General features: G+C 43.1%; 1 pseudogene; it reads right to left on the reverse strand.

Moving 5' to 3' along the window:
- Window positions 1-31404: 31404 nt before the first annotated feature.
- On the reverse strand, window positions 31405-31523 carry LOC143984952 (5S ribosomal RNA; annotated as a pseudogene).
- Between the last annotated feature and the right edge of the window lie 40566 nt (window positions 31524-72089).

Here is a 72089-nt window from a genome sequence, read left to right on the forward strand (position 1 = left end):
ACTTTCAGCAAACTCTGGACGCCCTTAGATGGTCCAATCCTGTGTATAATATATGCAATTGCTTCTATTAGTGGAATATTACCATACACGGATTGTAATTTGTAAACATTTGATTTTTTATTCTTTAAATAACAACCGTGTTATACTTACCTGCTCTGTGTAATGGTTTTGCACAGAGAAGCCTTGATCCTCCTCCTATGGGGTCCACCACTGACACTCCTGCCTCCCCCCTTCCTGTCAAGTGCCTACCATAGCAAGCTACTGCGTCTGCGTGTCCATTGACACACAGAGTGCTGCTAGACCCATCTCCACTATGTCCTCATTGGGTGTGATTGATGTCAGCGGGAGCCAATGGCTCTTGTTGCTATTTCTGAGCCAAAGAGGACTGAGAGAGCAAAAAGAGCCGCTGCTCTTATGCACAGTGCTGAATCAGGATCAGGTAAGTATAGGGGGGGGCTGGGGGGAAGCAGCACACACTTTTTACCTTAACGCAGAAACTGCATTAAGGTGTTACTAAACCCACAACAGTAAAATCATTCTGTATATGCAGTAAAGCATGCTTGTTATATTCAATATGGAACCTAAGGTGTTATTCATCTGCATTGTGTAAAAAAAGCTGTTTGAGACCATCTTCTCTGATCCCCCCCCCCCCCCCCTCCAACAGTCCCCTATCCATCTCCTGATAAGATAGAGTTTGGTGTGTGTTGCTAATGAGGTTTTTGTTTTTTTGTTCTTTTTTGGGAGAGTGCATGTGATCAGCACAGGGCCAATCAGCACTGTCCAGACAGAGGGTCAGGGGACCTGTAGCCTCATAGGACAATCAGAGTAGAATGAAAACTCTTTCTACAAGCTTTAACCAGATACTGATAGAAGTCTAAAGATTGCTATATATTGCTGATGAGAAAACGTATTTAGCAGTTTATATTTACTAAAATAATTGCATTTCCATGCTCTGTGTACTGTGGGAGATCAGATATAGTGAATGCAGTGTCCTGGGTTTAGTAACACTTTAAGTTAAAAAACTTTTTGCCTTTAGAAACACCTTGAGGACCCATTCAAACTTATGTGTGTGTTACAGGATGCAATAAGCTCTTTTAATTTCCTTTTAGGGTCCATACAGACCTAGGTGTGTATTATTGTAGACATGTTAGCACATGCATTTTTCGTGCATTGAAATGGGTAACATTAAAGATGTCCATTCATTTTGAAAAATCTATCAACATGCCCCAATGCGCAAAAAATGCACCTACACTATTTTTGATGATGTAGAACACCTCAACACACAGAGAATTCACATTTTGGGGTGTCATTAACTTAATATACACTTTGCATCACTTTGCATGTACGGGTTGCGATTTTGATGCAGTACGGATTTGCAGCGAATTCGCTGTGAATTGGCACCGCATCTAGTGTGAACCGAGCCCTATTGGCAAAGATTAATCGAATAAGCTGAAGTTAGAAGCTGTTACTATGCACAGCTGTACCAGATTCTGTGTGCACCAGTTTTAGTAAATCTCCCCCGTTTCAACAAGCTAAATGTCATTTAGTTAGGGAAAAGTCTACTTGAAGAATTAGCACTTATAAATAAATTTTTTTTTAATAAGTTTGTAATATACTTAGTATGTTGTTTCTGCAATTTACATATGGTACTAACCAATGTGGAAATTAAAACAGACATCCCTTGGAAGCATGTTGGCATTCAGCATGAGATTGAATGATATAAATAACTGGAAACGTATATGGCATCCTCAGTGACAGGCATGCTGCACACCAGTATTCTCTCAGTAAGAGGCCGCAGGGTGGAGAAAGGAAATGAAACCTTCAACAGAGCATAGCAACCTGTGAATATTCGAACATACCCAGCAAGATCTGTGACATGAGCATAGCACTGCTCTATTTTTAACATTAAACCATATTGAAAAGTCTTATTAGCAAGCATTATGTAGCCATAAATGAATTGCTAATGTAACAAATGACACTAGTCACATTGCATTTCCTGAAATATTATATTATTGTCATTACATATACGTACAAAATCAATCCACACAACAAAAAAATAGAAGAAAAAAAGCATATGCGATTATAGATATAAACTTTAATGGCACCCCAGTCTTTGTCCATAGGGTTCAATATTGAGTTGGCCCAACTCTTCTGGGAAGGCTGTCCAGAAGGTCCACATGCAGGCACCCAGGAGCTGTGCTGGATTACACATACTGGGGGTTATTTACTAAAGGCAAATCCACTTTGCACTACAAGTTCAACGTGCACTTGAAATTGCACTCAAAGTGCACTTGGAAGTAAAGTCGCTGTAGATCCGAGGGGGGCATGCAAAGAAAATAGAAAAAACTGTATTTTAGCTTGCAAATGATTGGATAATAAAATCAGCAGAGCTTCCCCTCATTTCAGATCTACCCCTGAGATTTACAGTGACTGCACTTACAAGTGCACTTCAGTGCAATTTCAATTGCACTTTGCACTTGTAGTTTGCACTTGTAGTGCAAAGTGGATTTGCCTTTCATAAATAACCCCCAATGTGTTGTATCTTCAATTTTTTTTTTTTTTTTTTGCTGCAATGATCTAACTTCCTGTTAGAGGCTGACTACATTCATTCTTCATGGTCCCACTGTATTTAGGAACATAGCCACCCTCTCTTGATTGCTCCCAAGATGGACTAGGGATTTTGGACTATTGACCCTGGGATCTGTAGTGTACATAGAGCATAGACTGCCACTAGGGATGAGCTTCGTGTTCGAGTCGAACGTACGTTCGACTCGAACATTGGCCGTTCGGCGAATTCCGAACGCTTTGCCCGTTCGCGTCAAAATTCGAGTGACGCGCGCGCGGACCACAATGCACTGCGTTGGCGCAGTGCATTGCTGCCCGATGATTGGCCAAGCATGCACTGTGACCCTGCATGCTTGGCCAATCGCAGCGCCGGCAGCGAGGAGAGCCATGATTGGCCACAGGCATCCTGCCTGTGGCCAATCATAGCTCAGGCTGTGTAGTGCACGCCCCACACTATATAAGGCCGCCTTTAAGGCGGCCTCCTGTAGTGTGTTACTTTGCATCTGAAGCAGTGGGTGTTCTGTGTACCTTCAACACAGTACACACCAATCATTTTTGGCTGATTTCCTATCTTGCTGCTGTGTAGTGGTTGTTGTCTGTGCCCTGACTGCAGTATACACCACTATATTCACCTCACCTATATAGCTAGTGATCTAGCTTTAACCACTTAACAACTGCCCATTGCCGATTAACGGCTTCAGGGCGGTTGTTTAACTCAGAGAGGCTGTTAATTAACGGCCTCCCAGAATTCTGCTCTCGCGTGCCCCGAGGTGTGCGCACTCGAGAGCATCCGTGACCGCCGGGTCCATAGGACCCGGCGCATCACGGTAAACGGCCGCTCATAGCGGCCGTTTACCACGTGATTGCTCCGTCAAATGACGGAGTGATCACTTGGAAACAAACCGGCGTCATGTTATGACGCCTGTTCCTACCTCCCCTTTCTGTACCGATCGGTACAGCGGAGGGGAAAGAGATCGGTGTCAGCAGCGATGTGGGCTGCATCTGCAGTGCCCACATCGCTGCTCACCGAATTTAACCCCTCAATTCCCTGCCAATACTCTGCAATACCAGTGCATACTCTGCAGTACCCTGCCATTACTCTGCAGTACCCCGCCATTACTCTGCAGTACCCCGCCATTACTCTGCAGTGCAGTACCCCGCCATTACTCTGCAGTGCAGTACCCTGCCATTACTCTGCAGTGCAGTACCCCGCCATTACTCTGCAGTGCAGTACCCTTCCATTACTCTGCAGTACCCCGCCATTACTCTGCAGTGCAGTACCCCGCCATTACTCTGCAGTGCAGTACCCTGCCATTACTCTGCAGTGCAGTACCCTGCCATTACTCTGTAGTACCCCGCCATTACTCTGCAGTGCAGTACCCCGCCATTACTCTGCAGTGCAGTACCCTGCCATTACTCTGCAGTGCAGTACCCCGCCATTACTCTGCAGTACCCCGCCATTACTCTGCAGTGCAGTACCCCGCCATTACTCTGCAGTGCAGTACCCTGCCATTACTCTGCAGTGCAGTACCCTGCTATTACTCTGTAGTACCCCGCCAATACCCCGCCAATACTCTGTAATACCCTGCCATAAATTGCCATACCCAGCCATACTCAGAGATACCCAGCCATACTCGGTGATACCCTGAAATACCCAGCCATAGACGCCCCCCACCCCTCACCGCCCTCCGGTGCTTCTACCAACTCGCCAGTACGATCAAAGCCAGAATCTTTTTTTTATTTTTTATTTCAGGCTTCCCAGCCTAGAGGTGAGATGTGGGGTCATGTTGACCCCCCAGATTTCACTGTAAAGAGGACCTGTCACCCCATATTCCTATTACAAGGGATGTTTACATTTCTTGTAATAGGAATAAAAGTGATCAAAAATATATTTTTGGGAAAAAAAATGTCAAACTAAAATAAATAAAGTAAAATGAACAATAAAAAAATAAAATAAAAATTAAAGCGCCCATGTCCCCATGTGCTCGCATGTGCCACACATGTGAGGTATCGCCGAGAATGTTAGAGCGAGAGCAATAATTCTAGTCCTAGACCTCCTCTGCAACTCAAAACATGTAACCAGTAAAAAAATATTTAAAGCGTCGCCTATGGGGATTTTTTAAGTAGCGACGTTTGGCGCCATTCCACGGGCATGTGCAATTTTGAAGAGTGACATGTTTGATATCTATTTACTCAGCATAACTTCATCTTTCACTTTATGCAAACATTGGGCTAACAAGTGGTTAATAATAGAGCTTGCAGTCAGTAGTGTTAGGAGTGTGTGCTGTCTGCGTGCTCTGTACCCAGTACATACCGCTATAATATAGGGCAGGCCCCTACTTTCAAACATCCAACTTACAAACATCTCCTACTTGCAAACGCAAGGAGACAGCAGCAAGTGAGATGAAAAAAGATGGACGACAAAACAAATTATACAGGGGTGATAACCCTTCCCTATGTTTTCCAAAAAGCTTAAAGATAGTTTTTTTGACTGGAGCTACACTTTAAAAATGTACCGGTTGAAAATGACAAACAGATTCAACTTAACACAACAAACCTACACAGTCCCTGTCTTGTTTGCACCGCCTGTATACTGCTGTTCTGAGTATATAGGGCCTGGGGGCCACACGCATTTCCTTTTTTTAATATGGGTACGGGGTTCCCCTTAATATGCGTACAAGACCCAAATAGGCTGGTAATGGGCAGGGAGGGCTACCCATGCCATGTTTCTCAATGATTTTCAACCATATTGCAGGAACCAGATATAACATTAAAACCGCAAGCAGTTTTAAATGGTGTTATTTCCGTTTAATGTCATTTTGTGCAGGGACTGTTCTAAACACGGGAAACACGTGGCACTTCACAGGCATACTACAGACACCCCCCAGGCACCATATTTAAAGGAATATTTCACTTTTTTTTTTTCACTTTAATCGTCATTAAAATCAGTGCTCCCGCCAAAACGGTAGTTTTTAAAACTTTTTTTTGCAGTGACCCATGTCCCCTGAGGCAGGAGGCAGGTCGCCAAACCCTTTTTAGGACACTATCTTGCATATTAGCCGTTAAAATGAGCACTTTCCAATTCGAACGTTCGAGTCCCATAGACTTCAATGGGGTTCTAACGTTCGTACCGAACGCGGGGGTCGTTCGCAAGTTCTGGTGCGAACCGAACCGGGGGGTGTTCGGCTCATCCCTAACTGCCACTAATGCACCTCACATATTCCAGACAAACAGTAGTGGGGGGAAAAGGAGATGTCCATGAGCTCATGGAGGACATTACAAAGAGACAAAAAGACATGGTAATAAATGCTTTCATGAAAAATAGATTACAGGGATAGTAGTCTAACTCCAGGTTTACTTTTACTGTAAATTGTTCACTTGGGGCAAGCTGGCCCAAACAAACTGTTTCCCTTGCTAATAAGAGTTCAAATTGTCATTGCTGTATAAACTGTATATAGCATCAACTACATACATACAGCATAGCTCCCAATTGTCCCTGATTTCGAGAGACTGTCCCTTATTTGCATACTTACCAACTGTCCTGAATTTCCCGGGACATTACCAGGATTTAAACCCTTTTCCCGGATTTTGCAATTCCCGGAAAATGTCCCGGGAAATTCTCATATTCCCGAATTTTCACCACCACCACCGCCACTATAGGTCCACGGCCGGCGGAGACAATGTCTCCACCGGCCACAGTTTTCCTCAAGACTAGAAGACTAGAACAAGAGGCCGGATGGCCGCCAATAGAAATTGAGCTGTGGCACCGCCCCGCTGCCAGTCTGTCTGTGACCTGATGTGGGAAGGGGCAGGGGCGGGCGGCACCGCAGCTCAATTTCTATTGGAAGCCACCCTGCTTATTTTGTTCCACTGACTGCCTGTGCGATCTGTTTTTCTGTAATGGCAGCGGAGAGAGTCTCCGCTGCTGGGGGACACCTAATGAGAGGGGGGCTCCACTGGGGGACACCAGATGTATGGAGGGACTCCGCTGGGAATGCCTGGTGTAAGGAGGGACTCTGCTGGGAAGACCTGGTGTAAGGAGGGACTGTGCTGGGATTGCCTGGTGTAAGGAGGGACTGCACTGGGATTGCCTGGTGTAAGGAAGGTCTCCCCTGGGAATGCCTGGTGTACAGAGAGACTCCGCTGGGAATGCCTGGTGTAAGGAGGGACTGCACTGGGATTGCCTGGTGTAAGGAGGGACTCCGCTGGGAATGCCTGGTGTAAGGATTTGGGCCTTTCTTTTGCTCTCTTTCTCCCTTTGTTTCTCCCCTCCATCCCTTGTTCATCTCAGACTCTAGCCACACCCCCTTTGAATCACGTCCCTTTAAGCCATGGTCAATATTTAGCGTAAACCACGCCCATTTTGTCATCTGTGACTTTCTTGTAACTCACAGACATCCCCCAAGATACCTTCTCTTCAAAAATTCTTCTCTTCAAAATTAGGATAAGGAGGGGGAGAGATTTACTAAAACCGGAGCGTGCAAGACCTGGTGCAGCTCTGCATAGAGACCAATCAGCTTCCAGGTTTAATTGTCAAAGCTTAACTGAACAAGCTGAAAATAGAAGCTGATTGGTTACTATGCACAGCTGCACCAAATTCAGTGTACACCAGTTTTAGTAAATATACCCCCTAGTGTAGAACATGAGAGGGGGGAATTATTAAAGACAGCAAGATTCTTTATAAAATTCAGAGAAAAGAAAGTAACTGGCCAGACAGATTTCTTGCTTCTTTTTTGCAAGTCAAGTGGCATTCGCACCTAAACATGTACATTTACAGGAGATTTTGGTACATTTTCATTTTGTGCTAAGTTAGAATAGAAAGTTAGTTTAGTAGGCAGAATGGATGGTTGTTTAGGTTGCCAAAACAGAAATATGCAGGTGTTTTCTGGTGTTATACAGGTGGGTCCTTTGAAGTCTACAGGACCAAAAACACCCTTTTCTGCTTTAAAAGTGGCCCATGTACCCTGTCATCTTTAGGTTTTGTGTTATAGGCACTTGAGCACTCATATGTAAACAGGCACAATTTAAAAGCATGGGATTTTGGTTTGGCCCCTTAGCTTAACCTTGTGGCTTCCTCTGAAACTGCCCTCTTCCTTCTAGTTCAGAAGCAGTAGCTATTTTGCACACTCTTAGGGTGTCCATTAAGGGGTCTTTTTTGTAATTAATATTTTAGTGTTACATCGACATTTAATTGCCCTAAAAAAACAAGTCATGTGTCTTGGATGACCTAAAGGGGAGGTCGGAGGCAGGTATTTTTTTCAGGTGTGTGTTGGACCGGCAACAAGGAGAGGGTGGAGGCCGTTTTTTTTTTTTCAGATGTGTGTTGGATCACCTAAAGGGGAGGTTGGAGGCTGGTCATTTTTTGGGCGTGTGTTAGACTGGCTATGCGAGACACTATGTAGATTTGGATTTGACGAAATATGTATTTTTAATGGGAGTTGTTCTAACATTTTTAATAAAATGCCCATTGCTGCACTTGATGGTGCTTCCCTTTCTATACTGGGTTCACACACAGGAGTGGTAAGGGGAAATTGCATGTGATTCTGACAAGAACTGCACCGCATTCCTTTTCAAATCGCATGCAATTCTTTGCAGTGCGAATTGAACCCATTCTGTATGGCCTCAAATAGCACCACAAAGGTATTGGTTTTGCTATTGGCGAGTACTTAAAGCAGAGTTCAACCTAAAAATTTTACTTATGCTTTTCTGGTCCCCCCCCCCCCCCCCTCCGTTGACACATTTAGCACCTTTCAGGGGGGATAGGGTACCATATACCTGTCTAATATAGGTATTTGCTCCCACTTCTGGCAATGTACGCCATGTCTAGCCCCACCTCTATCCCTCCCCCCTTGTCTCCTGGGACCTGTGTGTCTCCCAGACCAGTGAGATTGCGCATGTATAATAGGGAACCAGGCTGTGAAGCCGCAAAGCTTCAGGTGAGGATATTGCAAGCGTCCATATTTTACAAATCAGCAGCTGCAGTATTTGTAGCTGCTGACTTAAAAAAAACTGTCAGTTACTCTTGGCTGAGTGCCAGAGATTTGAAAAAACAAGCAAGCAGTGACCACTGTGATGTCATCACCTGCCCTCATATTAGGAAGCTCTCAGTAAGATCCTGTGAGTCCCAGAGTATTTACTGAACAAACAGTGCAGATCTGTTTTTTTTTTCTCTGGCAGTATTTTGCTTGCAATTTAATTGTAGTAATTTTGTTTGATTCAATTGTATTGAGTATTTTATTCAGATGTGTGCTGGATCACCTAAAAGGGGAGTTTGGAGGCTGGTCATTTTTTAGGTCTGTGTTGGACTGGCTATAAGGGGAGGTTGGAGGCTGGTAAATTTTTTATAGGAGTGTTTTAAACTACCTATATGAGGAGGTTGGAGGCTGGTACTTTTATTTAGGCGTGTGTTGGGCTGGATATAAGGGGAGGTTGGAGGCCAGTATTTTATTCAGATGTGTGTTGGATCACCTAAAGGGGAGGTTGGAGGCTGGTATTTTTTTCAGGTGTGTGTTGGACCGGCAACAAGGGGAGGGTGGAGGCTGGTATTTTTTTTTCAGATCTTGGTGTTGGATCACCTAAAGGGGAAGTTGGAGGCTGGTCATTTTTCAGGCGTGTGTTAGACTGGCTATAAGAGGAGGTCAGAGGCCAATATTTTATTCAGATGTGTGTTGGATCACCTAAAAGGTGAGGTTGGAGGCTCGACTCATATAAATGCTCAAGATACCTTTGTGGAGCGATTTGAGCCTATAAAAAATGAATGGTCTCCAATCGCACTCAAATGCAAAGAATCGCATGCTAGTCATCTGTCAAGATTATGTGATCACTAAAGTCTCCTGCTACAACTCCTCTAAACACGAACAGTCCCCTTCATTGGGATGAATGCACCTATGTGTTTTCTGTACACATTGCGATAAACTGTATCTTGGTGTAATTTTTAATTTTGGTGCGATTTTTGCATTTTTTTGTTTTTCGTGCGATTTTTTTGCATTTCTTATTTTTTTCATGTTTTCATTTTTTTCATTTTGGGTTTACATACACCTTAATTTATGAATGGGACACTATGGGGCTAATTTACTAAGATGAATGAGCTCCGCCAGCTCATACCTCAATTTGTGCGCCAGATAAATTATTAAGTGAGCATATGAACCGGCACACGCATAAGCGCAACACATAATATGCCGGCGCAATTGAATAATAGAGCATGCTGTATCATTAACAGTCCATTCACACAGAGGCAACACGACTTTGAGAGCAACTTTGGGAAGCAACTTGGACACAACTTGAGTGTGAATCACAGCGCAACTTGGGGCGACTTACAACGCAAATTTAAGTCGGCCCCAGGCCAGGCGACTTTAATTTAAAAAAAAAACGGCATGGGTTCCCCTCCAAGAGCATACCAGGCCCTTCAGGTCTGGATATTAAGGGGAACCCGGCACCAAAAAAAAATGTCGTGGGGTCCCCCTCAAAATCCATACCAGGCCCTTCAGGTCTAGGATTGATTTTAAGGGGAACCCCGCGACAAAAAAATGTTGTGGGGACCCCCTCAATCTCCATACCAGACCCTTTATCTGAGCACCCAACCTGGCAGGCCTCAGGAAGAGGGGGGATGAGAGAGCGCTCCCCCCTCCTGAACTGTACCAGGCCACATGCCCTCAACATTGGAAGGGTGCTTTGGAGGTAGCCCCCCAAAGCACCTTGTACCCATGTTGATGAGGACAAGGGCCTCATCCCCCCAACCCTGGCCGGTGGTTGTGGGGGTCTGCAGGCAGGGGGCTTATCGAAATCCAGAAGCCCCCTTTAACAAGGGGACTCCCAGATCCTGGCCTCCCCCGTGTGAAAAGGACAGTTTTTGACAAGTCCTTTATTAAAGTCTTCTTCTTTCATTTTCTTTCTTCAGGTCTTCTTCCTTTCTTCATCCTTCGGTTTCTTCCTCCATCTTCTTCTTCCTCCCTCTTCTTCTTCCTCCGATCCTCTTCTTCCTCCGATCCTCTGCCTCTTGCTCCGGTGTTCTCGTCCGTCATCTTCCTCCACAGCATTTCTTCTTCATTCTTGGGCCGCTCCGTGCAGTGGGAGGCTCCCGCTGTGTGACGCTTCTCTTCTTATGACAGGTCTTATATAATGGAGGGCGGGGCGACCCGGTGACCCTGCCCCCTCGGACGCAGGGTTCTGTTATATAAGAACTGTCAGAAGAAGAGAAGCGTCACACAGCGGGAGCCTCCCATTGTGCGGAGCAGCCCGAGAACGAAGAAGAGACGCCGTAGAGGAAGATGCCAGACGAGAACACACGGAGCAAGAAGAAGAAGATCAGAGGAAGAAGAAAATGGAGGAAGAAGAAGATGGAGGAAGAAACCGAAGGATGAAGAAAGGAAGAAGACCAGAAGAAAGAAGATGGAAAGATGAAGACTTTAATAAAGGAATTGTCCAAAACTGTCTCTTGTCATTTTTAACACTTTTGTCACTTTTTTGGTGAAATGGTTTTGTGCCCCCTTACCATTTCACACAGGGGGGAGGCCGGGAACTGGGGGTCCCCTTGTTAAAGAGGGCTTCCAGATTCTGATAAGCCCCCCACCCGCAGACCCCCACAACCACCAGCCAGGGTTGTGGGGATGAGGTCCTTGTCCTCATCAACATGGGGACAAGGTGCTTTGGGGGGCTACCCCCAAAGCACCCTCCCAATGTTGAGGGCATGTGGATTGGTACGGTTCAGGAGGGGGGGTGCTCTCTCGTCGCACCCTCTTTTCCTGTGGCCTGCCAGGTTGCGTGCTCGGATAATGGTCTGGTATGGATTTTGAGGGGACCTCTACACCGTTTCTTTTTTTGGCGCGGGGTTTCCCTTAAAATCCATGCCAGACCTGAAGGGTCTGGTATGGATTTTGAGGGGGACCCTCGCGCCATTTTTTTTTGGGCGCAGGGTTCCCCTTAAAATCCATGCTAGACCTGAAAGGCCTGGTATGGCTTTTGAGGGGGACCCCCACACCATTTTTTTGTGGCGCGGGGTTCCCCTTAATATCCATACCAGACCTGAAGGGAGTTATTTGGGACGTGCAAAAAAAACAAAATCAGGAACCACAAGAGGCTCAGATTGAGTAAAGAGTTATAGTTTACTCAATCTGAGCCTCTTGTGGTTCCTGATTTTGTTTTTTTTTTGCATGTCCTAAATAACTCCTTTTTTAGTTTTTTTGCACTATTGCACTTTCTGGACTTGAGGGTGCTTGTGTTTATTTTTATCTGATAACACGTTTTGGGTAGTAGTATATACCATATATACTTATGCAGCTTTATTTATTATTGTGTATACATACCAACTGATTTTTTCTTAGTTTGCTAATTTGCACATATATTTATATTTTCTTGCACTATTGTATTTTACACACTACTGCAACACTTGCACATTTTTTTATTATTAGTTATTATTTTTTATTATTAGCACACTTTTCATTGAGGTGGAATTTTTGCACTTTAGGCCCCTGCTTGTGGACCATTTTTTTACACATTTTTTGTACAAGGTGCCCGGGGACTTACCTGGAGTGAATTCCCTTTGGATTTGATTTAGTGCCTTATAATCTATATAGCTGGATATCGTTACCCCCAACCTGTTTTTACCTTTTGTTTTTTCTCTATTGTTTTTCTTGAGTCTGGTTTATATAGACCTTTGCTGTTTGCAAATGGTCTTATAATGTAATAATGCACTATGGTTGAGCCTTCTAATCTTATACAGTAAATCTATAAATAATTAGCTGGTCTATATACTAAGGAAGAGATTAGTAGATAACCCTTATAGGACCTGGGAGTAACATACAAACTAAACATAGGGACTTCTGTAGGAGCTTCCATAAGCTAGCTGTCCCCCTTTCCTCTTCTACTGTCTTTTCACTGTTTTATATTGTCATTTGTTTTGGCTCTTTGCCACTTATATGTGGTTTAGCTCTCTCTCCTACTTATGTAATATTAACACTAAAGTGGCAATATAGACTACCTTATGTAGTAAGGATATATTTGCTTACAGCTATACTTAGTATGGGCAGCGCCTGAGTCCCTCATTTTATTTCTCTTTACAGCCATAGCTCACAACCCCCTTCGGGAGGTGTGAAGTACTGGGACGGCAGCAACTGAGTATATCATAACCATTACCATAGCGTGGTTGTTTTGTCTCTTTTTTTGTGTCTTTTACACAAAGTTGTCCACACTTCCTCGTTCCTCAGGCTTTCCATTTCCCCTTTGTAGCCTTGTGGTGACTTGACGCTGTGGTAAGGTTTCCTGTTTTTTCTTGCTATACCACAGGCCAAAGTTTTCTTCGGGTATAGATGGGGAAAACGGGTCAAACTGGTATAGTAATTGTCCATGTAAATGTGATACCGCTTTTGGAGGAATGGGAATGCCAACTCCCAGACAATTTTCCCACTTATTCCCATGTACGTTGAACACTCAGGGGGCTGGAGCTGGGAGTCTTTGCCTTCATACACAATATCACATATCTAGAGGAGCTTTCACAGAGCTTGATGAGCTTCAATCCATACCTCGCCCTAATACTGGGAATATACTGCTTGATTCCCAGCAGGTCTGTGAAATGAACCAGAGATGTCCACAGAGATGTTCTGGTCAGGGATGTAAAGTTTGGCAAACCTCTTATATAATAAAAGAAGGTATTCCTGTGCCAACTCAAAGAATACTAGCTAGTGTACTCCTGCACGTACTGAGGGAAATATCTGAACCCACAAAAGAATGAAAGGATAAGGGGATAGTGGTGCGCTGTACAGAAAAAAACTCAAATAAGTTCACACTAGATAATATGTGGTAACCAGTGGCAGTGTCCTCACTGGTACCAAGCAGAACTATCAGGTAACATAATTAAGCAAGTATATATTAAAAAAATAAAGGAAATTCAGAGATGGCATGGCGTAACTGATGTGCAATAAAGTGCTTGTTTAGAGAGAAAATCTTAAAAATGCATAAACAAATAAATGCGTTTCCATAAACGTGGTGTGTACCAGAATAGAAACTCAAGTGTAGCAGTGTGTGTTAATAGTAATAAACCCATGTGCTAAAAAGAAATTAAATGCTGGTCTCACAACGCGAAATCACAGATAAACGAAACAGATAAAAACAAGCAATAAAACATCAAAAAGAAAAATATAGATTTAAGTATCCATAAGTATTTCCATTCATATAAGGCCTCTTTCACACAGGGCGGATCAGTAATGATCCGCCCCGTGATGATCCGCTTGCTCAGCGGGGATCGCTCCGTTGTCCCCGCTGAGCCGGCGGCGGACAGGGCGGTCTCCGCACACTGTGCAGGGACCGCCCTGTCAGCTCTCCACTCTCCTCTATGGGGATCGGACGAGCACGGACCGTCTGTCCGTGTTCATCCGATCCGCTCTGCAGACGGACAGAAAAATAGGATTTTCCTCCGTCTGCAGAATCGGACAGTTGCGGAGGCGGACAATAGCGGGTGTCTGCGGATGCTCATCCGCAGACACCCGCTATCCCATAGGGATGAATGTATGGCCCGTATTTCATCCGCAAACGGATGGATGAAATACGGACATACCATCCGCATGTGTGAAAGGGGCCTAAATCCTAAAGTGCCCAGTGTGATGATGCTCTAAATCCAAAAAATAAAGTGCTGGTGCTTGTAAACACAATTCAATATAAAGTGCTGCTGGTGGTGGATATCCTGTGCAATCCTTTGTGGTAATTGTATGGGTGTCCCCTTACCTTATGGCTGTATGGTAACAGCATAGACTTGTGTGTCTTTGTGGTCCTTGGAGACCGTCCCCTTTAAGTGTCCTAATGTGGCAGCCCAGGTCCTTGCTGGCATTCCTATCCTGCCTATTCCCAGCATTATGCGTCTCCTTTAAGGGCAGCCTTAGAGTGTCCAGGATGGAGGGTCTCACCAATGTGCCATATATAGGGATTTAAAGAAAGGAGGGACGCCCCATAGTGTAGTAATTTCACAGCATTTATTAAGTTCTCCTCTGCCCTCCAAGGCTGATTGGCTGCTTTCTTAGCTGGTACCAGGCAGGTAAATGCAGAACTGATACTGAAAGTGATGAAATCTTCATAACTTATGGCCTCAGTTGTCACAGAGGAGAGGGAGAAACTGATGTTCCTCTTTCTTTGTGCGCTGCCAATCTGACCAGATGGAATGGGAGAGCATAGAAGAACAGGGGAGGGCTGTGGCTGAATGCAGCAGGGATCATTTATGCTGCGCAACATGCTTCATGGCCACAGCATATAATATCCTCCCTTGGCTGATTTGCAAAATAAGGGGTATTGGATGGGGACAATAAAAAGACACGCAACGTTTTTTACCACTCCCCCAAACACAAGTGTGAGGGTACATTCACACAGGGCACAGGCATCCATGTCTCATGCAGAGACTTTTACCTGCAGGATGTTGTGTGCATCCTCATGCCGATGTTCCATTCCTATTAGGACATGCACCCTCAAGACATATCGGGACATAGTGTCTGTGTCCATGCAGCCATGTGTCCTAAAAGAAATAAATGGAACACAGGCACGAGGATGCACTCAACGCTGTGCTGGTAAAAGTTCCTGCATGGGAGATGGATGTCTGTGCCTTGTGTGAATGAGCCATAAATGATTCCCAAGGATGCATTTCACTGTCTCATCATGATAATCACACACAGTACAGGTGATGTGGTTTACCCACTTGCCAACCATGGCGCGGCTGGGCGAAACAAGGTTATGCAACATCTCTTGGCCCTGTGGCCACTAGGGGTGCACGTCCCCTGCTCGCCCATGGAGCTGATGCGAGTGCCCGGTGGTTGCGATCACCGCCGGGCTCCCGCGAACGCTTGGGGCACATGGAGAACCGGGATCTATGTGTGTAAACACTCAGTTTCTGGTTCTCTGAGGGGAGAAGAGACAGATTGTTTGTTCATACAGAGTATGAACAGCGATCTGCTATCTCCCCTACACAGTCCCCTCCCCCCTACAGTTAGAACACACACTAGGGAACACATTAACCCCTTGATCGACCCCTAGTGTTAACCCCTTCCCTGCCAGTGACATTTTTACAGTAATCAGTGCATTTTTATAGCACTGATCGCTTTATAAATGTGAATGGTCCCAAAAATGTGTCAAAAATGTCCGATGCGTCTGCCATAATGTCACGGCTCCGATAAAAATCACAGATCGCTGCCATTACTAGTAAATAAAAGAAACTTAATAAAAATGCCATAAAACTATCCCCTATGTTGTAGACGCTATAACTTTTGCGCAAACCAATCAATGTATGCTTATTGCGATTTTTTTACCAAGAATACTGTATGTAGAAGAATGCATATCGGCCTAAACCGAGGAAAAAAATATGTTTTTTATATATTTTGGGGGAATAATTATTATAGAAAAAAGTAAAAAATTTTGAATTTTTTCAAAATTGTCTCTCTTTTTTTGTTTATTGTGCAAAAAAATAAAAACTGCAGAGGTGATCAAATACCACCAAAAGAAAGCTCTATTTGTGTGGGGAAAAAGAACCTAAATTTTGTTTGGGTACAGCATTGCACGACCGCGCAATTGTCAGTTACGGCGACGCAGTGCCGTATTGCAAAAAGTGCTCTGGTCAGGAAGGGGGTAAAATCTTCAGGGGCTGAAGCGGTTGAAGCACCTGTACTGTGTGAATATCATGATAATAATAATTAAATTATATAGCAGCCAAATGTGATCAACATGATCAATGAAGATAATCACATTATCAATGGCATGGGTGAAGGGGGTTTGTGTGCACTGCATTGTGTGTGTGCGTGTGTTGACTGTTCCTTTTTGGAGAAAAATAATCCTCTGCAGTCTTGATGGTTCCCACTTCAGTTCCCTCACTCAGTAGAAACAATGTGCTGTTACTGTCTGTGTGTTCACACAGACACTATACACTGATCATGATGACAGCTACTACTGCTGATTTCCCCTCAGTCGGAGCCTGCCCTCTTCTCAAACTTATTTGCTGGAGGAGTCAGGCTGTAAAGTGGCTACTGTTATCGTACCGCCAGGCCAGAACTTTATTGCCATTATCTGCATATGAGTGGGTAGGAGTTGATCCTCGAGCAAACCGAATTAGAAAAAATAATTCCTTCATTATACAGCCTCCTGGGCAACGTTGTATCCTGGCCTAGGCCGATAAGGCCCAGGCCTAGGGCAGCACTTTGCAGGGGGGCAGCACGGAAAGAGCCCCCGCCGGCTTGCGCTACACTGTTAATGTAGTGCCAGTCTTATGGGGCGGACTGGGCTGAGAGGCAGATTAGTCTAGTGCCCCCATAAAGCGACTGCACTGCTTCCGGTATACGGGTGGCTGGCATTCCACAACTGTGGGGGGGTTCTGCTTCTAATTTTGACTGTCCTATAATCCTGGACCACAAACCTTCCTCACTGTGTTATATGTTTTTTACTGCACCATTGGCATGGTTATATCTTCTTAGTACCCTCCATAAATTTATCAGAAATTTGTTCTTAAAGTAGAACTATACAACACTTTTTTTTTCCATTTTGGATAGAGTAAGGGAGGGTTATAGCCCCTGTCAGTTTATTTTTTACCATACCTATCCCATTGCAGAGATTTCATTTCACTTCCTGCCCCATAGCCAAGCAGGAAGTGAGTGGAAATCTATGCAAATTAAGGGAATCCATTGCCCCCCAGAACTAGTGTCCTCACTCCAAAATTTCAGGGCAGGTCTTAAACAGCAAGAGGTGTGGCCTGGACAGTAAAATAGCGCCTGCAAAGCGCCCTGAAAAAGCTGCTCCTGTCTCTTCAGTGTGAAAGCCCCAAGGGCTTTCACACTGGAGCGGCGCTCTCGCAGGAAGGTAAAAAAAAGTCCAGCTAGCGGCATCTATGGAGTGGTATACTGCTCCCGCACATTGAGATCAATGGGGCAGCGTGGCTATACCGCTGCTGCTTCTGCAGCAGTGCTTTGCTAGTGGTTTTAACCCTTTTGCAGCCACTAGCGGGGGTTAAAAGCGCCTCGCTAGCGGCCGAATATCCCCGAAAATATGATGGTAAAGCCCACAGGGAGAGGGAAAAGCATGAAAAAAATTGCCTGCAGCTTCATCGAGAGGATCAGTGTCAGCATAAGCCAGTACAGCCTTCCCTGCTGCTGGGTAGGTGGTTGAGCCCTGCTTTTGCACTGATAGTGCCTGGGCCTGGTACAGGAGGGCTGGCTGTACTGCCTTATCAGCGGCCCTACCAGAGACATCTCCTGACTGGGTCCACAGTCCCAGCGGCATCCTTCACCTCAGTTGAGTCCATTGACTGCAGGGCGGAAGCTGGGAGGCAGCGTACTCAGAGAAAGTTACATCCTCCTCCTCTGCCGGGGGACGGGCCTAGCAACCAATCATTTTCAATTTACTTGGCGATGGACACAGGCCAGCGGCCAGGGGCAGGACTTGTTTTAAGCATAAAAACAATGGGGTCAATCCGGCCCGATGCCACCGCTATAGTCCCGGCTACAACATCCCTGAAAGCAGGTGGCGGAGTGATATTCAGCTGTCAGGGATGCTGTAGTCGGGACTTTAGAGGTAGCATCGGAAAATGCGGCCACCTGCCTGCTTACTCCGTGGCCAGTGACTGCACTCACAGGAGTTACATAGCCAAATAAGAAATAGTCCCACTCTCAGCGCTGCCATTGTCCATTAGAAAAGGTGCTGAAAAGGAGATTCTGCCTTATGCTCAGGAGCGGGGAGGGAAGAAGAGACCCTCAGACCCTGGTAAGTGCCTTGCCACTCACCACTACCCCCTTCATATGGCACTTGACATATGTGCCATACCTTGGATATGCCACTACACACCTCTATCCTTTCAGCCCCCCTCACATGTGTATATATGATATACACACACACACACACACAGGTATGTATACACTCACAGAGGCATGTACACCCTGTTCCACATTATTATGCAAATTCTATTTCAGTGTCACAAAGATTAAATATTTTGTTTTTCAATTTAACTCATGGGTGGCATTGTGTCTCGGGGCTCTTTTGATCACTGAAAACAATCTCGGACACCTGTGATTATTAGATTGCCAGGTGAGCCCAATTAAAGGAAAAACTACTAAAGGATGGTGTTCCACATTATTAAGCAGAGCACCATTTTCAAGCAATATGGGGAAGAAAGGGATCTTTCTGCTGCCAAAAAGAGTGAAATAGTTGGACGAGATATGAAAACATTAGATATTTCACGAAAACTTAAGCATGATCACCACTAACCAATGCTCACAAGCAGAAACGGCGGCATTGGGCAGAGAAATACACGAATACTAATTTTCAAACTGTCCTGTTTACTGATGAGTGCGGTGCAACCCTGGCTGGTCCAGATGGATGGAGTAGTGGATGGTTGGTGAATGGCCACCCTGTTCCAACAAGGCTGTGACATCAGCAAGGCGGTTGTGGAGTCATGTTTTGGGCCGGAATCATAGGTGTTCAGCCCCAAAGGTGTAAATATGACCTCTGCAAAGTATGTGGAGTTCCTGACTGACCACGTCCTTCCCTGGTACAGAAGGAAGAACTATGCTTTCCATAATAAAATCATCTTCATGCATCTCATGCTGCCACCATCCTCCCCTGACCTCAATCCTATTGAGAACCTTTGAAGCATCCTCAAGCAAAAGATCTTTGAGGGTGGGAGGCAGTTTACATCCAAACAGCAGCTCTGGGAGGCTATTCTGACATCTTGCAAACAAATTCAAGCAGAAACTGTCCAAAAACTCACAAGTTCAATGGATGCAAGACTTATGAAGCTGCTATGAAATAAGGGGTCCTATGTTAAAATGTAATGTGACCTGTTAAAATGTTTAAAAAGTTAAAATGTTGTTGAAAGTTTGATTAAAATAGCTTTAATTTCAGTAAATATGCTGCAAACACAACAAATGACAATTTTCAGTTCTTTACAAGCTATCAGGATCCAGTCAGACCACGCCACGGCTGTGGCTTATGTCAATCACCAAGGAGAAACAAGAAGCCCGGCCGCCGAATGGGAGGTCGCTCACATCTTTCAGTGGGCAGAGCGACTGGTACCGGCCCTATCGGCCATTTACATCCTGGGAGTGGAGAACTGGCAGGTGGACTACCTAAGTCGCCAGATGCTGGACCCAGGAGAATGGGCGTTGCATCCGGAGGTGTTCAGGCTACTGTGCCTGCGATGGGGCACACCAGACGTGGATCTTCTGGCCTCCCATCTCAATCAGAAGGTGCCGAGATTGGTGTCCAGGGCAAGAGATCCTTGGGCAGACGCGTCAGACGCGCTGGTGGCTCTGTGGGATCAGTACCAGCTGATCTATGCCTTTCCTCCACTGAAACTGTTACCACGTCTGCTCCGCAGAGTGGAGGCCGAGTGGATTCCAGTAATACTGATTGCCCCAGATTGGCCCCAGCGTCCCTGGTACACAGACCTAGTGCGCCTGGTGGCGGGCGCCCCATGATGACTGCCGTTATGAGAGGACCTGCTGTCTCAAGGTCCGATTCTCCATCCTGCTTTACCATCACTGGTTTTAACGACATGGCCATTGAGAGCCAGGTGTTGAGAAACTGGGATCTTTTGGACTCTGTGATTCCAACTATGTTGAGAGCACAGAAATCTTCTTCTCGGAAGATATATCATCGTACCTGGAAGGACTACATCTCCATGTGTGAGGAGAAAGGATGGCGTTCGCGCTCCTTTTCCATATCCAAGATCCTGCTGTTTCTATGGCAGGGAGTAGACCAGAAATCGGCTTTAAGTACCATTAAGGGACAAATATTAGCTTTGGCTGTCTTTTTTCAGCGACCCCTGGCGTCTCACTCTCTAGTGAGTACTTTTATTCAAGGGGTCCGACATGTAGTTCCTCCGGAGCGTCCACCGTTACCCCCGTGGGATCCGAACCTGGTGTTATCGGTGCTTCCGAAATCGTCATTTGAAAATATCAGAGAGATCCCTCTGTTGATTCTTTCTCAGAAAGTGGTCTTTCTAGTGGCCATTACTTCGGCCAGGAGGGTTTAGGAAGTGTTGGCCTTGTCTTGCAAGTTGCCCTACCTGTTTATCCACAAGGACAATGTGGCGCTGCATCCGCAACCTTCTTTTCTGCTGAAGGTGGTTTCGGCATTCCACATCAATGAAGACATTGTGTTACCATCTCTGTGTCCTAAACTGACACATCCTAAAGAGGTGGCCCTCCATTCCCTGGACATAGCCCGGGCTCTGAGAGTGTATTTGTCTGCTACGGCTCCCTTTCGGAAGTCAGACTCCTTGTTTGTTTCTGTGGCTGGTCCGAAAAAAGGCACGACGGTCTCTTCGGCCACCATTTCCAGGTGGATTAGAAAGATTGTAGTACAAGCCTATGCCTTGATGGGGCAGGTGCCCCCCTTTCTGGTCATGGCCCACTCCACCAGGGCAATTGGAACGTTTTGGGCCTTCCAACATCAAGCGTCTGTTGCTCAAGTGTGTAAAACGGCGACTTGGTCGTCTGTTCACACCTTTACAAAATTCTACAAGGTAGATGTCGGTGCATCGGCTGATGCCTGTTTTGGTCGCAAAGTATTGCAGGCAGCCGTGTAATTTGCAATTGCACCAAAAAAAATTCAGTTTTTTTGGTGAAAACACAGTACCTTTTAGTAAATGCACTGTTGCATTTGTTACCGCAAGTTTTGAGGCGGTTTGTGAGGTAGTGACTCCCAGATTAAGGAGCACTGTTATTCCCACACTCTGTTTTTTTGTGGGTGAAATTTTATACTGGTTTCCACATGCCATTGTGGGTGAAGTTATATGCTGTTTCCCACCCCTCGTTTTGGCACTGCTTGGGGATGTCCTGATGGTCTAAGGAGCTGTGTCAGTCGGTGAATGTAAGAGAAAATAGGATTTTTTGTACTGACCGTAAAATACTTTTCTCTGTAGTTCACCAACTGACACAGCACCCGCCCCTCCTATTTTTTACGTTATACTGCTTGTTGACATACTGAAGCTGCAGGATGCAGGCTGAGGGGTTGTTACCTAAGGGACTGCCCCTTGGGCAGAACTAGAAAGTTCTAGTTTTGTTATAAAATGTTAACATGTTCTGCCTAGTCCTCTCCTGAAGGTGGTGTAACAACCTGATGGTCTAAGAAAGGAGCTGTGTCAGTCGGTGAACTATAGAGAAAAGGTTTTTTTTGGTGAGTACAAAAAATGCTATATTTTTTAAAGCATCCCCATGTGCTTGCACAGCAAAGAAATCTCATATGTAAGTCACGCCCACAAATGTAAACGATGTTAAAATGACATATGTGAGGTATCCCTGCGATCATCAGAGTGAGAGCAATAATTATAGCACCAGACCTCCTCTGTAACTAACCTGGTAACCGTTATTTTTTTTTTAAAGTGTCGTCTATGGATATCTTTAGGTACATTCCACGAATGTGCGCATTTTCAAAGCATGACATGTTTTGTATCTATTTACTTGGCGATATATCATCTTTCACATTATACAAAAAAATTGGGCTAACTTTACTTTTTTATTTTTTATTTCACAAAAGTGTCTTTTCCCCCAAAAATGTGTTTGAAGGACCGCTGCGCAAATACCTTGTCACATAAAATATTGCAACGATCGCCACTCTGCTAAAAAAAAATATATATATATATATATATAATGTTTGGGGAATAATAATAATAAATAACACAATAACACAATAAAAGTGTTTTCTGTAATCCCTTTGGGACTCTACACACCACTGGGCATGGTGCGTTTTGAAAAGTTCTGCATGCTGCATCTTTGGTGCAGTTTTCAAAACTGCACCAAAAACGCAGCTCCCCATTGAATCGAATGGAGAATGCGGCAAAAATGCATCGCCTTTGCGAGTTACATGTCCATTTTTCATAGATGTAGGCAACCAGAAAATGCACTGGAAATGCAGAGCAGTGTAAACATAGGTTTGGATACACACAGTATAAAAAGAGTTTAGATTGATGTACTGAATCTGGAATATGCACAATCTAGAGCTGCCATAGAACAAAAACTGGATTTAATTGAAAAATTATATTTTTGAGAATTAATATACAGAATTTATGTAATACTTGGACGCATTCATTTTTTGATACAACTTAAGTAATATATTTGTTATAATGTATATAATTTGTAACAGAGCACAGATCTATAATGATGGTTTTCCTTGTATGATGTACTACATTACATCTTTTTCTCCCCTTTTTTGATACGTATGGACACAAAGGGTACATAAGGTCCAGGATTTAATCAATGTCCCGTTTCTTTTTGTTGCCCTTACTGATGGAATCCCTGGATTGTACCTGCAGGTGAAAGGCTGTTTAAATTTTCTTTTTTTGAATCTCTTAGTTAATGGGGTTTGGTGTAAAACTTAAACTAACCTCTTAACCGCCCGCCTCCACTAACACGTAGGGCAAAGAAACATTCAAGATGGCCACCTGTGTTTCGACACTGGTTGCGTCATCCAGGCTGGCCATCCTGCGCAGTGTAAGAACATGGCATCCTTTAGAAAATATGACTGCCGGAGGTTTGTTTGCGGCTGCGTCATCCCTCCGATTGTTTGCCGTATAAGACAGCTGCGCATGTGCGCTAGGGGCTCCTTCTAGAACGTCCACGGCGTGGCGATGACGTCAGATGCCACCACGCCAGATGAGACTATAAAGCGGAAGTATTCTCCGCCATAATCTGACCAGGAGTTGTAACAAAACAGAGGGTGGTTTTCTCTTCCCGGCTGAAATCTTTTGTCAAACAATTGTGGTAAGCATTGATTTTTTCACCAGTGACTGTTTTTTATAAACAAACAAAAAAGGAATAGATAGAAATAGACTGTGCATGTAATTATTATTTATTCTCTTTTTTTATTACCCCTTATTTATAGAAACTGCCTATTGATTCAGAAAAACTTGATTGCCTGTAGCTGTAATAGCTCTGTACCTCGAGTCTCCTGATCAGACACTGCTTGAGAGGCTGTCTCCTTCCGCATCCCATAGAGGAAGCGATATGATTTTTCATGATTGAATTGATTCAATTTCCACGACAAAATAAATGGTAATTCATTAACTCAACATCATGGTAGTAAGATACTGATAGAATTGACTAGTATTAATCATATGCATATTTTATCATTTTTTAGCCTTCCGGGCCTTAGAAGAGTATTAAATATAGCTCCCATCTACATATCTACTTAAAGGGGTTTTATATATCATCAGTCTTGGAATTTGTCTTCAATCTTTTAATCATATATATACATTTTTGTTCTGGTAAGGCTTTTTTTGTTTTGTTTTCATTTTATTTATTTTTTATTTTTGTGCATCTTCTAGGATTCATACCTATTTAAATATGATTAATGTTTTCAAAAAAATGTCCCCTTGTACAATATGTATATATCAATATTTTTCTTCTTTTTGGCTATATAATATATAAATAAATATATAAATATATATATGTAAAGAGTATTGAATTATGCATGAATAGTTACAATATCTCTTGTTGCTTATAGTTCTAATAGATACTACAGCTAATGTATGTGCCACCCTTAGTTGTCCTAAGCCATGGTCTTTGTAGCTTATGACCACATCTAGCCCCTGAACACGAATTTTTGGAACAAACATTATGTGTTAATCGTTTTTATAATGAAAATATATCAAATCATTAAGAAATAAAATCATTTGAATAATTATCCATAATATTCCTGTACTGTTTTAATTTCCTGTCTATTGGGGATTTAGAAAAAAAAATCTCATTATGAGGTTATACTGTACCTTGGTTATTCCACACATGCAGAGTTTATATTATTTGCATATATAACTGCTCTCCCTTTCATCATGGCGATATTAGTATATTTGTTAATGTTCCACTATAAACAAAGATCGCTGTTTAATTGCAGGTATCTTACTGCAAATTGCTTTTTTCATTATACGTATAAACATTTTATTATAAAACGCGTGCAATTCTTCTTTTTATTATTGCTTCACAAATATACAAAGTCGTCCTCAGCCGAAATAAAACCTTTAAACTTTACGAAATGGATTTGTATTGTGAATGGATGACTCCAATGAAGTCACTTTAAAAAGCTAAATATATTTTCTGCAATAAACTTTTAAGTCAAGCCATAAAGTTGATATTTGTTCCTTCTAAGGTATAGTGAAGAAGAGCCAATTTTATTTTAGGACAATATTGCAAGGGCTTAGTGAAAAATCCATGTATATATTGGGGTGGTATTAAGCCAAATTGCTTTCCTAAAATCGCAACTGCTTCTCCTGTATTTTGTGTCCTATAGGTTGCAGGGAAGTAAAACCACACTGACCTTGTTTCCTTTATTTATGCTTATTTCATTGTCCTTCACATCCCCTCAAGCAATAAATGGATCATAGAATACAAAACTAAACTTTTAGTATGTATCGTTATGAAGTGATATCCCTTTCTACAGGTTAAAGGCTAAATTTGGCTTATTTTATGAGTAGAGAGTACATTCATTTAGATGGAGGTGGAGGTCTCACTCCACCTGCTTTATAGAAGTAAGGTTTTGTCCTGGGCTTTTTAACCTGATAAATCCTTGAGTAAATATTATCACCCTACAGGCCCATACACACGATCAGACTTTTTGACAACAAACATGCAAATTAGCTGTTTTGGAGCAACATCCGACCATGTGTACGCTCCACCGGACAAACTTTTTTGGTTTTCATCTGACTTTTGTTGGCTGTGCGAACGGACAAACTTTCTGGGAACAAAAGTCTGATGGAGCAAAGTCTGATCGTATGTACAGAAAATCATAGGACTTTTGTACAAAGTACAAACAGGCATGCTCAGAACCAATGCAAAAGATCAGACAACAATACAAAAGTTGACCAAAGGTGGCGGTAAAGAGCAGAAAAAACACGTGATTTGGTGAAAGTTGGCTGAAAAAGTCCTGCTGTGTGTATGCAATACAAGTTCAGGGCCGACGCCCTTTGTACAAAAATCCAAGGGAAAGTTTGTACAAAGTCCTATCGTGTGTATGAGGCTTAACAGTTACCTGGTGTTATAGACAAAAACTTGTGAGATGTTTTGAACTCTGGAAGCTGTGCCCCTAAAAGGGAAATCAGAGGGCTAAATTACTAGTCCCTAGTATTGCATGTGATCTCCCTGCCACAAATCTTTTTCCCATCTAAAGGCCCATACACACGATCAGACTTTTTGACAACAAACATGCAAATTAGCTGTTTTGGAGCAACATCTGACCGTGTGTACGCTCCATCGGACAAACTTTTTTGGTTTTCATCGGACTTTTGTTGGCTGTGCGAACGGACAAACTTTCTGGCAACAAAAGTCCAATGGAGCAAAGTCTGATCGTGTGTACAGTAAACCATAGGACTTTTGTAAAAAGTACAAACAGGCATGCTCAGAACCAATGCAAAAGATCAGACAATACAGAAGTTGACCAAAGGTGGCGTTAAAGAGCAGAAAAAACACATGATTTGGTGAAAGTTGGCTGAAAAAGTCCTGCTGTGTGTATGCAATACAAGTTCAGGGCCGACGCCCTTTGTACAAAAATCCATGGGAAAGTTTGTACAAAGTCCAATCGTGTGTATGAGGCTAAAGACTGGATTCACACCTATGCATTTATAGTGCTTTTTGCATTTTGAAAATTTGCACTACAGAACGTGTTCCATAGGAAACCATGTTAAATGAACTGTAGTGCAAATCTGCAAAATGCAAAAAGCACTAAAACTGCATAGTTGTGAATCCAGCCTTACTGAGAGAGCAATCCAGTTGGATGCTGACTGCTCATGTGACTCTGGTGGCCATCTTAGGTGGAGCAGGGTCTATTTAAGACCCTGGCCACTGACTGAGGGAGTAGTGTAGGAATGGGTAAACTGTCTGTCTGGGACCGACTTAGCGATAAGGAAAGGTTCCAGGCAACTAGGGAATGCTTAGGGGCATTCCCAATCTGCTCCACAACACGTTGTTGTCATCTGTGATTGTTCCCTGCTGGCCTCCTTCCACCAAGTTTATTGAGAACTGTTGTATCCTCTATTTCAATACAAGTTCTATTATTTGCATCTAGAGTAGACTGAATATATGTTATTGCGGCCGCACCATGCTGCACCCACCCACTGGCAGGATTTTGCTTCCACATGTCACAGCCTCCAGCAAGTATGTAAGCAAGTGACAGGAAGTGCATTGCTATTTTTAGGAGAAATTCCAGATAAAAGATTCATTTATAGGATACTGCTTAGGCAAATAATATAGCATGGGGATGCAGGAAGTAACCATTGGGCATCAAATCCCCAAAATGCTAATCAATAGGTTATAACATAATAGGCATGGGGACTTCTCAGGTGATGAATCAGCTGTTACACAAACTAGTCGATAAAATACAATTATTCTATATTACAACATAGAGAGCTCTAATCAATTAAAAGCAATTACTTTGTAGTGGTCGTCTTATCAACAGAATTATGTTAAACATACAAACACACATTATCTAAAAACGCATGTACATTTTTACCAAAATACATAAACATCATTAAAAAAAATGATATGATTTATTTATATATATATATATATATATATATATATATATATATATATATATATATTTAAAACTCTTGGTCTACAAATAAATCCACCCATACCCGTAATACCATCACTGAGCTCCTGGATAAGTGCAAAGACAAATCTTCTAGTCCAACATCGGTGCCTGACCTCAAAAATGCGCTTCTGGAAGAATGGTCAAACATTCCCATAGACACACTCCTAAACCTTGTGGACAGCCTTCCCAGAAGAGTTGAAGCTGTTATAGCTGCAAAGGGTGGGCCCACTCAATATTAAAGCCTACGGACTAACGGACTAAGGCCGCGTACACACGCGCGGACTGTTCGCCCAACCTTGTTCATCAAACAGTTTGACAAACAGTCCGCTCAAAATTAGCATGAGCGGACTTGACCACACACGATGAACGAACAGTCCGCTGAAACCGTGCGCGATGACGTGAACGGCACATACGACGGGACTAGAAAAACGACGTCCTATACACTGCAATGCAACCTTCGGCGTGTAAATTCTTTCTGAGCATGCGCGAGACTTAGTTTGACGAACAAGCCTACACACGAGCGGACTGTCCGCTCAAACCAAGTTTCAGCGGACAGTTTTACGGGATTTCCGAAAAACTTTGTTCGTCAGACTGTCCGCTGAAACTGTCCGCTGAAGCCCACACACGAGCAGACTGTCCGCTGAAACACTGTTCAGCGGACAAAGTTGGGCGAACAGTCCGCGCGTGTGTACGCGGCCTAAGACTGGGATGGTATTAAAGCTCACGTGCATGTAACCACAGGTGTCTCAATACTTTTGCTAATATAGTCTATCTGGTATGACAGTGTAGTCATTTTACTTATTGTAAGCTTATGTATTATGAATTTGCCTCTTTTGCCTCTTTATCTCCTGAGTCCTGAGGAAGTATACAGCGAGACGCATTGAGAAAATACATCCACCACTTAAAAATAGGATTTTTTAAAAACAGATTACCTGTAAAATCCTTTTCTTGGGAATACATCATGGGACACAGAAGCTTTGATAATTACTTTGTGGGTTAGATAGTCACCCTCAGGTGATTTGACACTGGCAACTCTATTTACAAGGCGAGTTCCTCCCCTTATTAACCCCCCCCCCCCCCATATGGAGAGTACCCCAGTTTTGTAGCAAAGCAATAAGTATCCCAATGTATAATCCCAAAGAGGGGTGGGAGCTCTGTGTCCCGTGATGTGTTCCCAAGAAAAGTATTTTACAGGTAAGCTGCTTTAAAAAAAATCCTATTTTCTTGTTCATACATCACGGGAAACAGAGCCTTTGATAATTACTTAGTGGGACGTTCAAAAGCAATGCCCAAATATGAGGGGAGAGAGACACAGATCAGAAAACATAGACCGCCAATGGACAAGAGGACCTATACTGCTGCCTGCAGCACACTGCACCCGAAAGCAGCATCCTCATGTCCTCTTACATCCACCTGATAAAATCTAGTGAATGTATGAACTGAAGACCATGTTGCAGCCTTGCAGATCTGAGCCATGGAGGCCTGATGATGCACTGCCCATGAAGAACTAACTGATCTAGTTGAGTGCGCTTTAACCTGAAATAGAGGAATCTTCTTCTTTACACCATAAGCCTGAACAATAACCTGTGAAATCTATCTAGAGATAGTGGATTTCGACACTGCCTGGCCCTTTCTAGGACCTTCCAGCAGCACAAGGCACCAGCTTTTCGTATTAGAGCAATTGCTTTCAGATGGCCCTTGACTGCTCTTACTACATCAAGAGAGTGTAACAACCTTTCTTCCGCAGAATGTGGACCCGTACAAGGACAGTAGGACAATATCTTGGTTCAGATGAAATCCTGATCCCACCTTAGGCAGCAAAAAGCTGTTAATTCTGATACCCCTCTAGCAGAGGATATGATGAACAGAAACTTGATCTTCTGGTCAAAAGAACCAAAGGAATATGGCATATTGGTTCAGAAGGCTGTTTTTGTAAAAACAGACCATTTAAATCCCATGGCACTCAACTGGCGTAATTAAACGCGACACCCCTTGGATAAAAAGCCCGGACTAAGGAATGAGAGCCGAGTGGCTTGATAAGGCCGAGAACTGACCCTTGATGTTCTCAAAGTCAGTTTCATTTCTACCCCTAACTAGAAAGGAGATACTTCTGCCACTGGCATACCTTTATGGATGCTAACCCTTGGATTTATGCCAAGAAACATATGCCTTCCAGGCTCTGTGATAGAAGAGCCTGGAGGCTGGCCCCCTAGCATTAACCAGAGTAGAGAGAACTGGACCCGAAAGCCCACAACTTTTCAGGATGTAGGTATCAACAGTCAAACCATCCAATTTAGATTCCGTAAGGCAGGATGGAATACTATTCCCTGCGAGAGCAGGTCTAGGTGTAGTGGAAGAATCCACAGTCTTCCTACCGCCATCTTTACGATTCCTGTATACCAAGGCCCATCTGGGCCAGGCTGGAGCCACCAGAATAACCGGTTACTTCCCCGCCCCGATCCTGTGAAGAAGACGCGGAAGGAGCGGAACCGGACAAAACACCTAGGTCAGAGAGAACTGATCCCAAGGAATTATCAATGTGTCTGTTCCGCATGCTAGTGAACCCTTTGTTCTTGACAAAAAATCATCCGGCTTCATGTTAAACCTGGAGGCTAGAGGATCTATATCCTGGGTACCCCATTTCTGGCATATAGCCTGAAATATGGAGGGGTGTAAATACCATTCTCCTGGACACAGCTGCTGGAAGCTTAGATAATCCGCCTGCCAAATTTCTATCCTTGGAATGAAGGCTGCAGATAGGCAAGGAACATGCCTCTCTGTCCAAACAAAAATGGTTCACCTCCTGGTGCCTACTTGATTGATATAGGTCACTGCTGTAGCATTGTCGGATTGTATCCGGACAGGACAGCCTTGCAACCTGTAAGTCCAGGGCTGAGGGCCAAACGTACTGAATCCCCAGAGTATTGACGGGCAGGAACTTTTCGGTTTGGACCACTTACTTTGGAGCGAAAGCTCTTCTAGGACTGCACCCCAGCCTATAAGGCTGGTATCCATAGTTACCACTTTCCTGGTGACTGGAATAAAGGATTTTTCTGTAGACTTTTGACTAACAACCACCAACTGAGGCTCTTATGTACTTCTAATGTCAGGAGCCTAGGAATAACTAAGGCTTGCTGCAAGCAGAAGTATGCTGTTCAGTAATGGTGTTGAGTGAAAACTGGGTGAAAGGAGCAGCCTTAAATGAGGCTACCACCTTCCCAAACAACCTCATACGAAAGGCAAATGGAATCCCTTGCTTTGCCCACTTGAGCCAAATCTTTATGTTCTTGGCCTTTGATTCGGGTAAAAGATACCCTGCTTTGGGCTATGTCCCTAAATACTCTAGCTTCCATAGGGGCTATAAAGACCATGCTGGACACACTTAGGTCCAGCCATGCTACCAACTGATCTATTGGTAGCAGACTGCCTTGGTATGCCATTACAGCTATACCCTGAGCCCTTTAGACCCGCTAGAGGCGGGCTCTAGCAGTTTATAAAAGACTTGAGTATGGTGGCAAACCACAAGGGCAAGCCTACCAACCAGAAGAGGTGCTGTTTCCCTGTAAAATGCAGACAAGTTCTGTAAACATATGCAAACGATTCTCCATATGTGTAAGTGGCAAGAGTTAACGTCATATGCCTCAAAAGAAGCGTGCGTTCATGGAAGCATGAATATTTTATGATGTTTAAAACATTAAATGTGTGTGCTGCACACACGCATACCTATAGCACGTGTGATATGGAACGGGAACCTTGCAAGCAAGCATGCATCTCTGAATGTGTAATGCAAGATTACACATCCTGTATCTAGGCAGAAACATATTCCTATGTGAACATAAGGAAACCTGTATAATTAAGGAGGCTAAATTAACATGCCTCATTGTGCAACCATGCAAATCTAGGTGATCATGCAACCTTAGACGATCATGCAATTTAGGCATTTCTGTAAAAACAAGCCTTTCTGCGTGAGCAAGCATCCCTGGTCAAACAAGGACTCTTGTTGGGGTCAAGCAGTCTTGCGCAATGCTGTATCTTTATGCAAACAGGCATTTATGCGTTTTTAGGCAACTATGATTTTAGGCATTCATGCAATTTTTAGGCATTTCTGCACGAATAAGCACTTAACGACTAAGCATTCGCATCTCGATGTGTTTTACATGTTCTGCCACATGCATCTTGTACATTCCAATACTCAGGTCATTTATACAAATATTTGGACTGATAAAAAGGGAGTTATCCTCTGCTGATGTGCGTTCTTGCACCCATACGTTTAGCTGTTTGCATTAGCAACCATGTGCAGGGAACCGTGTACAGCACCTGGTATTCCCAGAGGGTCTCCCATCCAGGTACTAACTAGGCCCGACCCTGCTTAGCCTCTGAGATCAGACGAGATTGGGTACTTTCAGGATGATATGGCGATAGGCATTTCAGAAGTTGTGTGTTTGGCTAGTTTGTAAGCAAGCACCTGCATGAGGACCTTTTGGAGGTTCTACACATCTTTATAGTAATGGATGGACTTGGAAAGATACAAGAAGCCTATGGGAATTTAAGAAATAACCCAAGTAGGCCGAGGGTAAGTTATACGCAGCATGAATCTCTGAAAAAGATTGCAGCTACAACTCCAGAGCTTGTGAGGCCTCCGATACCTCCGTCTCGTCAGATTGCACCTGTTCCCTGTCCCCTGATGGTGATCTTTCATAATAAGATTGTTGATCCCCTTGATTGAGGATTTAAGGCAGGGGAAGGGGAACTACCCCAATTTCTGCCCTCTTGTGAGGATGCTGCGATTAAGCAGCTAACTTCTCCTGTACACCGCACACTGCAAATGCAAATGACCGTTTTTAAAAGACATATGGACTGCTGCAATGTTGGGAGAGGATGAAAGCCTGACAAGGGCAATGGCTCATCCTGTGCGGCTGCCTCCAATCTTTTGGGGGGGACCCTTAGATCTAGGCTCTTTTACCTGCCCCTGAAGACATCTTACAGGAGACATAGTCCTAAGCTGACAAAAAAATAGGTACTAGTATAAATGCAATCACTGTTGTGCCTAGTCTTACAATATTATTATTAGCTTAGTCTGCACAACCTGATGCCAAGTAGGTGTCTTAGTTATGCCTGAATCTGACCCCTTAGAGATGCTTACTGCCCACAGCTCTGTGTCCCACTGCTTACAGTGCTCTGGCATTCCGAGCTTTTAAAAACAACCGCCTCGCGTCTGCGCACTGATGTGCCATGCACACCGCACGTGCACGGCGCTAGCAACCATGCCCCCCCCTCCTTCCCTGCCGAATACGCCGTAAAAGCATGCCTAAGAGCATGCCTAAGACCAACATGGTGAGGGGGAGAGAAAGGAGACAATCGGAGGACTGTGTGGGACCCTCTAGACTTTGTGGTATCGCCCCTTTCAGATCATGTGGCAGAGCCTGCAGCGGAGGAGGTGAGTGGCTTCACAGACCGGCTTAACTGATCGTGTATCCTGGAAGGCATGTAAGTATACACCAGGTATGTCTCTTAATCCCTCTAGTGGCAGAAAACATGCAAACTACTCATAGAAGATAATCCATAAAGTGTATACTTAGGATTGTCCTCACATACCTTATCCCCGCCGCAGGACTGCTGAGAACAGACAGATCCAACCTTCACCCATCACGGCGGGTAACGTTGTGCCAACCTTCAGGGTTCTGAGTTCCTACTTACAGAATTCTCTTCCCTGGACCTGTACAATACTCTAATTTGTGCCCCAAAGTGCTGGATCCCAGATCCCAGTCCTCAGAGAGAGGCATTACAAGCAAAACCTTGTTTCTTCTTTCACAGGCCCGGGTACTATCCATCTTAGGCATTTTATATTGGCACGAGGCATGGATCTGGTTGTATAGCTCCTAGGCCCCGCAGAGACCATCAAACAGAGCTTTCTTCTTTGCACATCTTTAACGTGACCAACCACCTTAGACACTGGCAAAAAAACTGAGGTACTCTCCATATGGGAGGGGTTATATAGGGGAGGAACTCACCTTGTAATTAGGGTTGCCAGTGTCCAATCACTTGATGGTGACAAACCCACTAAGGCTCTGTGTCCAGTGATGTATGAACAAGAAAGAGAAAGAGCTACACTTGTTGTGTGGTTCCTTATAAAAAGGCCAGCCATACATGGTTCAAATCTTGTCTGGTTCAGCAGGAACCGCCAAGATTCAAACCATTAATGGGTGGCCTGAATGTACCAAGTTGATTGACCAAACAACTTGGATACAACCAGCCTGCTGGATTCTCTTACGGTTGTCATTAGCGGCTACTATATCCGCTAGCGATAATCACTGTCATCTCCCGATGGGACTACTTCCCTTGCCTGTCCCCACCTCCCTACCAGGAGCAGCCAATTGCTCAGCAGGAGGGATTCCCCTGTCAGCACTGTCTGTGTTGATGGAGAATCATGTGAATTTCTTTTCAGCAATACCTTGGTTGCAGGAAATAAATTTGCACCATGTATAGCCTGCCTAAGTAAAATTCCTTTCTAGAACTTTATGTTTTTGACTTGTGAGTAGCCACTAGGGATGGGCGAACGGTTTGGCCCGAGCATGAGTTCAGTTCGAACTTTCATTGTTTGGTGAACAGCCAAACGAGGCGTTCGACCATTTGTTTGACCCCCCAAACCGACCACAATGCACTGCGGCGTTGAACAGTGAATTGCAAGCCCTGAAAGCTTCAGCCAATCAGGACACAGAGAGCTGTCAGAGTCATGATTGGACACTGTCATCATGACTTTATCCAATCATGGTACATACCCGCCCCACAGTATAAAAGTATTCTTTCAATGGCAGCCATTTTCAGCGTGATTTTGGCATGGAGAGAGATAGAACAGGGCTCTGTTCAGTGCTATTAGTTAGTTAGTGTGCTTTTGCTTCAATTGTCAGTGTAGAATATTAGTTTAGTGTCAGTTTAGGGATAGTGTGAGTGTAGTGAGGAGGACCATCATTCAGCTTTGAATAGTGTGCAGTTAGAATAGGGACAGCTCAGATAGTTTCAGTGTAGTGTAGTGAGACATTGTCAGTAATCTTGACATTAGTGTAAAGCTAGATTAGGGACAGTTCAGATAGCGTCAGTGTAGCGACCAATAATGTCTGGGAGGACAAAAAGGAGAGGCAGACATTCCCTTGGCATTGTGAGGTTGTCAGCAACAAATTTGTCCACAGGTAAAGGTGGACGTGGTGCTCAATCCTCAGGCAGGGCATCTTTTCCTCTGTTTAGTGAGTTTGCTTGTGCTATCCAACCACAGCATGCAGAGGAGGTGGTGGACTGGCTTACTAAACCTTCCTCATCCTCCTCATCCTCTGTCACACAAGCAGAGACAAGTGTGCAATCCCCTGCAGTTGCCAGAGTGGATAAACCTGCCTCCTTGTCCACATCTATTCCTGCCATAGCCCTAACATCAGCTGAGTTATTTGACCACAGCGTTAGCCACTTGCCCCTTGATGATGCCCAGCCATTACTGGATTCAGATGTTGGTTCTGAGGTTGAGGATGACAGGAACATGAGCCTAGAGAGAGGGAAGAACACTGGTAGACAAATTGGCATTCATGTTCCCCAAGCCACAGCGTATTGCCAAGTTGTCTCCAATGGTAAAGATGAAGATGGAGGAGATGGAGATGATGATGATGAGGTCACTGATGCGACTTGGGTGCCAGATAGAGCAGAGGATGAAACTGAAGGTGAGGTGGCACAACCGCAAGAAGACCGACATCAAGAAAGAGTAGAGAGCAGCCACCCTATTCCATCGCATTCTGCAGCTGTTCTCTCCCGGCCCACTTCTCAAAGCTCAGCTGTCTGGGCCTTTTTCAGCACATCTGCAGCAGATCACACTGTTGCTATCTGCAAACTGTGTCTCAGGCACATCAAATGTGGCAAAAACTCCAAACATTTGGATACCACATGCTTAACAAGGCATTTGACGTCCAACCACTCAGCCTGTTGGCAAGAGCACCTAAAAGCCACACAAAAGGGGCAAAAATCTGTCCCTCCTCCTCCTTGCCCACTTCAGTCTGCTCCTGTGATACAGAGTCATTACCTTTCAGCGGCCTCCACTGACAGGGATGATGGTATAGCACAGGGTGTCCCAGGTCCTAGCAGCATACCACCAGCTGAAGACTGTAGCCATCAAATTTCTCTGTCACATCTGCTGCAGTGGAAAGAAATATATAGATCCTGCCACCCACATGCCCAGCGTCTGGATGCAAGCTTGTAAAAGCTGTTTGCTCTCCAACTTCTGCCTTTCAGCCTGGTCGATTCTGCCCCCTTCTGTGAATTCACACAATGTGCTGTACCACAATGGCAGGTTCCCTGTCACTACTACTTTTCACATAAGGCCGTTCCCTCTCTCTACCATCACGTGGAAGGGAATGTTTTGGCATCATTGGGCAAGGCAGTTAGCCGTAAAGTCCACCTTACTGCTGACATGTGGTCCAGCAAGCATGGGCAGGGGCGATATATTTCATTCACAGCACACAGGGTAATGCTGCTTGTAAATTGAAAGGATGCAGGACAGGGCTCGGTGCTGCAGCTTGTTGTGCCCCCATGTCTCCATACAGCTGGTGGTGATTATGCCAGACCTGTGAGCTATACCCCTTCCTCCTCCGCCACCTCCTCTGCAGAATTGTCCTATGAACATCGGGTACCCCCTAAGCATTAAAAGGGCTATTCCCAGAGCCAAGCTAAAAGGTGCAATGCAGTGTTTCAGCTGGTGTGTTTAGGGGACAGGAACCAAATCGGAGCAGAGATTCTTGCAGCTCTGCAGGGACAGGCCCAGAGGTGATTCACACCATGCCTGCTGGAGCCAGGAATGGTGGTGTCCGATAATCGCTCAAACCTCCTGTCTGCCCTTAGGCAAGGAAAGTTGACACATGTGCCATGCCTGCACATGTCCTCAATTTGGTGGTGCAGCGTTTCCTAAGTATGTAGCCAGGGTTGCAAGATATAATAAAGCAACAATAAAGAAGAGTCTGTAGCCATTTCAGGGAGGAAAGGGAAGGGTTATCATACTTTATTGGCTTGTGCTGTGTGCTGTTATTTTTTTCTGCCTTGATCCCCACAGGACGGATGAGTTGGCCACAGACTGGTCAGCCACTGCTCTCCCAGGTAACGCTTATTGGTATTCTTCCTGTATAAATGGCGGGTAAGATAAGCATATTGTCCTGGAATGTACGAGGTATGAACTCGAGGTACGAGGTATTATCCTGCTGCAGGAAACACACTTACAAGGGTCTAAAGTTCTGGCATTAAAAAAGCTAACATTATGAGAGTTATGTTATCCATGCTGAATATTCCACGTACTTAAGAGGGGTAGCTATTCTGGTTACAAGAAAGGCTGTAGCACATATTATACAGGTCAAATCAGACCCTAATGGTAGATACGCTATACTGGTATGTCAAATGTTTAAAGTATGCTTAACATCAGTATGTGTATATACCCCCCCCTTCTCTTTCCAAGTATTAGAGGACATTTTAAAGGAAGCTGTACTGATCGCACAGGGCCCATTGTTGTTGATGGGTGATTTCAATGCAGTTTCAGATGTGGCAGTAGACAGATATGGATGTGCCTCTGACTCACGCCCCACTCTTTCCTCCTGGCTGGAGAGGTGGGCTCTCACTGACGTGTGTTGTTGAAACAACCCCCGAGTCAGGGAGTACTCTTGTCACTCAGAGACTCATAGGACACTGTCTAGAATAGACCTGCTGCTATCCTCCATAGATGGTCTTCTGATTATATCCAGGGTCAGGTATCTTCCCAGAGCCTCATCAGAACATTCACCGATGGAGGTCATGATAGATCTAAATGCCCCCCAGGGGAGGAGACATTGGCGTATGAATGCGAGATGGCTACAGGAAGAATATAAAACCCTGAAATGCAAAACTGCTATTGGGCATTAATGGAAAGAGAATGATGTGGAAACCACGATCCAAAATCAATGGGAGGCTTTTAAGGCCACTATGAGGGGAGTGTTCGCTAAAGAAACAAGGGATTTCTCCAAGGCTTTAAATTCTGACATAAGACACTTATAACTCAGTGCTACTGCTGCTGAACAGAAATATATCCAGGACCCATCCCCTACCACATATCAAACATGTCAGGACCAGAAGAGACAGTATAGGCTACTTCTAACTGAACTAAATACATAAAAACAACATCAAACCAGATCCATTTTTGAATTTGGCCACCTACTAGCCTTTTTGGCAAAACCTTTATATGCTCTGATCTCTGTAATACAACTTAGACACCCACAGGGGGATGTGGTGAGAGATTCTCAGGGAATTCTGAACATGCTTCTCTCTTCCCTCTATTAGTTCCAGACCAGACATAAGGACCAGGAGCTGTCTTCCTATCTAGAGAACCTGAATTTCCCTTCTCTGGACTTGGAAGATAGTGCTGCTCTGGAACAGCAGAGGGACGAGACAGGGGTGCCTCCTCTCTCCTTTCCTGTTTGCTCTGGCCATTGAGCCACTTGCAGCTAAAATTAGAACTCAGGATACCATCAAAGGGTTGTTGGTCAAGGGCCTGGAGAACGAGTCACCTTATATGCGGATGACATACTCCTGCATCTGGGAGATCCAGAACCATCCTTAACTGCTGCATTCTCGCTAATTCAAGAATTTGTAGATTTATCGTAGTACCCCCCACTCAGTGCCCTCTGGCTGTGACACCTCAATTGAAATATCTGAGAATCCATATCCAATTACTGATGGATTCACAGATGTGAACCTATGGCCCATAATCAGAACATTTAGGGACAGAGCACAGAAATGGAAAGGTCTTCCACTTACATTGCTAAGTAGAGCCAATCTATTCAAAATGGTCTTCCTGCCTACATTTCTGTATGTACTCTCTAATGCCCCAATCTATATTCCAAAAAAAATTCCGATATATTAACTCCCTGCTGAACTCCTTTTTGTGGGGGGTGACAAAGCGGCTAGGGTCTCTCTGGAATTGCCAGTGGGGAGGAGGACTGGCATTGCCAGACCTCCGCCTCTACTACCTAGCATCACAGCTAGTACATATACACTGGCGCATGTTCCCACAGCTGAACAACGCTGCAACTGTGGTTGGGGCGGCTGTAGTAACCTCCTACGAGACTTTATTAAATGTTTTTTTTAGGGGGGATATCCCTATGGCAGGGGTAAAGCAATGCTCAGATCGGCAAAACGCGTGCTAGGGATCTGTCTGAAACATATAACAGACGGCCCTCTACACCTATCACCCAATGCCCCACTGTGGTTCAACCCGTGTTTAAAGGAATTTTTCCACCTAGAGGATGCATATAGATGGGCCAAATTTGGAGTTACATATGTACACCAATTATATGACAATGGCGAATTAAAATCATTCATACAACTGAAGAGTGAACTGGATAGCCACGGTTTGTTAGCATTCCAGTTCACCAGACTGAAACATGCAGCTCATACTCAGTTTGGAACAGGGCCAGTACCCCTTGAAAACGCTAACCTATAAAAACTCCTTGCTGCACCTGATCACACTAAGCTGATATCTACCTACTATAGTGTACTCATGGATAAAAAACACCCAAAGGAAAGGAAAATTTGTGCCAGAACTTGCAAAGGCACACTGGAAGGAAGTCTTGACCTCATATATAACCACGGTCATCTCTGCCAGGGACAAACTGATACAACTAAGATACTTGTACCAAATGTACTATAACCTGCTCCGACTATACAAAATGGGAAGGAAGGAGGGACAGGCCCACATGTCATACATGTTTGGCAGCAGAAGGATCCTTTATACATATGGTGTGGGACTGCAATAGGATACGACCCTCACAGGTGACCTAGTTTCCTGCGGATACATTTGATCTCCCAAATATATGTAGCCCATTATTGTGACTCTTCGGTATTATAGAGGGTGAAGTCATGAGTAACAACATGATAACGCTCCCACGACTACTATTTTAAGAGGGACCATCTCACATTGGCCCGCTTGTAAGGGCCTGGTCAATGCCAATGTCACACTGTATAAAATGACTTATGAAACCAGAGGCTGTGCAAATAAATGTAATAAAGTATGGAGAAAATTGATAAAATCCAGGGAAACTGTACAAAATGACATTTAAGGAAGGTTTTTCACACAAAGACAGGAGAGCCGTACACAATATGAGAGGAGAATGTGAGAGCTTGGTTCTGGGGGAATGACAGCACATAGCACAAAAGGTTATGGAGGAGTTCATCTCCGAGTTTGTTTGTTTATTTTAATTTTCATCTCTACAAGATATGACTTTTATATATCAGAGTTACCATTATAAAATGGAAAAAGAGCTATTTGTACTTACGAATATACTGTACTCAGTTATTGGGAAAGTGAAGACCTCTAAATGGAAATTTTATGCTGATATATGCACCTATGACTGTACCCTGTTCGCACTATTTACTGCTATGTATGTACACTTGGCAAAAAAAAAACTTTGTTTTCTAAAAAAAAAAAAAAAAATGGATGCATTCACTGTATTGTCACCATTTGAGGAGGCCACAAGAATGGTGAGCAGTGACAGTACATGCATCAGTGACACAACCCCTATTGTGTTCCTGCTGGAGCAGACTCTGCATGGCATTATGGACAGGGCACTGGAGGCAGAGCAGCAAGAGGAAGAGCAGGACTTCCTTTCCTCTCAAGGCCCACTTTATCCAGACACCATCATTCCTATGTTACAGAACAAACAGTAGGAGAGAGGGGTAAGGAGGAGGATTCTGGCACTTTCATAGGCTTTGAAGAAGAGGAAGACATGCCTCAATCTGTAAGAAATGGCTTTCCAACAACAAGACCCTTGGGAGTAGTACGTTGCTGGGAGGAGGAAGTTCCAGATGATGTAATCCTGAGTGACCTAGAGGAGTCTGGTTCTCAAGCCTTGGCAAATTTGAGGTGCATGGGCAACCTCATGCTTCAAAGCCTGCAAAAGGACCCAAGAATATGTGGCATAAAGGAGAATGTTGATTACTGGTTGGCAACCCTCCTTGACCACCATTATAAGGAGAAGGTCTCAGAACTTATCTTGTCCCCCCAGAGAGTGTAGAAGATAAAATCTCTTGAGGACACGTTAAAGAGGATTTTACATTTTTCCTGACTCCAGTAGGTTACAGTGTCGTGAAAACGTAGTTTTGAGTCTTCTGTTGGTCAGGAGGAGAGCGTTGGAGAAGGCGTCCGCCTAAGTGAAGGGATTTTAGAATTTTTTTTAGTCCTCACCGCCCAGGGCTGTCAGCTTTCACATCCCATCAGCAGCATCTGCATCACATGGTAGATAATTAATGCAGGGCCAAAACAGAGATTGAGAGCTTTCCAGCTGATGATCCATTGACTTACTGGGTCATGAGAATAGACCATTGGCCAGAATTGCCCAATATGCTATTGAGTTGTTGGGCTGCCCTGCATCCAGCGTGCGTTCAGAACTGACATTCAATGCTGCAAGAGGTTTCGTTACTGATCATAGATCGCATCTGTCACAGACTCCGTGGACCGTTTGACTTTTATACAAAAAAATCAGTCCTGGATTACCAGGTATGAAGCCCTTGATGCTGATGTCACTGATTAAGTCTTTTTGGGATGTGGAATCTCTGCAGGACTTCAAGGCTGCCTAGCTTTGAGGGTGTTCAATCTTTTCATCTGGAAGAATGTTTTTGGTATAGGTTTCATGGGCAAAATTAACCACTTAAGGACCGCCGTATTGCCATTGTACGTCATCGCAATGGCACAGGCAGGCATAAGCACGTACATGTACGTGCCTGCCTTCCAGCGGGTGGGGGGTCCGATCGGACCCCCTCCCGCTGGATACGGCGGTCCGGTTCGCTCCAGGAGCGATCCGTGATGAGGGGATGGCCGTTGGCCACCCCCTCTGGATCGCTCCTGGCCAATGAGAAGCTTCCTCCCACTGTGTATTGTATACACAGGAAGGAGGAAGTGATGTCATTCTCCTCGGGGTGGTCTTTTTGACCGGACTACGAGGAGAAGACTAAAAGTAAGTGCACCAAAACACTACTCTAACACATAGGTACACATAGGTACACAAACCCCCCCCATCCCCCCCCGATTGCCCCCCGATCCCCCACCCCCCCCCCCAATCACAGTGTCACTGATTGCATTGATCATTTATTTACTGATCTCTGCATTCAGTGTCAGTCGTAACAGTAAAAACTGTCAGGGCAGTTAGTGTTAGGTCCGGGGTAGCCCCCTACCCCCAACAAAGGTTTAACCCCCTGATTGCCCCTAGAGTTAACCCTTTCACCCCTTTTGCCAGTGTCACTAAGCGATCATTTTTCTGATCGCTGCATTAGTGTCACTACTGTCGCTAGGTAGCTAGTTATTTTTTTAGGTTCACCGCCAGGTTTTTATAGCGCTAGGTACCCCGATATACTACCCAATAATGGTTTTAACCCCCTGATTGCCCCTAGTTAACCCTTTCACCCCCTTTTGCCAGTGTCACTAAGCGATCATTTTTCTGATCGCTGCATTAGTGTCGCTAGTGTTGCTAGGTAGCTAGTTATTTTTTTAGGTTCACCGCCTGGTTTTTATAGCACTAGGTACCCCGATATACTACCCAATAATGGTTTTAACCCCCTGATTGCCCCTAGTTAACCCTTTCACCCCCTTTTGCCACTGTCACTAAGCGATCATTTTTCTGATCGCTGCATTAGTGTCGCTAGTGTCGCTAGGTAGCTAGTTTTTTTTTTAGGTTCACCGCCAGGTTTTTATAGCTCTAGGTACCGCGATATACTACCCAATAATGGTTTTAACCCCCTGATTGCCCCTAGTTAACCCTTTCACCCCCTTTTGCCAGTGTCACTAAGCGATCATTTTTCTGATCGCTGCATTAGTGTCGCTAGTGTCGCTAGGTAGCTAGTTATTTTTTTAGGTTCACCGCCAAGTTTTTATAGCGTTAGGTACCCCGATATACTACCCAATAATGGTTTTAACCCCCTGATTGCCGCTAGTTAACCCTTTCACCAGCGATCACAGTATAAGTGTCACTGGTGACGCTGGTTAGCCAGTTAGTTATTTAGGTTCCCCGTCAGGTTTTTATATAGCGACAGGGACCCCCATATACTACCTAATAAAAATTTGAACCCCCCCTGATTGCCCCTAGTTAACCCTTTCACCACTGATCACCATATAAGTGTTACGGGTGACTCTGGTTAGTTTGCTTTTTATAGCATCAGGGCACCCACCCTTTATTACCCAATAAAGGTTTAACCCCCTGATCACCCGGCGGGTGATATCAATTAGGTTTTAGGGTCAGGGTCTGCGTCGCCCCAGGCAACACTAGGTTAGTGCCAGTACCGCTAACACCCACATGCAAAGCATAAACCTCCCGTAGTGGTATAGAATCTGAACAGATCAATATCTGATCTGATCAGATCTATACTAGCGTCCCCAGCAGTTTAGGGTTCCAAAAAAACGCATTATTAGCGGGATCAGACCAGATACCTGCTAGCACCTGCGTTTTGCCCCTCTGCCCAGCCCACCCAAGTGCAGTATCGATCGATCACTGTCACTTACAAAACACTAAACACATAACTGCAGCGATCGCAGAGTCAGGCCTGAGTTTTTTTGGTAGCATTTTATATTTAAATCCGGAAGGCAGTGCTTGGTTTTCGGGGTCCCGTACGTGGCTAGGCTTCCAAAAAGTCCCCCACATGTGGTATCCCCGTACTCGGGAGAAGCAGCAAAATAAATTTTGGGGTGTAATTTGACTTATGCCCATAGCATGTGTGAGCAATATATCATTTAGTGACAACTTTGTGCAAAAAAAAAAAAAGTTTGTAATATTCCCGCAACTTGTGGCAAAATATAAAATATTTCATGGACTCAACATGCCTCTCAGTAAATAGCTTGGGGTGTCTACTTTCCAAAATGGGGTCATTTTGGGGGGTTTTGTGCTATTTTGGCATTTTATGGCCTTCGAAACTGTGATAGGTAGTGAGGAGTGAAATCAATCATTTGCACCCTTAGAAATCCTGAAGGTGGTGATTGGTTTTCGGGGTGCCGTGCGCGACTAGACTCCCAAAAAGTCCCACACATGTGGTATCCCCATACTCGGGAGAAGTAGCGGAATATATTTTGGGGTGCAATTCCACATATAACCATGGCATGTGTGAGCAATATATCATTTAGTGACAACTTTTTGTAAAAATTTTTATTTTTTTTGTCATTATTCAATCCCTTAGGACAAAAAAAATAAATATTCAATGGGCTCAACATACCCATCAGCAATTTCCTTGGGGTGTCTACTTTCCAAAATGGGGTCATTTGGGGGGGGGGGGGGGGGTTTGTACTGCTCTGCCATTTTAGCACCTCAAGAAATGAGATAGGCAGTCATAAATTAAAAGCTGTGTAAATTCCAGAAAATGTACTCTAGTTTGTAGACGCTATAACTTTTGCGCAAACCAAAAAATATATACGCTTATTGACATTTTTTTTACTAAAGACATGTGGCTGAATACATTTTGCCCTCAATGTATGACTAAAATTTAGTTTATTCGATTTTTCTTATAACAAAAAGAAGAAAATATCTTTATTTTTCGAAATTTTCGCTCTTTTTCCATTTATATCGAAAAAAATAAAAATCGCAGAGGCAATCAAATACCATCAAAAGAAAGCTCTATTTGTGGGAAGAAAAGGACGCAAATTTCGTTTGGGTGCAATATTGTATGACCGCGCAATTACCAGTTAAAGCAGCGCAGTGCGAAATTGGAAAAAGACCTCTGGTCCTTAAGGTGTTTATTGGTCCGGGGCTGAAGTGGTTAACAACCAATTTTTCTGCACCTGTTTGACAGGTGCATATCATTGCAATTTTTTACAGCAAGGCCAATTCTTGTATGTGTATCCAAAAAATCTCTAATCTTGCTCCCAGTGCACGACATTGTGGCCTAATTATACACACTGGCTCCCCAGCTGTTGCTGAGCAAAATAAAGGCAGCCTACAGGGAAAACTTCATTTTTTTGGGCTTTTTAAATCCAATTATTCCTGCAGCAGATACTAGACATGGTACTGCCACTTTACAGGCACTATTGGAAGCAATTTTTCATTTTTATGCTTTCACTTTCAAAATCAAAAAATCACTGCTCATTTAAAAATCAAGTTTTTCACAAACTTTTTTTTATTGATACATGTCCCCCCCAGGGCAAGACCCAGACCCCATAACCATTTTATGCTCAATTACTTGCATATGATGAAAAATGGGCACTTTTGATTTTTGACGCTTGGGTCCCATTGACTTTAATGGGATTCTTTATTCGCGTCCGAACTTTCACGGTGCTTGAAAGTTCTTGTGCGAAACTAACAGGGGTCCGTTCGGCCCATCTCTAGTAGCCACTATGCCTCCTTAGCAAATAATAGCAAAGCAGATCAATGAAAACGAAAATATATGGACATATGGGCAGCTTAACAGTGGGCAGCCGGCTGTGCTACTTTTGGCTTCACAGCCAGCCAGCTGCCCACTGAGTATGTGTGAGCCGTGCTGCGCTTTGTGAATGATCCCGCAGTCTTCTGGAGCCTGTGATGTGTCCCAAAAGACTGTGGGGAGTGAGGGGGGAGAGGAGGACATCCACTTGGATTACCTATCCAAGCGAAAGTGTGAGTGGGTTCCTGTCAAAACTAAGTACTTTCCCCTCTCCCCAAAAAAAGTATTACCTTCTAAATGTGGCAGAGGAGGGGGGGGGGCTTAAAGCAGAACTTCCCCTTTTGGGTGAAGCTCCAATTTTCCAATTTAAAGATAAATTCCAGGTATGGCAATTTTTGCATAAAAACTTGGACCAATGTAAGCTTGTACATTGATCTCCACTGGCTTCCAGGTTCCATGCCAAACAGCTGCTTTGCTGCATTTTGAACACACAAGGTTGCTCACTCAGCATGGAGGCCATTCAAGAAAAACTTTATATTTTCCTAATTAATACAAAACATTTTCTTATTGGACAAAGTGGAGAGATGACTTCATAATCTTCACCTCGTCCAATCAGAAAACGAGACCTGGAAGCTAGTGGAGATCATTGTAGTAACGGTACCCATGGGTGTGGTATTTACATCCAAGCTGGGCCAATGTAATTATGTAAAAATTGCCATAACTGGAATTCATCTCTAAACCATATGTACAGTATATAACAAAAAACATAAGACACCGAGCCCAACATCTCCTCACTTTAAGATTTTATATATTTCTTTCCTTCTCAGCAGTTCTTAGAATTCTTAGACTGTCTAGCTCCAGTTCACTAAAAGGGAATTTCCCTCTAGAAATTCCATAAGGTTACACCAGATTCTTGGTCCACCATCTTTAGGTGTCTTAGGCAGACCATCATTAAGATCACTAAGATCTAAGTTCTACCAGGTGGACATTTAGGTCTCATCTGCTGCCAGTTTTGGTTGCTGGGTCCTTCACGAAGCTTTTTAAAGAGGAAGTAAACCCCATTTTCTTTTTCATTTTTTTTTTATATTATCAAAGTATTAATCATTTACACGTCTCGCACATTTATATGTATTTAAAAAACGCTTTGCAAGTACGTTTTATTCGTTTCTTAAATTAGATCCTCTTCTGGGATTTGACAACTCCATCTTGTTTTCTGTGCTTCCGTCCGTGCTGTGCTGTTTACAGGGTAAATGACAGACCCGGCATGCTTTTAACCCTAAAACAGCACACATAGCATGCTGTGAATAAAGTGGTGGACTGCACATGTGTTGGTGAAATCATAAAAGTTTGCAGTAAGAATTGCGAAAAGAATAAACAGGTAAGTGAGATTTCACAGGCACCAATCAGTAGTGTTTTTAATGTAGCTTACAATGAGTTAAAGTTTAATTAGAGAGTTTACAACCACTTTAAGGTGGAGGCAGTCTTCACTTTTCTGTAATTTTTTGTGAGCCTGATAGCATTTGTTACTATGTTGCCCACCCCATTGTTTGACTGCTTTTGGACATCCCTACAGCACAAGAATTTCTAAGATTTACTGTGTTAATCAATGGATGGGAAAAAAAAATAGGTATCTTATGTTCACTGCAAATCCTTTTCCTGGAAGCCATTGAAATCCATCAACTCAAGGTATGTTTTTACTCTCTTGATACTACTTTGCTACAAAAGTGAGAGAGGTTTTTGAGCAGGGTTATCTTGTATTGACCAATTACTTTTTTGGTAGGTGGCAGTATAACCGTACAGTCTATTAATTCCTGTGTCCTTGAAGGAACAATGGAACAAGATTTTATGGGGAGTATAAAAATAAATCCAGATTTATTATGCACCTCTCAGATAAAAAAAATAATTCCAACCAAAATGAAGATGAGACAGGTGAAAACAAATGTCATCTAGAATCATTATGAATAAACCTTAATTTAAGTAATCACATATGTAATATGATTATTATAATATATGTAAAATATTAATAAGTATGTCTTTTTTTTTATCAATAGTTTTTATTCATTTTTATCAATATACAAAAGGTGAACAACATTTGTCATATATCAACATGTACTGCAGATGGTGATATAAATGATTATAGCTAACAGAGTCGTGCATTTATGTAACATTGGTATAGTTTCAAGTGGCATGTATAGGTCAAGATGTGCTGTCTCTCTCCACCAGCCACCCCATTTGGAGCTTACTGTGACTCGTGGGGAAGCAGCCCCTGCAAGATCACACTTCTAATATAACAGTATATAATAGGTTCAACATGTCAACTGCTGTTAGCAATTATTAAACAAGAGCATATATCTCACAACTAAAGATAAGTAAACAGGGATCAACATAGAGCCAAAAGTGGAGAGGAAGAACTCGAACCTTAATTAGAGTACAATTACTCAGGACTCCGTCATAGAGTATGAATAGTTTACAGGGTCATCGCAGTTTGGAATTGTTCTTATTCTTATTGTGTTTTGTGGGCTTTGCACCAATTTACTCATGGTTGCCAGTGAAGAAGAAATTTTGCGTGTTTTCCCTCAATGGATGCCAGCATGCTTTCATAGGTGTAGTGAATGGACAACGTGCGTATAGCCTCTTTTACCTCTGGAGGGTTCAGAGATCTCCATAGTCTAATTATTACAAACTCAGCTCCTAGGAATAGGTGGGTGGTAAATTTCTTATGGAGCAGTGGTATGTCTTCGATACCCACATTCAAGAGGGCTAAAAAAGGGGAATATTGGGTCGGTAGACCTGTTACTTGGTGGAGGATTGTGAATATATCGGACCAAAATGTGGTCAGTCTCCCACAGTTCCACATAACATGAAAGATGGTGCCTGACTGTGCACAGTTTCTCCAACAGAGAGAAGATGTGGAAGGGTCAAATTTAGCAATCTTGTATGGTGTCAGGTGCCATCTCTGTATCACCTTATGGGAGAGTTCATTTAGTGGCAGAGTGGGTGTATTGTAGGGCTTTGTGCCACTGTTCATCTGAAAAAGAATCTTTAAGATATTTTTCCCATGCCAGCATGGAGTTTGTTTTCACCAGTATGGACTTGTTATGAAGGAAATTGTAGGATAGTGAGATACCTCCTTTACGGTATTCCTTAGCAGTGAAGTAGATTTGGATCTGCCAGAATAAGTTGTATTTAGGGGTGTTGTTGCTTTTAAGATAGAATGATATGTGTATGTGATAAAATTGTTCTGAAGTAGGTAGACCATACTCCAATTGTAAATCAGCAAATAGTTTCATACTCATGCTTGAATATAAATTCTATACCCATTTTATTCCCCATTTTGTCCATCTATCCAGGTTTATTTCAGGGATTATCAAAGCTAGAATGGATATGGGTATTGATAGGGGAATAGTAGGGGTTGACAGAGACTTGGAAGTTACCATGGTCTTCCAGGAGTTTACGGTTGCTAATATTGGTAGAGGAGAATTGGTGGTCTTGAATTTAAGGTGAGGATAAGCTACTACATATTAATATAAGCTTCCACCTGGTATCAGAGCCTGTTCAATGCTTCTCCACAGTGGGATAGGGTGGTTAGGAAACCATCCTCTAACCTGTGCCAATATTGCTGCTGAATGGTAGTTGGCTAAGACTGGTAAGCCTACTCCCCCTGCTCTTTTTGCTTTACAAAGTTTGGAAAACGCACTCCTGGCTTTCTTGCCTTCCCAAAGCTATCTAGAAATTATAGTTTGTAAAGCTTGAAAGAATTTTTGTGGCACTGGAATGGGTACAGTGCGGTATATATAATGTAATTGGTTTAAGAGTTGCATTTTGAAGGCTGCCAGTCTTCCTGACCATGATAATGTATGTTTGCTTACCTTTTGTAATTTACATTCTAGTGGAAAGTAGTTAGCCTTAAGTAGTTGCTCAGGTTGTGAGGTGAGTTTAATCCCTAGGTAGGTAATGTCATGGGCATTCCATACATTTAGTTTGTAGGCCCAATTTGGCATATGATTTTACATCCAGATCCAAACTATAAGATTTGGTGTCATTTACCTTGTAGTATGACACCATACCGTACCTTTGTTATAGGTGAGACACATGTTCCAGGGAAGAAGCCGGATTTGTGAGCATTAAAATCACATCGTCTGTGAATAGGCTTATGACGTGTTTATCATAAAAACATGTATGTCAGGATTTTGTCTGATGCTGACAGCCAAAGGCTCTAGTGACAAATTAAAAATAAGGGGACACAGTGGACACCCCTGGCTTGTGCCGTTTGAGATCCTAAAGGGTTTGGACAGCATGCCTGATGTATACACCGAGCCGATGGAGAGGTGTAGAGGGCTAGTATTGCAGAAAGTAGATGGCCTGTGAAGCCAAATTTCTCCAATGCTTTTGTTAGGTACATCCAGTCTATCGAACACCTTTTCTGCATCCAAAGCTAGAAGCCAAGAAGGCGTCTGATATTTCTTAGCAAGATGGATTCTATCAACCAAGCTAAGCCCTTGTACACACGGTCGGAGAATCCGTCGGAATGTGTCCTATCGGACCGTGTTGTCGGATAATCCGACTGTGTGTGGTATGCATCGGACTGATTCCGTCGGAATATCCATCGGACCCAATTTTCCAACTATGTTGGAAATATTTCCCGACCAACTGGGCCGATCGGACATACTCCAATCATGTGTAGAGAATTTTGATCGGACCAAGTGCCACGCATGCTCAGATCAAATTCCTACATCAAAGCTATTGGCTAATAGCCTGAATGTAGTCCCATCGTAACGAAATTACGTCATCACTTTCTGAAAGATCTTTTTTTTTTTCGACAACTTTGTCCGACCTTGTGTATGCAACAGTTTCGGACAAGATCCGACTGACAAAATCCGACGGGCAAAACAGATTTGGTTGTCGAAATCTCCGACCGTGTGTACAGGGGCTTAGAGTAGTGAGTTTTGTGCTAATGAGAGGGGTAGAATTTTTTTTGTTTTGCTTCAAGGGTACTAATTGCTAAGAGTAGGGTATTAAGCCGCTGCTGCTTCTGCTTTTTGAGCTTTGTGCCTAATTGAATAAACATACCCCTAATATACCCCTTATGGGTGTTCCAGAGTACAAATGTAGAGGAAGAGTTGATCTGGAAATAATCGGACAAGTGACCCTCTAAGGTGTGTTTAGTCAATGAGTTTTGTATTATCTGAGGATTAGAATGCCAAACATAGGTATTGTTGTTGGGGTATTTATCCCCTAGGGTAAGGAGGACAGAAGCATGGTCTGACCATGTTATGTTGTTGCTTTTAATTTGAATTACCTTTTGAAGTAGCCACTTGTCCGTTAGAAACAGATTAATCCTCGTATACATGCAGTGTCTATAAGAGTAAAATGTAAAGTCCCTTTCATTGGCATGATTATACTGCCAGGCATCATATAGGTCCTGAGAGCCTAAGCCCTTGTACACACGGTCGGAGAATCTGTCGGAATGAGTCTTATCGGACCGTGTCGTCAGATATCCGACTGTGTGTGGTATGCATCGGACTGATTGCGTCCGAATCTCCGTCCGACCCAATTTTCCAACATGTTGGAAATATTTCCCGACCAACTGGGCCGGACGGACCTAATCCGATCATGTGTAGAGCATTTTCATCAGACCAAGTGCCACGCATGCTCAGATCAAATTCCTACATCAAAGCTATTGGCTACTAGCCTGAATCTAGTCCCATCGTAACGAAATTACGTCATCACATTCTGAAAGATCGGATTTTTCACCAACTTGGCCCGACCGTGTGTATGCAACAGTTTCGGACACAATCCGTCGGACTAAATCCGACAGGCAAAATCCGACAGATTTGGTTGGCAAAATCTCCGACCGTGTGTACGTGGGCTAAGAAGGAAGCCAAAGAGGGTGACCTTTTAGAGGATGATGACATGGAGTCGATTTATGGGTCAGGTGTGATATTAAAGTCCCCACATACTATAAGGGAACCTTGTATCCTCTTAATTTTTTTTCATTAACTCATTCAGGAATCTAACTTGATGGTTATTGAGAACATAAACGTTCACCAGTGTGTATCTGGTAGCGTTAATGTTACACACTATAATAAGAGAGCATCCAGAAGGGTCAGATGTTTCTGAGTGGAGTTGGAAGGAAATAGAGTCTTTGATTGCAACCATTACCCCTCTTTTCTTTGCTGTCATGTTGGAGTAAAAATAATGTTGGAAGCATTTATGAGAGCATCTGGGTGGAGCTGCATGTTGAAAGTGTGTCTCTTGAACGCATAAAATGTCACAGTGGGAGGAGTCTGCTTCTCTCCATAGGGATGCTCTTTTGGCTGGATGATTCAGGCCATGTGCATTAATGGAAAGTACTTTAACCGGCATGACTCAATGTGAGAAGTACGTTAGGTGTCAGATGTCGAATGTACTTACAATTGGGTCTCTTGGCGTTTGACCATTTGAGAAGGAGCTTCCATACCTCCAAAGCGTCGTTGTCCCATAGGTGTGCTGTAACAAGGACAAATGTTGTGGAGTATTATGGTATCATTATCATTCAATGATGTGTGAGGATGTCTTGAAAATCCAGGCGAGTTTAATTTGGTAATTTGCGGTTTCGAGGAGCTTCAGCGGAGGTGAACGTGAAGATGTCTCTTGAATTGGTTGTTGATCCATAAAAACATATAGAAAAACAAGACAGAACAAACTGTAATAGGAAAAAAGAAACGGTTGACAGGGTAAAAATAGAATCAACAGGGTGATTTTTGAATAATATGGACTGTTCAATAATAGTGAGGGGAAACTGAATTACTTCCATATGTGACATTACCGGGGGGTAAATAACAGAAGATCTGTTTTGGTTGTTTAGGAGCGCTCTTTATCGGATATATAGTCGTCTTCTAACTTTTTTTTTCCGAGTCACAACCTGCGATTCATCCTGAATGTGTGAGGTTCCAACGATTTGTATGGGGACTGGAGGCGTGTCCAATAAAACTCCCCATTGTCGAAGGGCTATCAGTCCCTCTTCAAGGGTGGATCCGGTGGTGGTAGTTCCATTGTAAGTAATGGAAAGTGTAGCTGGGAATTTCCACTTGTGCAAGATATGATGGTTGCGTAGGGCTTTAGTAATGGTGGCCAAATTGCGGCGACACTGAAGAGTGTGCCAGGAGAGGTCAGGAAGCAGCTGTAGGGAGGTTTATTGAGCTGGGCGTTGATCAAATTTGCGAAAAGCATCTAGGATACACTCTTTTGCCTTGTAGAAGTGCATTCTCTGCAATACATCTCTGGGTACATCCTCTGCTAGGAAAGACGGTTTTGGAACTCTATGTACTCTATCCAATGCTGTATCATCCATCCTTGTGCTGCTGCAGGACATACAGTATTTAGGATCCAGACACTTTTGACAGTTAGCTGGACTTTGCTGATAAAGATCTAAACATCTGATCCATAAGAGGGACAGATGAAAAATAAAGGGGTGCAGGGATTTGAGTCTGACACTGGGGAAACATTGCGGGGATTTGTTGAAATGACTCACCAAAAAAAAAAAAGCCTTTAGCCGTCACAATCTGGATAGCTCTGACCAGTTGCAAATTACTCTTGTGTCAGCTGTATGTGTGACAATGCACTTCAGCGATAACAAAGCCTTCAAAACCTGATTGACAGTTTCATGCAAGGCCTAAAGGCTCACTATCGTTCATCCCTTTTAAAAAACGGTTAGTCGGTTTACAAAACCATTTTCCTTGCTAAGCCAGACTTTTAAAACGAATGCAGGACTTTTCTAAATGTATTTTTACTCAACTGCAACATTTACTTCTTAAATAAAATATTGAATTTGTAATCATTGTTTTTTTTTAATCTAGGACGTGGTTTTAATAATAGGCTTCGTAAACTGTGTCTCATGTTTGAAATAAAGCAAGAAAGCAACAGCCATTCCACATCTGCTGTCATAGTTCAGACAGTTGTTAGATATTTCCTGAGCCAAATAAAGCATCAGTAAATCACTGCTCTTTTCAGGCACAATGCCTTTTTTGGAAAAGTTATTGAAAATAACAGCATTGTGGTAACATCAACAAGGGGTCCTGTTTAATTGTTTTATACATAGCTGTGTAGTGTGGATGAAAAAGGCACATTTCTGTCTATTTCAAAATTCAAAAAAAAAAACTTTCATCCTAGAACCAAGGGAGGTTTCATTTACTTTAATTTGGGAAAACAAAATTCCTTCCCGACCTCCAAAGGCAATCTACCTGGATCAACACTTCATTACGTAAGTGTGTATTACCAAAAGTATTGGGAAACCTGCCTTTACACGCACATGAACTTTAATGGCATCCCAGTCTTAGTCTGTAGGGTTCAATATTGAGTTGGCCCGTCCTTTGCAGCTATAACAGCTTCAACTCTTCTGGGAAGGTTGTCCACAAGGTTTAAGGTGGTGTTTATAAGAATGTTTGACCATTCTTCCAGATGCCATTAAAGTTCAGGTGGGTGTAAAGGCAGGCATCCAAATACTTTTGGTAATATTGTGTAGATCTATAAGTATTATTCAAGAAATCTGTGCATTCCATTTTTACTGATTCCAATACCTATTAAAGATTCTTCTTCATGTGTACAGCTCTAACAGTAGAGAAGCATTTTGCAAGTTAAAGTGTGTGTAAGGGCTCGTTCATACTGCCCTTTGTTTTAGCGTGCAGGCATTTGTCATTTGAGGGGGGCGGTAAGGTGGGTGTGTGAACCAAATTTCAGTAAATCACAATTTTTACTTTTTTTTTTCTTATGTAGTGCAAAGTAACACTTTATTCATGTCTCCACTCAGCAGCGTGGTGTGTTACACTGCTATTTGGTGAAATACGCCGCGTTCCTGTGTACTGCCATAAGATGTTACCGCAGCTCACTGCACTATGTCTCCAGGCTATGTTGCAGTGGGAACAGGGCAGCTACTAAAGTGGTGACTAATGCCTAGAAACACCAGGCACCACACCCTGTGCCTAAAAACACCAGGCACCGCACTGTGTGTGCAAGCCCAAGTTCTAGCAATGTAGCTTTTTACTTGCTCCTTTTTGGCATGTTTAATATACTGTAAGTATAGGTAAATGAAGCACTCTAAATAATTAATTTCATTTATCTCAAATAAACATTGAATTAAAGTGAATATTGGTAATAAATAACGTAGACAAAATTTGGTGCCAAAAAATAGTCCTTTAAAGCATAAACAAATAGCAACGTTGAATGACCGCGCAATTGTCAGTTAAAACTATGCAGAGCTGTATCAGAAAACAATGGCCTGGTCATTAAGGGGGTAAACCTTCCGGGGCTGAAGTGGTTAAAGCATAAACAAATAGTATAATTCATAAGAAAACAAAGATAATCAACTATGTGGGAACCTCCACCTTGGTGTTCTTGCCTCCACCAAACACACAGAGTGCGAACTCACCAGAACCAATTGATGTCTAACATATAGACAAGGATGTGCTGGAACTGGAGAGAGTCCAGAGAAGGGCAACAAAATTAATAAAGGGACTGCAGGACTTTAGATATGAGGAAAGGTTACGAGCGCTGAACTTGTTCTCTCTAGAGAGGAGATGCTTAAGAGGGGATATGATTTCAATGTACAAATACCTTACTGTTGACCCCACAATAGGGATAAAACGTTTCCGCAAAAGGGAATTTAATAAGACACCCAGCCATTCACTACAACTAGAAGAAACGCGGTTTAACCTTAACCACTTATAGACCATTTTGCTGCTCAAAGACCAGACCACTTTTTTGCGATTCGGCATTGCGCCGCTTTAACTGACAATTGCGCGGTCGTGCGACGTGGCTCCCAAACAAAATTGACATCCTTTTTTTCCCACAAATAGAGCTTTCTTTTGGTGGTATTTGATCATCTCTGCGTTTTTTTTTTTTTGCGCTATTAACAAAAATAGAGCGACAATTTTGAAAATAACGCATTATTTTTTACGTTTTGTTATAATAAATATCCCCCAAAAATATATAAAAAAACATATTTTTCCCTCAGTTTAGGTCGATACGTATTCTTCCACATGTTTTTGGTAAAAAAAATCGCAATAAGCGATTATTGATTGGTTTGCGCAAAAGTTATAGCGTTTACAAAATAGGGGATAGTTTTATGGCATTTTTATTAATAATTTTTTTTTTTTACTAGTAATGGCGGCGATCAGCGAATTTTATTGTGACTGCGACATTATGGCGGACACATCGGACATTTTTGACACATTTTTGGGACCATTGTCATTTATACAGTAATCACTGCTATATAAATGCAGTGATTCCTGTGTAAATGACACTGGCAGTGAAGGGGTTAACCAGTGGGTGGCAGTGTAGGGGTTAAGTGTTCCTAGGGGTGTGTTACTAACTGTTGGGGGCTGGGCTTTCATTTAGTGAACACTGATCTCTGCTCCAATCACATGGAGCAGAGATCAGCGTCACTAGTTGCTAGGCAGAATGGAGAAATGCTGTTTACAACGGCGTTTCTTCATTCGGCCGCTCCGTGAGACGATCGTGGGTATGCCCGCGGCGATCGAGTCTGCGGGTCCCGCGACCGGACTCACGGGGGTCCCGACCAGCACGGGAGCGCGCCTGCTGCCAGCGGCGCACTCCCGATGGCAGGGCGGCAAATTTAAAGGGACGTACAGGTACGCTCATTTGCCTGCCCGTGCCATTCTGCCGACGTACATCGGCGTGCGCTGGTCGGGAGCTGGTTAAACTGCTTAGAGGGCTCTTTACTGTAAGGGCGGTTAGGATGTGAAATTCTGTTCCACAGGTGGTGGTTTCAACCAGGGGCATCGATAATTTCAAAAAACTATTAGATAAGCACCTGAATGACCACAACATACAGGGATATACAATGTAATACTGACATATAATCACACATATAGGTTGGACTTGATGGACTTGTGTCTTCTTTCAACCTCGCCTACTATGTATCTATGTAACTATGTAACTATATAGAGCAGCAAAATTCATTACACTCTGTTCCTTCTTCACAATGGGTGCATGCAGCATTCACTGGATATGAATATTGCCCCAATAAGAAGATGAGCCAGACATCTCCTTTCAGGGTTTAAGTACAACACCACACACCCTGAACCTTAGCCACCCCAGGCCCTGATCTTGTGGTCTGGATATGACTTCATATATAGGACTTCCTTCTCAGGCATCAGTGTCCGTGGTCTTTTCCTCTGGGGACTTCCTGCTATCCCTCTCCCACTTCCCTTTGGGGCCGGGCTCTGTCCCTTTATTGTTTTGTTTCTTTTTTTCCCCATATATTGGGGTACTTTCATTACAAACATCTATCTGAAAGCAGCTACAAAGCGGGTAGAGTTCCCAGAGACCTCACGTGACAGTGTTTTTAATATGAACATGGAATCTTCATTCATATGCAACTGAAATAGATACTATATACATCCTGTTAACCCTCGATGAAAGAGACGACAATTAGCTCTGAAATGCATCGGGTATAGGTTATTGTATCTACACCTGTTGTATACCTTGATCTTTCAGTATTCATGACCTTGTTCATTATTTATGTTTGAATTTATCTTCCAATAAATACATTTTCTATTACATTTTGCCTTTTTGATAGTGCCTTCAAAGTCCCACCCCTAGGGGTTTCTTACTTTTTCTGTTCTATGTGGGATGTAGCACACCGGGAATTTCATATCATCAGAACTCTTTTCATTCACCCAATATTATACATGGACATCAAAGGGAGAACTCACTCCATTCGAGCAGTGAATTGTAAATGCCAGAGAGAGAGAAAGGCTTATAGTGTAGTATTTATTTTCAACAAAATATTAAAAGTATAAAAAAACTTTTAAAAAAACACAGTAATCCACAAGTTAATATGTTAGACAGCAATTGTTTCTGGTGAGTTCGCACTCTGTATGTTTGGTGGAGGCATGAACACCAAGGTGAAGGTTCCAACAGTTGATTATCTTTGTTTTCTTATGAATTATACTATTTGTTTATGCTTTAACCACTTCAGCCCCGGAAGGTTTACCCCCTTAATGACCAGGCCATTGTTTTCTGATACAGCTCTGCATAGTTTTAACTGACAATTGCGCGGTCATTCAACGTTGCACCCAAACAAAAAAGACAGACAATTTTGAAAAAAAAAATACATAATTTTTGACTTTCTGCTATATTACATATCCAAATAATAATAATAAAAAAAAAACAACTAATTTATTCATCAGTTTAAGCCAATATGTATTCTGTTACATATTTTTGGTAAAAAAAAATCACAATAAGCGTATATTGATTGGTTTGCTCAAAAGTTATATCATCTACAAAATAAGGAATAGATTAATGGGCTTTTATTTTATTTTTTTATGTTCTAACTGGTAATGGCGGCGGTCTTAAATTTTTAGCAAGACTGTGACTTTGCTGCGAACAAATCAGGCCCAAAGTGACACTCTTTGGGGACCGGTGACATTATTACATTGATCAGTGCTATAAAAATGCACTGATCAATGTATAAATTACACTGGCAGGGAAGGGGTTAACACCAGGGAGTGATCAAGGGGTTACCTGAGTTCCCTGGGTGTGTTCTAACAGTGTGGGGGATGGGCTTACTGGAACACCACAGAGATCGCTGTTCCCGATCACTGGTAACAGCAGATCTCAATGATGTTCCCTGACAGAACAGGGATCCTCCTTATTTACATAGGTAGATCACCGTTCTGCCTCTGCGTACCATTATCACAGGTTGCCGGTGGACACCGATTCTGCAAGACCAATGGGCATGCTTCCGCATTCGCCCACAGTTTAACATGCATGGACCGACGTATGGGTACATTGGTTTGAGCAGGAGAGCCACCTTGCTGCAGCATATATACTGTGGCTGGTCAGCAAGTGGTTAAAGGACTACCACGTCACTTTAGTTTTGTCTACATTATTCATTATCATTATTCAATTTAATTTAATATTTATTTGAGATATATGAAATTATTTCATTATTTAGAGCGCTGCATTTATCTATATTTATTGTTTTGTGTCTGTATATCTACACATATTGCATGCTGCCACATATTGACCAACCTAGCGCTGACACATACAGTAATTTCTCTGAGTTTAATATACTATAGGGAGCATTTTGTTATATCTGTTTGAGTCATAAATTCAGGACTGTCCTGTGTTCTCTACATACTTCCTGCATGTGGAGAATGTTGTATGTTGTTTATCTCAAAGAGTCTGTTTAGCCCTCCTAGTTCTCATCTCGGATTGACCTTTAAATTGTAGAGATCTGAGAGTGGGAGTGGTTGAGTACATCAGCAAAAGGCAGTGGGCAGGGCTTACACCACTCTACCCACAACAAACCTAGGCGTTGTCAGTCCACAACAGAGCTTAAGAGCTTCAAAGAGCTAAAACTTGGGAAAATGTGCATGTATTGTTGAGATACACCTTGTGTTTTTTTATATATTTTTTTTTTTGCCTTGACATTATACCTTGCAGGAGAAGACAAAACCTCCTGTCTGTTCCCGCTGCAGTAAAGGGAAGTGTGGTTCAGCGCATCACACAGCTCCCTTTTTTCATTGAACTTTATTTGAAGTGTATAACGTACATTTCATTCATGTAACTGTAAAGTGACATGTGATCCTGTACAGTGTGCTGCGATAAAATGCAGCATGTATGCTGCAGCCCAATGGTGTGAATGGGACACAGTGACTGGCATTTTGCAATGCAGTAAAATGCTGGTTATTGCATTTTAGGCATCCTAAGGAGCCTAAGGGCCTGTGTAGTTTTGCATGTCTATACTGTGGGGGTGCAAAACCCTCATAAAGCAGATCAGATGGCAATCCACTGCAAGCCAACTGCACATATCAATGCATTTTGTCAAACTAATACCACCAGCCGTTTGCACAGCACTTTACAACATGGACGCAGAGAGCACAGTTACAATACAAGTCAATACAGAAGGAATCAGAAGACACTGCTCGTTAGAGCTTACAATGGCTGTTTGTGACCCTTTTCAGGTATGAATTCATCAATTCACAACACCGTGGTTGTTAAAAAAGACTGCATGTGCAATTCAACAATGTTTCCTGATTTAGCAACAGTCCATTTTAATGCCTACCACAGAATTTTGGGTAGAATATACTGTATAAGGGCGTTGTGTACCATTTCAATCTTTATATATTATGGTCAGAACTACAAGATAAAATGTTTCTTTTTTTAGTTATGAAAATATAAAATATTGAATATGAATATTTTGTAGTTATACAATCAACCAGGGAATGGAGCTCTCAACTCCTTTTCATATATGTTACAGGCTATCTTTATCTGATTTATCTGCTTTGTTGAAATAAGCCTGCTGTTTACATAGCTCAATAGCTGAATGAGCTCACATCAGGGGCTGCCTGTCCATTAAGGACGCACGGGCGCTGCCCCCTCTCTCTGCCCCCCCCCCCTATGTACAATGGATAGATTCATGCAATGCATGAATCTATCAATGGCTGCCGCAGGCACCCCCTATTCAGGCGTCCGGCCCCTTTTAGGACGCCAGGCGCCTGAATTACAGCAGCGGGGGTGTTTTTTCTTAAGTGCCTGATTAGAGCCAGAGGCTCTAATAGGCTTCAAAAAAGGTTAAAGAAAAACCCAGGTGTGTTAGAAAAGCAAATGAATATTTGCTTTTCTAACACTGAACCGCCTCTCCACCAATCAGGTAGCACGGGTCTGATACCCGTCACCTGATTGGCTGAAAGGACAGGTGCTGCTATTGGACGCCAAGCAGGAAGCAGGAAGACAAGACACACGGAGGATACAGCTCACCACTGCCTGACCCACTACCAAGATGGGGTAAGTTCCAGTCAGACAGCAGGTGGACGGGGATCATAGTGGCTGCATTTGATGGGGCACAATGGCGGCATTTGTGGCTGTAACTGATGGAACAGTGGCTGCGTTTGATGGCACAGTGGCTGCAATTGATGGCACAGTGGCTGAAATTGATAGCACAGTGGCTGCAATTGATGGGCACAGGGGCTGTAATTGATGGGCACAGGGGCTGTAATTGATGGCACAGTGGTTGTGATTGATGGCACAGTGGCTGCGATTGATGGCACAGTGGCTGTGATTGATGGCACAGTGGCTGCGATTGATGTCACATTGGCTGCAATTGATGGGCACAGTGGCTCTGATTGATGGCACAGTGGCTACAATTGATGGCACAGTGGCTGCAATTGATGGGCACAGTGGCTGCAATTGATGGGCACAGTGGCTGCAATTGATGGCACAGTGGCTGTAATTGATGGCACAGTGGCTGTAATTGATGGCACAGTGGCTGTGATTGATGGCACAGTGGCTGTGATTGATGGCACAGTGGCTGCAATTGATGGGCACAGTGGCTGCGATTGATGGCACAGTGGCTGTGATTGATGGCACAGTGGCTGCATTTGATGGGCACAGTGGTTGCATTTGATGGGCACAGTGAGGCTGCAATTGATGGGGTTTTTAAAAAAAAAAAAATTAAATTTTTCAGTTTGTTAGCGCCCTCCTAAAAATTTCGAGCACCAGCCACCGTGACTGCTCACAATTAAATGATTAGGACCAGTGCCTGAACAGGAAAATTACCCCCAATTGCTCCTTCTGGATTCTGATGTGGAAAATGAATTGTCATTCCTCATTTACTAGGAAACAAAAGGGCCCTGGTCTTTCGAGCAGGCAAGCGGGTCAAGATTTTCTCGCAGGATGTATACTCTTATCCTTTAAATGCAGATAGAAGGAGTTAACCAATCAATTTGCATTGTATGCAATGTCCAGTTGGTACTGTGACCACAGATAAATATCATTATGTTGCAGATAGGCTTTTTTTTTTACTGGCTTGGTCCAAAGCTGTGTAGAGCATTTCTCCTGCTGTGCAATCCGTTTTATAGATTGTCGTATCTTGACTAAAGTTCCCCTTAATTCATTATCTGTGCTGCTGGATTAGAAAAAATGATATGTATAATGAAAGGAAAATAACATTTCCAGATGAAATATATACATATTTATTACAGAGTAATTGGTTTAGGAATCATGATAAATGTTTTAGCAATCCAATTCCTTCTTCTAGAAAATATATAAGGCTTCTCAGATTAAATGAGTTCATTATTTCCCCAGGAAAGTGATCTGTCATTAACCTGTATTTATGCTGAATGGATTCCTAGGATATGTAAGCAAAGCTGTTCAAATGTGTTATTTATAATTGACTAACATTGACAGAGTAAGACGTGCCTATATATTTGCATGCACAACCTAATGAAAACTAGATATGTAGAATTTGTTTAATGAATTACATTCATTTAATATTTGTTCATTTTGCCAACCCCGATGAGTATGTTTTTACATGTAAGTGAATAAAAGATTACAAAATGAACAAATGAATGACGTTTTTGTTAGGGCCCTTTCCCACTGACCAGTTTTTCTTCAGTTTTTGCCTCAACAAAAGCAGAAGAAAGACACATGACTATTAAATTCATATGGAGCTCTCAACACCGGTCAGTTGCAGGTTGGTTGCATTTTTAAAAGTCCTGCATGCTGCACCTCTCCATTGAAATGCATGGAAAACGCATCACAAACGTATGAAAAATGCAACCGCAGTTGCGTTTTTGGTGTGTTTTTTAAGGCACATGATTCTTTTTTTCACAGATGCAAAACGCACCAGAAACACATAGAAAATGCGTGTGCATTTTTACCCCATTTTTGCAACAGAGCAGTGTGAAATCAGCCTTAACTTAATAACTTAACTTGGCTTTTAGGACACTTTTAGGTCAAATATATAATTAATAGAACATTTTGCTTGTTCCTTGGCTGCCCTCTCCTGCAAGGCATACATTCATAGGGGCTACTACACAGGATACTAACCCTGCATTCACACCTGAGCATATTCCTAAGGATTTTGCAGTGTTTTTTTCAGGTGTTTTACAAACGTTTTTGCACATGTGTCAAATATAGCACTTACCCCTGAAAGAGCCGCTGGAAATATACCCAGGTCTCCCACAACAGTATAGAGGCTGTCAGTCACACACACTGGTCCATGCACATTTCAGGCTCAGTCTAGGGCTAAATCTAGGACCTTATATTAGAAGTCTCAGCCCATATACGGTAGCAGCTTCTGGCCTTTAATTCCCTTTTGGCACTTGCAATAATAGTCCACAGCAAGGTCTTTGCTTACAGTGCCCCAGGAGCTATCTGCCACCCAGCATCCACAGGTAGATCCTCAGTGAGGGAGATTGTGATCCTTCTCCAGACCAGGTCTTGAAGGTGCCCTCAAGCAAGTAAATTCCTTTGGCAATCTCCTCCAGGCTTTCAGCCCAGCAGCTTGTAAGGCCCAGGCTGCAATCCTTGGCTCAGTGAGGCAGTAGCCCCAAGAGAACTAGATCCCTCACTGAAGAGAAAATACTTTCCTCAGACTTCCCAAACATGTATTACCTCCCCAGCCACCTTCTAGATGCCTTCCTCCAGGGATTGCCTGGTACATGATAAATATTCACACTGGCTATTTGAATATCCTTTCCCTATGTTCTGGAAGCTTCTTCCAGAAACAGGTGCTAGAAGTCAAACACCTAGCTTTGGAAACTCTCAACAGACAGAAACAATCAATCACTACTACTACTTTAAGGACAGCACAGTGATGTAGTAATTAGCACTCTTGCCTAGCAGCAAAAAGGGTCACTGGTTTGATCCCAACCACGACACTACCTGCCTAGAGTTTGCATGTTCTCCCTGTGCCTGCGTGGGTTTCCTCCGGGTACACCCGTTTCCTCCCACACTCCAAAGACATGCAGATAGGTTAATTGGCTTCTGTCCAAAATTGGCCCTAGTATATGAATGGGAACCTTGGATTGTGGGCTCCTTGAGGGTAGGGACCAATGTGAGTGTGCAATGTACAGGGATAGGGACAATTGTAGATACTCACTCAGGTTGAACTGGTGTCTTTATTCAATCTTATTAACTATGTAACTATGTACTCCACTCACTACAGTGGAGCCAAAAACGAAATGTTACGTAGCAGCCTAACTAGTGGAGGGTGTTACAGAAGCTTCAGACATTTGTTTATTGGGTTAGGCAAAGGAAGATAAGCAGTTGTAAATGAGAGGAGGAGTTCTTGAGGCACAAAATGCATGCTCACACTTAAAAAAAATTGTACAGGTATTTTGACAGCCCCATCGGTTGTCAGAATACCCAGACAGTAGCTGCATCTGAATGAATACAATTGCTGTTTGGCCACAAGTTTCCCACCTGACTCCATTGAGGTATATTGGACAAGAGTAAGCCAACGAAGCTACCCACTAAGCAAATTTCAGCATATTCTTCAGGAACTATCCGGAAATTATATGTGTATGGGCAAAAAACTGATGTGTTGGTTGGCTTCCCTCCAAATTTGCCTTACAGTGAGTGTGTCAGTATGATTGCAGTCTCATTAGATTGTAAGCTTTTTCAGCTGCTGGAACTGATATGAACTGCTCAGAAAGCTCTGTGATGTACCAATTCTAATACAGCTACATAAATGGGAATAAACTTAGTATTAATGTAGATATACAAGAAAACAATGGTACAATTTAGAGAACCTAAAGTGAATAGAGAAATATTGGCAAGCCTGATCTTGAACGTTGGCTTGTTCTGTGGTAGACATAAGCACGAACACATCTTATTAGAAGGATGTGGGTCTTTTCTGCTATGCATTTCACTGTATCCACACAGCTGCTCTATTGAATAGTATGCAACATCTGCAACTAGTTCCCATTATTTGATAACACAATTAAGGCAGTCCTGGTGCCTTTGTAATATTGGCTGTATAGTTATATTCATAAGTACTAGGGTGCAACTAGGGATTTTTTATGCAAATTTAATATATCTATTGGGTATATGTAGATGTTCTTAGAAAGCATTATAAGTGTATTTTGATGCATTTGGATACACTTTTGATGCGTAATTGCATTTTCTAACAGCACACATAAAAGGTCCAGACACTGCTTTTAGAATTCTCACACAATGCACATAAATAATAGGATGGATCGACTGTTTTATGTGTGTACTGATGCATAAAGAAACATTAAAACTATTCTAAGTATTACAAGGCAGAGATACATCTAACAACACCCGGGAATTGCAGTAGTTTGTACCTACCCTAAAAACATCATCTGTTCATCACCTCTTGAGCATTCATCTTTTCTACCAAACTGGTATATATTAATTTTTTTACAGTAAATAAAAGATGCTATTTCTTATCACAATCACCGGGACATATTTTAGATCCAAACAGGGCCAGATTTATAAGGGGGTAAAATGGGAAATTGCCCTGGGCCCCCCTGACAGAAGGGGCTCCCCTCTATACAAAAATGATATAAAACAAAAAATAAATACATAAAAATAAATAATAAAATAATATAAAATGTATAATAAAAAAAATACTTTCTTTTATTACATGTATCTTTGGAAGTAATGTATTGCCAGCCATCATCTGTAAAACTCTGGACTGGTATATTGTATCATTTAAAAAAAATGAATTTTAGTGGCTCAAGCAAACCACACATGACTATGTGTGACCTCAGAATGATGTTGTGTGTTTTAAAAATGTGTATGAAAAATGTGTATACATATTTAAAGGGCCAGCGCAGCTACACAAACAAAAGTTTTTTTACACATTTTAAAAATGTGTGGCTGTCATTGAGACTGTAAACCAAATTTGTATATAAGCAGCCCCCTGAACCTGAAGTGGCCTGGGCTCCCCCAAGGTCTAAATCTGGCTCTGCATCCAAGGGTAGATGTTTGGGTCCAGCAAAGGCTGCGTTTCCAACATCCAATGGCTGTAAACGTCACTTGCAAGCCTTAAAACAAGGCATTACACCAAAGACTTTTCTATTTTTGGAGAGTGTTCATTGCATATGTTTCTGGAAAAATTACCTGAAAGTGTCCCCAAAGGTGCTATATAATCTATCTTTTACAATAACCGAAACATCATCCTTTATATTACAATCACTGGTACATATTTTTACATTGTACAGTAATTTACATATTTATTCATTTGGAACAAATGGTATTCTTGCTCACTGGTTTATCGTGATTCTTGTGGAAAATGCAAGAATCCTTTCTAAAAAAAAAAAGTAAAGAGTAAGTCCACCTGAATCCACCAGTATGTGATCCTCCACAGTGCCTTCTCTAGGATCAAAGTCCAGGGATCCACCATTGCAGCCTGGGCTCACTGCTGACCATCCTTATTGTTGCCCTTTGTCATGATGTCATTACACCACTACCACAGTTTTCGGGATCTATGAGACCCCTGCTGATAGACATCTAATGGAAGAGTTCACAGTGAAGCATGCAACCAAAAGCGAAAAGACTGAAAAATTTGGGGGGGACTGGAGGTCACAAACCTCTGGACTTTTTAGGTGTCTATTGTATTTTCATATGCAAAGACACTTACCATAGTTTATGGTTAAGAAATTACATGTATACGTTTTTATTACAAAATTCATTAAAAACAACATAACAAGAGACAATTTGAAATTTGCATAATCAAATGTTGCACTTTGAAACTTTAGACATAGACCATTAATACCACTCTTTTCTCAACATGTTGAAACCCCTGTGTTTGACCTATCATCAATCTTGGCACTTGTCTTCAATGCTTAAAATACATATATACGTTTTGTTCTGGTAAGGCTCTTTTTGTTTTGTTTTCATTTTATTCTATTTTATTTTTAGATGTGCATTTTCTAGGATTCATACCCACTAAAATATGATTAGTGTTTTCAAACTTTTTTTTCAAAAATGTGTTCTTTGTACTATATTTATATGTTAGATATATTTTCTTCCTTTTTGTATATATATATATATATATATATATATATATATATATATATATAATGTAAAAAGTATTGAATTATGCATGAGTATTTGTATTTACAGTATCTCTTGTTGCTTATAATTTTATAGCCACCACGCAATGTCTCCGGAAGAAGCTCCGTAGAGCGAAACATGTTGAGAAAAGAGTGGTATTAATGGTCTATGTGTAAAGTTTTAAAGTGCAACATTTGATTATGCAAATTTCAAATTGTCTCTTGTGATGTTGTTTTTAATGAATTTTGTAATAAAAACTTATATATGTAATTTCTTAACCATAAACTATGGTAATTGTCTTTGCATATGAAAATTCAATAGACACCTAAAAAGTCCAGAGGTTTGTGACCTCCAGTCCCCCCCCAAATTTTTCATTACTGAGTGAAGATGTGGACACCCAAAGAAAGCCCCTCCCACTATGCAGGCCAGAACAGAGGTGTTTCAGCACATCATGTGACAATGGACTAATTCACTGGCAAGGATTTGAGCAAAGCCCTTTCGTACCCCTCTGAATCCATCGTTGTGTGGCCATTTACAGCGCCTCCTCTGGGAAGGAAGAACACTAATCCAAGGTTGCAGTCTGGGTCCGCTTCTGACCTGTTTTGTTGCTGCCCCTTGTTGTGATGTTATCACACCACCACTGGAATGTTCAAAACCTGCGAGAACTCTGCTGATAAACAGCCAATAGAATAAGTCCACGCGACCGGGCAGAGATGGAAAACCTGAAAGAGAGACCCTCCTTCTCTGCAGTCCAGAACAGAGATACCACAGCACATTATGTGACAATGGCTTCAGGTGAGCAAATTACTTAATTAATGAATTAATTAAATTACTGGGGCAACTTGCTAGAGGGGATTGGTAGTATCACTGTCCAGCAAAGAATCATGGGTTCAGCAAAAGCTGTGTTTCAAACATCCAGTAGATGTAGCAGTCACTTGCAAGCCCTCCCTAGAAAACATGACATTACCCAAAAGCCCTTTCTACTGTTGGAGAGTGATCATTATATATGATTCCAGAAAAAAATGTTCCTACTGGTGCTATGTAATCTAATCAAATACATTACATGGAGATTTTGCTGCAATTTCCTGTCATCACCTATCATCTGCTCATACATCCGATATCCTTAATCACCTATCAGACCCAAACTGGGGGCACGGCAGAGTTGTTAATATTACTTTATATCATTTGTAGATGTATAATAATGTACCTTGCCATCATTCTTAAATGTAATGATACAATTTGCTCTAATAACCTGTCATTTTGTTAAGGCAGAAAGTGAGAAGCTGACAGAGGCTAGTGAAAGTACTAGTGAAGATACTGGCTGAGTCTAGCTGGAGACGCGGTTAGCAAAGGGAGCCTTGTCATTAAATTGCAATTCAATTTCTTGTTTCTGCAGCTAGGGATTATAAGGTGTCTCTTGTCATATTACCAGGAAAGTCAACAGGCCTTGTGCTACAAGCGACATTGAAGATAATTCTGGCAACACAGAACATAGCTTTATTTAGGGCAGCCAATGTTGTATTCTTATTTTATCTGCACTGTTCAGACACTCGCATTTGTTCAGTTCTTTTATGTTGATGTTTTAAAGAAAAAAACAAGTTATATTTTCAGTGAGTAAACATTCTTCGCTATTATAGTAACATCTGCCTGAAAGTCTTTTTTGATGTGACTGTACATTTTACATGCTTTCTGTCCCCATATTTTCATGACTGTTTTTCATGTATAGAGTCGTTAATTATTCCGCTATGGGCTATCTGTAGAGAAGTGCAATTAGCTTTTACTGCGGAACAACTGCTGAGGCAACAGGATAAGATACAAAGACGTTTCCCTACCAATCTTGTCCTGACAGAGGAACAGTAAAATACAGCTAATGACTACTAAGCAGAATGCAAAGTATGCACAAGCATATGTGACTGCCTTGTACATCATCTGTCTATAGCCATAGATGAATGGAACCGAGTAAATCCAGCGTAACAATAATGTCACATTGTAGCTACATAACAAGTTCCAGCTGTCATTTTGACAGCCGGGAATTGTCAGTAGTTGCAGCAGGGGCTAGCTGCATCGGTGAGACAGGGAAAAGGGTATGTTAAGTACATCCTTTGTACTGCTAATACATTTGTTTCTTTACATACCATTTCAAAGTCCACAATTGGTAAAAAAAAAAAAATCAATTACCCTGACCAGCATATTTTAAAATACTCTGCTGTAGGTCCGGGAAAGTCTTCTTCCTGGCCCAGCATCATTCAACCTACTAACAAGTCCAGACCATCAAGGATACACCCTATGTGGGAACATCATTATGACCTCGACTCACAGTAGTGTTATGGGCCCTCTAAATAGTGATCGGCGGTGGATTGCGTTTTAAAGGGCAGTTAACAGATGGCTCTGAGGTGACATGGTGCTTCCTGGACACCTGTTTTAACCATTGAAAACCCTCCACATGTGCTGCAACCATGTACATGATGTAGTTGCAGCACAGTCCTATTTACTTAATGACTTAAGGACCGCCTTGCGCCCATATACGTCGGCAGAATGGCACGGTTGGGCGCAAGCACGTACAGGTACGTTGCCCTTTAAGTACCCAGCCGTGGGTCTCGCGCTCGCACTCGCGACCCGGTCCTGAGCTCCGTGACTGTGGCCACGGGACCCGCGGACCCGATTGCCGCCGGTGTCCCGCGATCGAGTCACAGAGCTGAAGAACGGGGAGAGGTAAGTGTAAACAAACCTCTCCTCATGCTTCCTAGTGAGCCTGTCACTGATCGTCTGTTCCCTGTCATAGGGAAAGACGATCAGTGATGCCACACGCCAAGCCACGCCCCCTACAGTAAAAAAACCATACACTCTTAAACCCTACACTTCCCCCTAGTGGTTAACCTCTTCACTGCCAGTGAAATTTTTACAGTAATCAGTGCATTTTTAATCGCACTGATCACTGTATTAATGCCAATGGTCCCAAAAATGTGTCAAAATTGGCCAACGTGTCCGCCATAATGTCACAATAAAAATCGCTGATCGCTGCCATTACTAGTAAAAAAAAAAAATTAATAAAAATGCCATAAAACTATCCCCTATTTTGTAGACGCTATAACTTTTGCGCAAACCAATCAAACGCTTATTGCGTTTTTTTTTACCAAAAATATGTAGAAGAATACGTATCGGCCTAAACTGAGGAAAAACATATTTTTTATACGTTTTTGGGGGATATTTATTATGTGGTTCAAATACTACCAAAAGAAAGCTCTATTTGTGGGAAAAAAGGACGCCAATTTTGTTTGGGAGCCACGTCGCACGACCGCGCAATTGTCAGTTAAAGCATTGCAGTGCCGAATCGCAAAAAGGGGCTTGGTCCTTTAGCTGCAAAATGGTCCGGTCTGAAAGTGGTTAAATAGGTTGTGTTTTCTAGCAGTACTAGACATGTGCGCCATCAATAAATTTGTTTCGTTTTCACTTCGTTTCGTATTAGCCGCTAATTTGTATTTCGTAATTCGTGTCCGAAATTCAATTTGGATTGGTACGAAATATGAATTTTCGTTTGTTAACTTTTCGTAACAATTATGAACGTTTGTTACGATGAATTTATCATTATGAGAGGCTCCCACCATCCCTGTGTTGTGCTCATTATGAGGGGCTCCCACCATCCCTGTGCTGTGCTGACTTCCGGGGTTCGTAATTAACAAACATTCTTATTTTGTCTGATTCTGAATCTCCCATCGACTACGAGTACCAGTCTCCCACTCCCATATTAAAAAAAGGTAATTTTCCCAACCCTCACTCACCGTCTCGAACGTCTCCCTAGGTGTCTATGTGGCAACCTCAGCCTGGACACCAACCTAGCCACACCCCCAACATATTTCGCTCCACCTCTTGAACCATGGGGTCATCACTGTTGCCATGAAGCCATGTTTGTTAGTCATTCTTATATTCAATCATGCTTAATGAACTTCCACCCCCACCCTTCTAAAAGTATAAATTTGAGCACCCTTAAGGGGTCAGCATATTGCTGGGGGAACACATTTCAGGGGCTTCTTTGCTTAAGGCTTCTTTCTCTAAGTTATTCTTTCTACAATTGATATGTACTTCAAGCTCTGCACTTCAGTGATTGCACAAAGCAAACATGCATAGCAATCTGAACTGGAAAGCACCTAACAGGCTGCAGGTGACCCTGTCCGTCTATTCAGCTCTCCTTCCAGTATGTAACATGCGCTCTCTACCACTCCTTCTGACAGTTGTGTCCTCTCTCCTCAAACTCTCTTACCTTCACCCCTCTTCTCCACCCCACTGCTTATACATATCACCCCACCTTCTGTCCTCTCCCTATTACTGCTCCTATCAACTATTGCTCATTCTACATCCATATTAACTATTAAAACTCCCAGTACTCTGATGCATGCCCATTCAAATAAATCTCACCCCCACATTACCTCTCTCATCCTCCTGCTTCTCCTAACCTCTGATGAAGTGACATATCCCCAAACTATGGGCCTCTATCATCTGTCTTTGCCCGACGCTCCCATCTCCCTACACCCTTTGGCAGCAGTCACAACCCACATAACTTAGTCTCTATTCCTATTCTTCCCAAAACCAGCCTCCCTTTCTCCTGTGCCCTCTGGAGTGCACACTCTGTCTGTCCCACCAATTGCAGCCTGTGTCCCACCAAATGCAGCCTGTGTCCCACCAAATGCAGCCTGTGTCCCACCAAATACAGCCTGTGTCCACCAAATGCAGCCAGCCTGTGTCCCCCAAATGCAGCCTGTGTCCCCCAAATGCAGCCTGTGTCCCCCATATGCAGCCTGTGTCCACCAAATACAGCCTGTATCCCACCAAATATAGCCAGTCTGTGTCCCCAAATGCAGCCTGTGTCCACCAAATACAGTCTGTGTCCACTAAATACAACCTGTGTCCCCAAAAAGCAGCCTGTATCCACTGGATGCAGCCTGTGTCCCCCAAATGCAGCCTGTGTCTATCAAATGCAGCCAGCCTGTGCCCAAATGCAGCCTGTGTCCCCCAAATGCAGCCTGTGTCCACCAAATGCAGCCTGTGCCCCCCCAAATGCAGCCTGTGTCCACCAATACAGCCAGTGCCCCACCAAATGCAGACAGCCTGTGCCCCTCAAATGCAGCCTGTTTCCCCAAAATGCAGCCTGTATCCACTGAATGCAGCCTGTGTCCCCAAATGCAGCCTGTGTCCTCCAAATGCAGCCTATGTCTATCAAATGCAGCCAGCCTGTGCCCAAATGCAGCCTGTGCCCCCCAAATGCAGCCTGTGTCCACCAATGCAGCCTGTGCCCCACCAAATGCAGCCAGCCTGTGCCCCTCAAAAGCAGCCTGTGTTCCCCAAATGCAACCTACCTGTGTCCACCAAATACAGCCTGCCTGTGTCACATCAAACCCCCCTCCCCCCCTCGTTCTTGGGAGCACAGCAGTACTTAATTTGCTGTGTGTTGTCCTCTCCTGCAGTGTCTCCTTCCACAGCGGTGATAGAGGGTTCCGCTCCTCTCATACTTCCTATTTTCTCTCTGCCAGGTGCAATGGGAGAGAGAAAACAGGAAGTGACATCAAACTCAGATGTCAATCAAACCGCCTGGCCGTAGTAATAGATACTACGAGCGCCAGGCGGAAGCTACTCAGCACTTCGGAAAGTGCCGCAAGGCAGAATAAAAGCCTGCAAATGAAGCGCCGCGCCTGCAATCTCGTGATTGCATAAACGTGGCCCTTCCCATAAGTGCACTGTGTCCGGCGTCCGGCACTTAAAGAGGAAGTAAAGGCAGTTTTAAAAAAAAAATGCAACCTGCAAGGCAAAGGCATAATGAGCTAGTATGCATAGCATACTAGCTCATTATGAATAACTTACCTGAGAACGAAGCCCCCGAAGCGGTCCTCCGTCTTCATGTTCGCCGCTGCCATGTATCCCGGAGTGACTTCCAGGTCTCGTTGCTCCGGCGCTGTGATTCGCCGGAGCCACGATGACATCACTCCCACGCATGTGCATGGGAGCTGACATGAGCGGCATATCGCTGCGATCTGCGGCCTGCTCAGTGCGCCTGTGTGCCGCTGTCTACGGCGCATGCGCCGTAGACAGCGGTGGCTGTCTTTTTGTAAATATCTCCTAAACCGCATAGGTTTAGGAGATATTTCTTGGACCTACAGGTAAGCCTTATGCCGCGTACACACGAGCAGATTGTATGGCGTACTTAGTCCGTCATACAATCCGACGGACAGTCCGTCATACTTTCCACTGAACGGACTTGACCACACACGGATACCCAAACAGTCCGACGAAAGCTTGCGCGATGACGTGTACAGCACGTACGACGGGACTAGAAATAGGAAGTCCAATACACAGCAAAGCACCCTTCCGCCGTGTAAATCCTTTCTGGGCATGCGCCATTCTTAGTCCGTCGAACTAGCACACTGACGAGCGGATTGTCCGCTGAAACCAAAGTAATACGGACAGAATTTCGAAAAATCCGAAATACTTAGTACGCCAGACTGCACGCTGAAAAAGTCAGCTGAAGCCCACACACGAGCGGCCTGTCCGCTGAAATGTGTTTCGACGGACTAAGTAGGCCATACAGTCCGCCCGTGTGTACGCGGCATAAATCTTAATCTGTTTACAACCACTTTAAGGACCTTTTTTTTAAAGTGCCAGTATTAAAAAAAAAATTCTTTTTTGTGACTGCCTGGAGGGGGGGGCGGCACCCATGCGCCCCCTATGGACGGGCCGCTACTGCATTCAACCCTGCTAGTAGTAACGAGGTTGCTAAACTTTTATCTAACACCCATCTAACC

The sequence above is a fragment of the Lithobates pipiens genome, unplaced genomic scaffold, assembly GCF_037356315.1.
Source record: "Lithobates pipiens isolate NorthernLeopardFrog02 unplaced genomic scaffold, aLitPip1_a1.2 Scaffold_16, whole genome shotgun sequence".
Taxonomy (NCBI): Eukaryota; Metazoa; Chordata; class Amphibia; order Anura; family Ranidae; genus Lithobates; species Lithobates pipiens.